At 36.6% G+C, this 72,089-nt stretch overlaps 1 protein-coding gene and 1 long non-coding RNA gene across 2 annotated transcripts; both read right to left on the bottom strand.

Moving 5' to 3' along the window:
* Window positions 1–37,030: 37,030 nt before the first annotated feature.
* On the bottom strand, window positions 37,031–53,996 carry LOC134475150 (uncharacterized). Its single transcript, XR_010046127.1, has 3 exons — window positions 51,293–53,996; window positions 48,113–48,263; window positions 37,031–38,651 (listed from the first exon to the last, which is right to left on the bottom strand). It is a non-coding gene; the product is annotated as an uncharacterized LOC134475150 (long non-coding RNA).
* A 9,028-nt stretch (window positions 53,997–63,024) lies between these two features.
* LOC134475149 (protein kinase C iota type-like) lies at window positions 63,025–64,538 on the bottom strand. The gene has a single exon (XM_063244525.1). The coding sequence runs from the start codon at window positions 64,510–64,512 to the stop codon at window positions 63,025–63,027; it is 1,488 nt and encodes a 495-aa protein (XP_063100595.1). The 5' UTR covers window positions 64,513–64,538.
* Window positions 64,539–72,089: the final 7,551 nt, after the last annotated feature.

Below are 72,089 nucleotides of genomic sequence, written 5' to 3'. Positions count from 1 at the left end.
TGCTCATGGAATTGTTTTGGTTCCTTTGCATTTACTTAAGCATTTTCTATGTGCTGTCTGTTTTGGAGAATATGGTGTTTGCAGCTGAGAAGGATGTGTATTATTTTATTGTCGGCTCAACATCCTAAGTGTTTAATAGATGTATTTGCTCACAGGCTTAATTTAGTTCAGATATAATTTAGTTCTGTTGAATTTTTTTAGTCTTGTTGATCTATTTGTGCCATTGGTGTATGGTGATTCCCCCATTATTATTGTATTAGTATTTATTCAATTTTTATGTTGGTTAATATTTGTTGTATATAGGTGGGTACACTTGTTTTTGGTACACATATATATTTATGATTGTTATCTCTTCCCCTTGGATTATTCACTTAACAAGGTTGTAGTTATTTTCTTTGTCTCTCTTGATCAGTTTTGGCTTGAAATCTGCTTTGTCTGCAAATAAAATAGCTTCCCCTGCTTTTTTCTGGGTTCCTGTTGCATGGAATTTTGTTTTCCATCCTTTGATTTTCAGTTTGAATTTCCTTTTAATTATATGTGCTTTTTGTATGCAGCATAATGTTGGAGCTTATTTTTTGATGTATTCTGCCAATCTGTTTCTTTGATTGGTGAATGCAGACCCATTAATATCACTAGCTATAACTGATATATCTTACCTTATCTTTATTGTGTTATTTTCCTGATGTGAGTTCTCTTTGTTTCCCCTCTATTTAATTATTTGCCTTGCGTGATGGATTCATTTTGTTGGGATTCACGGAATTGTAGCCTGCACTGTTGTTTAGACATTTTGACCTTTTAAACATTGTGGAGTACTGGTTTGGTGGTTATGAATGTCTTCAGGTTTTTGTTTCATTGGAAGTATTTCTTCATGTATTTTGAAAGTTAGTTTTGTGGATATATCAATCTGGGTTGCAGGTTGTTTTCTTGTTGGGCTTGAAGTTCTAAATTGTCCTTGACTGAAAGCTTTCTTTTGAGAAGTCTGCTGTGATTTGGAAAGCTTCTCCTTTATAGTTGATTTATTTCTTTTCTCTAATGGCTTTTAATCTGTTGCATTGAAGTTCTGGAATCTTGCCAAGACATAATCTTGGAATAGGTTTTTTTTGTTGATTTTTTTTTCCGATATGGCTAATTGTTGTTCTATAAGCCTCATTTATTTTTATGTCAAATTCTTTTTCCATGCTTGGGAAGTTTTCTTCATTACTTCTGTAAACATGTTTTTGTGTCATTTGCCTTATGTCAGGCTTTTATATTGACTCTTACCTTACTCTCTATCACTAGCAGCAGTTGGATTGATTTTCCATAGTTCTTTGCCATTTTTAATAAATCTTTCTAGTCATGATTGCTAATTGCAATCCTGTTTTGCAGTCCTGTCTTCTAGATCTGATATTCTGTCCTCAACATTGTTTAATTTTGCTGTGTATACTTTAACTAGAATTTTTAATCTCTTGATATCTGATTGAATCTGTTCCATAGATTGCATTTCTTTACTGTATTATATACTTATGCTTTCTCTCATTTTCTTATGCTCCTTTATTTTTTTAAATCTGTATGGTCTCTCCATTCACGAATCCTGCCCTTTATTATGGTAATCATCTCTGAAGTTATCTGAGAAATCATTTCTGATTTAATTTTTTCCCAGAGCCTCCTTCATCTGCTTTTTTACTTTTATTGTTACCACTTCAGAGAGTCTAGGTGCAGCTGGCTTTTGGGTTTTGAGTCTGTTGCAAGATCCTCTTTCTTCAGGTTTTTGAGGATGAGAAGTTGCTACCTAATTGACCTTGAAATCCCCCTGGCCTGAAGTATTGTTTATGACCCTCAGGCATCTCAGTCTTGGCATACAAAGAAAAACAACTAATTGGAACAGTGTATCACCTTGTGTAACTAGATGTGGTTTAAATCATTCATTTACCACCTTTAACCATGTAAACAAGGTTTATAGTGTTTTTTTTTTTTTTAATCGGTATCAAGGATGGAACTCAGGACTGTCTGCCCACAAGGCAGGTGCTTATGCCGCTGAGCTAAATTCCCGGTCCAAGGTTTATAGTTACATAACAAAAATTGAAAACAGATTATAAAATTGTATACATAGTAAATATTCACTCTGTGGCAATTTTACCCTCGGGAGAAAATTTAATAGAAATTAGAGAAAAAAATAGAGCAAAAGAGAAGGGATTAGAATAAAGACTGGGGAACAAAGGAAGATTAGAAAACCTTTGGGAACTGGTGAAAAAAGCAGAAGGGAAGCAGGGAGAAACAAGAACAGAGCAGAGTAACGACAAAAAGAAATAAAGAAACAGTGTTCTTGGAGAAAAACATGAACAATCATGAAAAAATATTTTTAAATGAAGAAATAATATTTAAATGCAAAGAAAGTAAATCAGAAAGAAAACTAAAAAAGCCCACCTCAGGACATAGTCTGCTGGCCCTGGTAGACAGAGGGGATAGATAAAACCCAGATCTGCATCAGTTGATCCCAGCAACCCAGCAGTAGAATTACAGCAGCAGTGGGTAAGGCCAGGAAACCTGGGCCTTTAATTCCACCAAAGTTGGGGCTGCTTCTGGTTTGTGACTGTGAGGCTGAAATCCGAGTAGCCCGCAACTCTCCAAGTTCCTCCTGCTGGCTTGAACTTGGTCCTCTGACACTGGGAGCTGCTAGATGGAGCCAACCCAAAGTTGGTCTGGATTCTGATTTCCCTTGACCTCTCTACGAGATGGTGACTGGCCAGTCACTCTTTCCTGGGGGACAGCTGAACCCAAATAACGCACTGGCCCCTGCTGTCCACAGTGCCCACTGCTCCATTCCACTGGCATTTTTTCTCCATAGATGCCTCCGAGTTGCCAGTAGTTACTGTGCTTCTGCAGATTCCAGCTGCCCTCCTGTGTCTTAGCTGGGGCTCAGGCAGAAAGCACCGCTTGCCACCTCCCTCTTTTATGTTGAGGGGCCTCCTTCGTGGTTCACTCTTGGTGCTTCAGTTCTTACTTCAGATCCTTGCTGGGTCCTGGTATCACATTTTCCTCCTCTTTGTCTTACTCAGGTTACTGTATTCCAGCATTGGGACTCCATATCTTAAAGGTTTGACTTATCCATTTTTAATAGTGTCTTTATCTCTTGCCACCTATGTCACATAAAATGAACTCTGGTAATTTTTTTGTTTTCTTTCCTATTTCCTATAATCAGAATATAAATTTATAGCACATAGCGTGTATGATTAAATGCCTTATATTATTTGTAATAGCTTGTATGATTAAACGTCTTATACTTGTAAAAACTTTTATTTTAAAAAGATTAAGAAAAATGAGTACATAACAAAGCAGATCAGATCAGAACAATGTAAACCACACAGTATTTTACCACAAGACAACCTGTAATTAACAGTAACTATCATAATGTCTCTTTCTTTGAAATAGTTGAGCATAACTTCATATACAGTAGTATCAAACATAACAAAATAGTATAAAACCATTCAAAAGAATGAAAGAATTACAGGACATTCAGAACCAAAGCAGAGAACAAACAATGGCTACTATATTATCTCATTTTCGATAAAAAATTGTTTATACTGTCACATATAATAAAATCCAATAAGATACAATATGGATTGAACCAATGGAAACAGAAGAGCAACAGCATAGTAGGACTTCAGAGTAAGATGATATTAAATCAGCACTGGCTATCAGAATGTCTTGTGTACTTTAAAATAGCTGTTCATACCATCACAGATAACAAAATCACACAAACCAGGATAAAACCATTGCAACTAATGAATGCAAACATTATAATGCTTCAAAACAATGTAATGAAGAATCATGATTACCATAAACTCTTATGTACTCTTACCATTTCTTACACTAGGGAGATTATATATTACATGTGAGTTTGATTTATATAGGGAGATTATATGGTACATATGCATCTGAGTTTATTTATTTCACTTATGACTATGGTCTCAAGTTGCCATTTATTTATAAATATCTCAAGGTGATTATTCTTTATAGCTGATCCATTTCTCAGTGGATGGACAGTTAGGTTGTTTCCAAGATCTGGCTATTACAAATTGTGTTGCTGTAAACATGGGTGCACATATATCACTGTGCTATGATTTTTTCAGTTCTTCTGGGAATATGCCTAGAAGTGCAATAGCTGGGTCGAATGGGACTTTTTTTTATTATTTAAGGAGAAAAAAGCAGAAAAAGGGTCCAAGTTATACAGAATTTCAGAAAAAATAAAACAGTAGGAAATCACTAGTTACTGGATTACATATTGTCATCTTAGAAATATTTGTCCAAGTTACAAAATTAAAGCATATAAAGTAGACTTTGAATCCCAGCTTTTTAAGGAATCTCCAGATTGATCTCCACAGTGATCACACCAGTCTGCACTCCCACCACAGACCGCAGGCCGCCGGCACACATTGGCATGTTGCGGCAGGCGGACAGCACACTCTGGTAACACACAGCAGGCCGCTGGCCTGCACCAGTAATAAACATCAGGCCACAGGTGTGTGCTGGAAACAAGCCGCAGGCCACCAGCCTATGCTGGAGAGTTGTGGTGTGCCGCAGGCGCCCACCAATTACAGGCGGCATGACACCAGCACATGCTGGCAGCAGGCAGCTGGCCACCAGTGTGCGAGAGACAGGCAGCAGGCCAATGAAACACCCTGGCAATAAGCGTCAGGCTGCTGGCGCATACCGGCTACAAATCGCAGTCCACCGGACCATGTTGGCGAGTTGCTGCAGGCTGCCGGCGCGGGCTGGCAACAGGCGGCTGGCCGGAAGTGCATGCTGGCAACAGGCATGTGGGCCACGGCACATGTCACCGACTGGCGGCTGTCTGCCAGCATGTGCTGGCGATGGCGGTTAGCCGCTGGAGCGTGCCGTGACAGGCGACAGGACCACGGTATGCCCCGTGACACATAAAAGGATGCCAGCACACACCAGCTACAACCATCAGGCCACAAACGTGCGCCAGTGACAGGAGGTTGGTCACCGGTGCACCCAGCGGCAGGCGGCAGGCCAGTGGGGCGCACCACTGACAGACCCCTGGTTGCCAGCCCCTGCCGGCGACTCGTGACAAGCGACACTCAGCAGGCTGGCCGCGTGTGCCGTGACAGACCGCAGGCCGCCTTTTATCTGTCACTGGGGCATACCGTTGGCCTACCGCCTGTCACCGTGGCGTGCTGGCAGCCTGTCAAATGTTGCCAGCACACACAGGCAGAAAGCCATTTTTTTGGCAGCACGCGTCAGCAGCCTCCCACCTGTCACTGGCACGTGCTGGCAGCATGCCGCCTATCGACAGTGCGCGCCAAGCGCCTACCTCAACTTGCCAGCACAGACTGGCGACCTGCGGTGTGTTGTTGGCGTGCACTGGCCACCTGCCAATTGACGTGGGTGCACCAAGGGCGAGCACTGGCAACTTGCAGCAACATCATGGCATGGGCTGCCGACAAGCAGTCTGTTAATATCCACCGGCGGGCTGCTACCTGTCACCCGTGCATATCGTCAGCCTGTGATTTGTCGTTTGCAAGCACAGGCCGGCTGCCACCTGTCACTGGAATGCCCTGGCCAGACTGCCTCCTGTCTCAAGAATGTCCTGGCATCCTACCGCTTACTGCCAGCTAGCGCCAGTGGCCTTGCGCCTGTCACCGGGGCGCACTTTCAGCATGCTGCCTGTGGCCGGTGTGCACCGGCTGACTGCCCCCAGTAACCGACATGCGCCATCGAGCTGCACCCTGTAGCTGGTGCATGCTGGTGGCCTGTCTTGACTCACCAGCGCGAGTTGCCAGCCTGTGGTCTGTCTGCGGAATGTGTCGGTGGCCCGCCGGCCTGCTGTTGGCGCAGGCAGGTGGACGGCCACCTGTCATGCTGGCAGACACCCATACCTGAGGACAGCCGCCTGTCAGTGGTGCATGCCTGGGCCATCCCGCCTGATGACTGTGCACACAGGCATCCAGCGGCCTGTTGCTTGTGCGGTCTGGAGTCCTGCCACCTGTCACCTGTCACCTGTCACTTGCATGCGCTGGCAACTTCTTGGCTAAAACTGGCATGTGCCAGCGGCTGCTGACTGTCCCTGGCACATATTAGTGCACTCTTGTAACGAGCTGGCATCAGCTGGTGGCCTGTGATCTGTCAGTGGTGGGTGCCAGCGGCATGCAGACTATCACCAGTGCACACTGCTGGCAAACTGCCTGTCACCGCCTGCAACCTATGGCCTGCTGCAACTGACAAGGGTGAGGCGGCAGCCTGCGGTCTATCATCAGAGCAAACCAGCGGCCTGCTGCCTGTTGCCGGCGAGCGCCAGTAGCTTGCCACCTGTCACCAGCACGTGCCAGTGGCCAGTCGGCTGCTGATAGCATTCGCTGGCAGACTGCCACCAGTCACCAGTGTGGGGCAGAGGTCAGCAGCATGTCGTCAGAGTGTGCCAGCAACCCTCTGCCTCTGTTTCACGTACCATCGACCTGCCGGCTGTAACTGGCACATGCCAGGGGCACTGCTGCCTGTTGCTGGCACGCTCCGGTGGCCAGCTTCCTGTTGGCAGCAAACACCAGTGGCCTACTGCTTGTTGCCAGTGTGCACAGGTAGCGTGCTACCTGTCACCAGCACATGCTGGCAGACAGCCACCAGTTGCTGGCGTGTGCCATGGCCCACATGCCTGTTGCCAGCACACATTGCAGGCCAGTAAATCATACAAGTTAAAAATATGATATGATAACACTAAATTAGCAGGCATGTGCATACGTACACATCTACACACACTAACCCCCTTCATACCCAAGCATTTATCAATAAAACATTAGCTTTGTTATCTTAGAATAAAAAGCAATAAAAAATTTACAATCTTAGAAATGTTTCAAATTAGCTTACAAGCAGGTAAATTAAGTGGAGTCTTTATCATTAATTTTAAATGCATACACTTCTATGCCAGGACTATATTGGCTGTCTTTATGAACTACACTTCAATTTAACTGACATTAATATAAATTCCACAAAGTCCTATAATTCATAATTATTCCTAAAACAAAAAATGGTAAGAATTAAAACAATGTGCATTTTAATATCGTGACCTCAAGCAAGTAAGTTAAATGAATAACGATTTCTATTTGTCCTGAATCTAAGTGGTTTCACCAGTCACTTTCTGAGGCAGGTGTGTTGCTGAGAGACATTCCATTGGTATCAGCACTGGGAATATCTTACAATCCAGGCAGTGGCTGTATTAGTTTTTTATTCTTTCTAACTATGGAAACAATTTCCCTTTTCTTGAGCATCCATGGCTTCAGTAGATGAACCCCAGAAAGACAAGTGCCGTCAAGCCCTCTACTCGTTTTAGCTCTTAATGCTCACTGAAGAGGATTTAACTGGCTTATGTCTCTCAGCTGTCCTTTGGGCCCACCAACCCTGAGGATTTAGGAGTAAGAATTTTCTTGTCTATGAAGAGCAAGGGTATTATGTGCAGAATCGTGAGATTATTTTTGCATTATAATGCAGACATTAAGAACAATTATGTACTGCCAACATGGATTTCAAACACAGATCAAATATTTGAAATTATATTACTAGAATATTCACTCCTTAATGAATGACAAGGTAAAGGGTATGCAATCTTGCTTTTGTAAAAGTTATTATAAGAGTAATATGTTTTTCAGAGTTTATAGACATAATCCCCAAGTGCATAAGATTCCAGCCTCTAACTTAACACTGTAGCTAAAATAAGAAATGAATCAGAAGTGTGTTCTATATAATGAATTGTGTGGACTGGTCCACATCATCTTGTGTTCTGAATTTGAATTAACATGCCATGCTATGATCATCTAAAGAAAATCAACTAAAAAAGACCACGAACCCACTGACTGCATTATGAAATAGTTGGGTGGTATGTGTAAATGAGATCAAAAAGATAGTTATAATAGCTTTTCTGCTTCAGTTATTTATATGTATTAATACTGTTTTACTCAGATACAAAGTACACTAATTTGTCTCAGGATTCAGTTAATAAAACCCATATCTGAAATAGCATTCTTTGTTACTTCATTTAGAGAAAGAAATCCTAGGTCATAAGATGCTAATGTTATACAGAACTAAGTCACTATTTGAAGAGGAACTTTACCTAGAATTGCACAAAATGTGCATTTAAACATTTTCATTTGTTTATTTCATTGCTATTCTAAACAATAGACACCATATCTAGAACTACAGTGTTGCCATATCATTATTTGTAATTCCAATCATTGTCTTTCATTTCTTCAATAATTGTATGTTAAACAATACCTGTATGAAAAAAGCTTCTAGGTGCTCTGTTTGCATGAGTGAATGAAGCATATAGTATCTGTACTCTCAAGGAAGTACGTTTTAAAAAGAACATACAATAAACAATGAATAAAATAAAAAGAAACACAAATTGTTTTTATGTGACATGAGGCTAGATGATAAGAAAAAAATCACTTTTAGAACAGGTAAAATAGGTGCCTGAATGTGAGACAATGTTATTTTAATTGAGACTTCTTTAGAAAGGCAGCATTTAATAAGACTTTAAGGTAGAAATATACACTAGTAAAATTATTTATTTACTGGTAATAGACAACTCTAGTGTTTCCAAAACTCAACAAACAAGAGAGTAGTTGGATTGGAAAAAATAAAAGATAAAAAAATTAAAATTAAGAATCCAAGTTATGTGGAACCTTGAAAGTAAAGACTTTTGTCCTTACATTAGAGAATGTAAAGGGCCACTGTGAATATTTAAACAAAAGACTGTCAAAACTAATTCACATTTTCAAAACATCATGTTAATGCCTACATTAAAGAACATAAGGTCAAATCTAAGTGTTTCTGAAATTTTGAGCTTCATAAATGCACATGTATTTTAAGCTTCTTATAAGTGTGTCTTGCTTGATATATACATCTTAAATTATTAGTTCCAGAATGGTTATTATAATAGGTTTTGTTTACATCTAATTTCCATTAACCTTTGTACTTATATGCATGAAACTGTTTTTCTTCTAAAGCATAAATCATCCAACTCAATATTATTATCAAATCATATGTATCTGGTGTCATCTTGTGCTAGAGAAAAATGCCATTTTTGGTTTCTTTGTATTATGTTACTTATATATCTATAACCTTTTTATTCAGTGCAGTTCATTGTTTGTTCTGTGCTTCTGTAAGTATTGACAAGTACAGTTTTGCTAAACAATGGAATAGTGTAATACAAGGAATATTTCTATCACTGCTTTTTCACTATAATTTGAATTTTTGTTACCTCAGAAATTTAACTGGCAGAATAATAGTCTGGGCTGGTGGGGTATTTATGAAGTGGTTGGATCAGGAAGGATTTACTCTTCTGGGTTAAATGCCTTACTGAGAAAACTTTGTGATGCACTATCTTGTGGTTCCCACTTTTCTGCAATTAGAACATTTCTCTTCTCTGAGGGTGCAGAATTCAAGGTGCCATCTTAGAAGCAGAAACCAAGCACTTGCTCAAGTCATATCTGTCAGCTGTTTGATATTCTGAGTTTCCACTGCCATGAAAACTAAATTTCTATGGTTTATAAATTAGCCACTCTATATGATTCTGTTACAAAAGTACACACTGAACAAGACATCACCTGTAATTTTCTATGCTGCTCCATTTTTGTCAAAGAAACTCAAAACTTTCAGTGATCTGTACTCCACCTCTATTTTTAATCTTTTGATAAGTATTATAGAAATAGAAGCAGTTCCATTTACCCAGAAAAATACCTGGTATTTATCCATGTGTTGTGTATGTATTTGCTCATTTTGTTCTATCACTGATGGTTATTCCATTGAATACATATTCAATGTCTTATTCATCTGTTCACATATTGAAGGGTATTTGAGATGTTTTTATGCTTGGCTTATTATAAATGAAGACACTATTAATATTCATGTATGGATTTTAGACAAATAACAAATAATGATTATTTTTCTTGAGTAACTGCTTAGAACTGGTTTTGTTCGAATATATGTAAGAATATATATAATATTTAAGAAACTGTGTTCTATCATGTATAATCCCTAGCAATAGTGTATGCAGATTAAAATTACATCTTAGTTGGCATGTACTGAAATGAAACTCCTCATGTTACTTTTTCCTCGAAAAGAATTTATGAAGTATTTGTTCATTATATTAGTTTTATTTATTTATTTTTGGTGTGACATTGATTTTAATTTCTATATTCCTAAGGGCTAATTATTTAGCGCACAGTTTCAAGGTTTATTTGCCAGTTTTTTGATAAAGATTTTATTAATATCACTTGATCATTGCTGTTGGTTTTGGATTATATTTTGTTTTTAGAACTATGGTATTATAAAGATTCTTTTATAACTCATATTCTGGGTCTTGTTACTTGATACATAAATTATTTCAAGTATATTTTCTTGATCAATAACTAATTGTTTTCCTCCTTTTAATAATGGTGCTGGAGAGCTACTTTTAAGTTGGCAAGGACTCCACAGTATTATCTTTTATAGATGTATCTTTGGTGGTGTTTTGCTAAACTTGTTGCCTAACTTATTTTACAAATTTATTATCCTAGGTTTTTGTATACAATTTTTATATTTAAAACTAATGTGTGTAATTTTTTCATATTGTTAAGCAAAAATATATAACTATTTGGGAACCATTTTATTCAAACCCTGAATTTTCTCCATATTAACTTTATCCAAAAATTGCACAAAGGTATTTTAAAAGATTCAATAAAGGCTTCTTCCATACAGCCATGTAACAGTTACAGAGGCAGCATAGAAATAAAGAAAACATTTAATTTGTGATGATGATATTTCAGGAAAATACCATAGAAAATACAGTGGTGTTGACTCTGCACACACCAGAAAAGACTAAATGCTAAGACAAAATATCCACCTCCCTGTCCTTCATGAGATTCTACCTAATCATGATATGAATATTGTCAGGAAAGGCCCAGTAGGGAGCCAGTCCTTTAATCACCTGTGTCATCTGACATCATAAGAGCCCCGTGCATAGCTACTATCATGCACCAGAAATAAGCACCTTCCCCATGATGAGGAGGCTAAGGAGTGCTTTCAAATTTACTTGGTACCAAGTGGCCAAAACTAGGCCATTCAAACTACACTCTTAGCTGTAGCTTCTACACCTGGCCATCAGTAGTGAGATGCTACCTCACAGGTTGAGCTTCCTCAGAGGCCACATAGGAGGAATCAGGCAGTCACCTTGTGCCTCCAAGAAAAGAATCAAAAAATACCGGTTAAAGTTGAAGATGTAAATATGAACCAAGATACTAATGTAAACTAAAAAGGACAGATGAGATGCCAGTGCTGAAATGCAAGAGATGCCAGAATTTTTTAACTTATGTTTTGAATCATTGGTGTTAAAAACATTTCAACCAAAAACTAAGTACAATTAATATAATTGAAGAAAAATGAAAAAAAGAAAAGCTTTAGCAAAGAAATAAAATGCTATTTCCTGAAACAGTTCTCAAGTCTTCTTTGAGTGCTGTTTTGATATGTGACTAAAATATGGTAAATGCTGCTGTTGAGTGTCTCCTAATGCAAAATCAAGCTCACAGACACATTAGGGAGGAAAGGAGAGATGGAAGTAAAAAGGATCAAGATATAGTATGTGTTTATACCAATTCCTTCCCCACAATAGATGTAATTATAATATATATGTGTACCATTTCTCTACAATAGATGTAATTACTCTGTATCGCAAACATATACTAATAAAAATTACAAAGCTCAAAAAATATAACCTTATTTTCTCTATCACCTTTTTCACTGCCTATAATTGTACCCCTAAAGTCCATGTGGTATAGATGGGGCTTTTTCAGGGGTAGCTGGACCTAGAGTGATGCTGCTTGATTAATGGTGCAATACTAGGATTAGGGGCACTAGAATTTAAGGGTGTGGGTGTTACTTGCCCTTAGGGATAAGATATAAGGGGCAGAGAGAGCTGTGGTTCCCTTGTTCCTTTGCTACCTGCTCTCTGCCATGAACCGTTTCTCCTCTGAAATGTCCCTGTGCCATGCCAGCCTTCCTTGGAACCAGCTGATTATGTACTGAAACCTCTACAAACCATCAGCTAAATAAAGTTTTTCTTCTTTACATTTGGATGTTGGCTGTTTTGCATCAGCAATGAGATGAGTAACTAAGATATTCACCAAATTTGGCATCTTGAATTCTAACTTTTTCCCCCCAAAAAAGTGTTAGTGAACATGACAATAAATGTTTCAAATTTGTTTGGAAAATCAAGGCAGCCTTCAAGGCAGTAACCAAAGACACCCATGAAAGGGCTTTCAGAGTCCTCTTTCAATGAGTGGCAAGAACAATGCAATGAATGTGTCCAAAGTGAAGGGTGATATTTTGAGGTGACAAAATGACACTTTCTATTGCAATTTTTTAAATTAAACTCACCATATTTTTGGAAAGCAGTTATAGTGCTAGTATTACAGTATAAATTATAAAGTGTTGCCTATTTTATGTATTACTGAAATTTGTTTGACTTTTAAAAGTAGTTTTTTATTTGTGATTAGAAGGGATAGTGTTCTGTATTCTTTTTGTCATCCTTGCAGGATTTTTCCTGAGTTATGACATGAAGATGGTGTTGCCTCACTACATCAGTGGTAAAATGTCTAAAATTTTGGAAGTTTGATATAATTTCTGTCATTATTTATTAGAATTCACCATGCTAAATGTCTGGACAAAGAAATTTTTATAGTTGGTGTTATTGGAAAGTTTTAAGCACTTATTTCATTATTTAATTAGATATAATGCTACTCAGGAAATATTCCTTAGTGAATATTAAGAGGTTGCACTTTCAAGAATTTAGTATATTTTGTCTATAGTTTTGAATTTTTAGATATCTGTTTACTTTCTTGTATCACGCTGTGCTTTAGTCAGTATTCACCTTTACATTTAATACCTTAAGATGATCTACTTTTGAACATTCAACATTTCTTACTAATTTTTATAATTTAGTTATTATTACTAAATGCTCCATCAAGTGATCAGTTTATCTTTCATTTTATTTAACACTTTATATATCATAACACTTCATATGTAGTACATAATGCATTACAATTTTATATTTTGCATTCATTCTCCTCCAATTTGGGAATATATTTTATCATAGATTTTATTTTTAATGAAAAGGTGTTTTACTACCAATTTTTATTTTGACACCAACGCATCTTTCACAGTATTTTAGATGAGAAAAAAGAGCAAAACAGGAGTCAATCCAGCTTCTTCTCTGATACTATTATTGCCTGAAGAACTTTTTTAAATAGTTACTGTAGAATAAATCAGGTGCAAAGAAATCTGCCAATTCTTATTTATCTAAAGAAATGTCTATTTTTAGTATTTGAAAAGCATATTTTGGTAGATATAGAATTGTGGACATTGGAATATATATATATATATATATATATATATATATATATTCTTCTAGCTTCTACTTTTGCTTTTCTTTCTTTGTTTCTTCTTTTCCTTTTCTTTCTTCCTTCCCTTTCTGTTATTTAATAGATGTTCACTGAATTTATTAGCTAACTCTTGATACCTTACACTTGAAATTAGTTTTGAAGAATTATTGTGTCTTCAAATCTTTATTTTATTGTTTTATTTTTTCTGTCCTTTTGGTTTTTAGGTGGAAATATGCTACATACTGTAATGCTGTCTCATGGCTCTCAGATGATTTATTCAAGTATTTGGTTTATATTTCAAATTATTCAAATTTCAATATTAAATAACTTCAAATTGACTGCCTGATTCTTGCTTTGGCGGAGTTCAGTCTACTAATGAACCTGTCAAGTACATTCTTCATTATGCATTACTGTTTTTGGTCCTGTCATATCCATTAGAATTTTGTAACTATTCTAACTCTTCTGTTGCTGTTTCTCTTGCTTTCATGTTTATGTCTTTCCCATTAGTGTCTCCAACATGTTTTTTCGCATATTTTTATGGTTGTCTTTCTTGGGAGTGTGTTATTTTTACTCTGTCCTTATTAATGCCTTTCAGTTTTTTGTTGAAATGGCAACATCATAGATGGAATGGCAGAGACTGATATAAATCAGCTTATGTTTTTAAAATTGACACATTTTCCCCTGTTACATCATTATTTGGCATTTCACTTAATATTAATAGCTAATTTGGTTTTGAAGTTTGATGTTACTCAGTTGACATTTATTTCATAGTGATCATCAAATTATTCTAAAATTACTCCATGTTGAGGATGGAGATAGCTTGAAAGAATATTTCTATTTTTTCCCTACACTCATTCTTTTCTTTGGTTTACGTTGCTTTTCCAATTTTACTTGTTACTAGAAGCTTACTACTCTATGCTGATGAATGCAGGAAAGCACTGCTGTTCTTTATAACTGGATGGAGACTTAGCTTTATAGGAGAATGTTTCTCTGCTTATACAGTATCTAATTTTCATTATTCTTTGTGATTTTAAGCTACATATTTATGCCAAAAATGTTTCTACCTCTTCTTATGTATAGAAGATTTTTGTTTCCCACCACAAAATATAATGAATTTTCATCAGTTTCATGCAACTAATTAATTTTATTCTTTTTTTTTGAAAAGTGTTAAGGAAAGAATATCACTGATTATATATTTCATTGTCTCTTTAGGCACTATTCGGGTTTTTCTGTCTTTTTGGTTCAGTTTTGGTACTTTATATGCATCTAGGCAACTGACCATTTCTTCAAGACTTTCCAAGTTTCTGGAGTCACAGTTTTCACTCTAGTTGCTAGTCAGCTGGATTTTGCTAGTATCTGGTGTTATTTTGACTTTTTAATTTTTAATTTCATTAATATGAGTTTTTCATTATTTGCTTTAAGGTTGACTAAAATTAGGTCTTTTTTTTTTTAAGAATCAGCCCCTTAATTCATTAATTCTTTTATTGTTTTCTTAAAATTGAGTTTCACACTGATCCTTGTGAGTGCATTCATGCAGTAATTTGAGTTTGGATTGGTTTTTCTTTGACAGAATTGTGAATATATAGTTTTTTTTTTTTAACTTTCTCTGGTTTTCTAATCTAGGTGTATACAACAATAAACTTCACTTTTAACTCTGTTTTCACTGTGTCTCCTAGATTCTCCAATGTTTGATTTATTCCTTTATTTCTTCTGTAATTGACTGTTCGGGAGTATATTATTTAATATCCTTGTACTTGTGTGGTTTTTGAGGCTTCTTTTATAATTGATTTATAGTTTCATTGTGCTGTGATCTAATTGTGTGTGTAGCATGATTTTATTCTTTTGCACTTATTTTGTAGGTTTAATGGACTAGAATGTCATCTGTTTTTGAAAAAGTTCCCTAGACTGCGGAGAAGAATGTCTGCTTTGTTGTTCAGTAGAACTCTTTGAAGGTATCTATTAGTTTCATTTTTCAGTGGTATAGTGCAACTTTGATATTTCTTTGTTGATTTTTTGTTTACTTGATAACTCTGTTTAGGAGAGTGATGTATTTAGGTCTCCCATCACAATTGTGCTGGTGCATATGTAATCTTTTATGTTCATTAGTGTTTGCTTGATGTACTTGGGCTCACTGATATATGGTACATATATATTTATAATTATTATCTGTTCTCATTGGATTGTTCCTTTGACTAATATAAATTGCATTCCTTGCCTTTTCTGATGAATTTAATTTCAAGTACATTTTCTTGGAGAAAATTATACTCCACTTTCTTTCTGGGGTTCTGGTGCATGCAGTGTTCTTTTCTATTTTTTAATTTTTAGTATATGAATTTTTTTTCAAACTGATGAGCCTCTTCTATCCAGAAAATCACTAGGCTTTGTTTTCAATCCAGCCTACAAATTTGTCTCTTTTTCTTATGAGTTGAACATTTATATTGAGTTATTACTGAAAAATGTTGATACATTCCAACATGACCTTATTTCTGTTGACATCTTTAATTTTCCCTTTTTCTTGAACCAATATGCTACTTAATGTATTTATTCCATCAGAATTTGGGGAATTGTTGGCTTCATTTTCTCTGACTAAATTATGCATGATTTTTTGAGTTTTGATTTAGTGTTTATGAACTTCTTATGATGTGTTTTAGTTATGGGATACCTTTATCCTATGTTCATTTTGAAAAGGTCATTGCAGTACATTTTAGTTTTGGTTGAAAGACTTTTACTTCTAGTGCTGGATAAAGTTCAATCCACCCTCTACTAGTCTTTAATATGTTTGTGCTGAGACCATAATTCATAGGTCTCAGTGCTGAGTGGTTTGAACCATCACCAGCACATGCATGACTGTCCCATCAAGTTACTATTAATTTTTTTACTAAAAAGACCAATAAAACTGATTACATCCATTTTCACTACCAGTCATGAAAGCTACCTTGTGTACATTGGTGGTTCAAGCTGGTGGGAATGTATTAAAGTTTTTGTAAAAAAAGCTTTATTTAATACAATTACAAGTGATCTTTGGCTTTTCTCTGACAACTTTTATGACCCTGTCCATTGGTTTGGGCTTCTCAGATTTTGATTATGATGTGCAATGGAGATCATTTTAAAATCATTACTTGTTTTTCTGTAAGCCTCATATAGTTTATATGTTTAGTTCATTTCTTACTTTTTTCTGTTGTGATTTCTTTAAACAGATACTTTATATTGCATGTGCTATCCTCTAATTTGTTTCTAACTCCATTTTTTCTTGTTAGTCTTAGCAACCTCTAATAAACACTTATTAATCTTGCTATACTATTTTTAACATATCTGTATGTATAACATCTTTTAGTTCCATGCTATCCTTGAAGTCTGATACTTTTAAGTTCATCATTGCTCATATTCAGTAGAATTCATTATCTCTAAAGGATTTCTGTTTAGCATCTTTTCATGAAGTCAAGTTTTTTGGTAAATTATTCAATCATGTTTGAAATAGCTTTGATCAGGCCTTTTAATTTTTGGTTTTTGCCAAAATACATTGGTCACTGTGTTTTTTAGTGCCACCATTTTGTGGGTTATATATATTATTTGAGCTTGCTGAGTTTCCATGTGTCCATTTTAATCATTTCATGCTGCTCACCCACTAATGTTTAACTTCCACCCTATCAGTGCCCATTGGGCTTTTTAAAAGAGAGTTGGGAGTCTTTGGAATCATTTTCTGTCCTATTTTTTCATGTTCCTGTTTTTTTTTTGGTTTTTTTTGGTTTTTTTTGTTTTTTTTTTTTTTTTGGTATGCGTATGTGCTGATGGTTGAAGTCAAATAGAGTGAAAATTTGTTGTTGGTATGAAGATCTCTTTAGTTAAGTTCTGTTTTCTAGTGATGTGATCTTAGCTTTATTTGTCAAGAGGCTTTTATTTGCTACTTTATTCTATTCAGTTGAATTGGGCTATATCCAGCTACTGTTATTGTAGAGATTCTTACAGGTTATACCATCTACAGATCTAACCATCCATCAATGATAAACATTAAAACCATTTAATATTATTAGCTCCAATTAGCACCCTTTTATTAGCACCAATTCTAAACTATGCTGTACTGTTATTGACAGTTAATGTGGGATGAGGAAGCAGGGAAGGACAGAGAAAGGGGAAATGAGGGGGGAAATAAGGAGAAAGGAGAAAAGAGAATGTTTATAGATAAGATACAAAGTCAGACACTGTTGGATGCACTTTATAGCTAGAATAAAGGGTTAGTGCTGGTGAGTTTAAAAGAATATTTTTGGATGCATGAGAGGACTGCAATGAAAGGAGGTTGAGGGAAGCTGTGGAGTTGTCAAACCCTACTAACACATTTGTGGTTAGATTTACTGGGATCCTGTAAGCACATTCCATTAAAGGTTACCCCAGATAACAGTGAATGCTGCCATTTAAGTTAAAACACTGGTCTAATCTTATTCTGCTTTGTACATTAACTGGCCATGTTGGAATTTACGGTTATATCTATTGATTGGGAAGTTATAAAATGTTTATGTATAAACACTTGAGTTATTGACAAATATGCCTTATGGAGGATTATGTGGGGTAAAAATAATCAACGAGTCATGTTCTAAAAGTAGTAGAGTCCAATCCCTAAGATGAAGGGGGTCAGGGGGGTTGCAATGGTTAGAGCTTCAGGACCAAGTACAGCATTAATTAGCTGAGTTTTATGGATAAACTTAGCATCTGGATGCATTAAAAATTAAGGTAAATATCTTGTTAAACTATATAGCATAGTTTGAATGGAAATCATGTTGTGCTTTGAGTACCTAGGTACTCTTTATTGCATGGGTTTACAGTAACAGTTAAAGATCAAATCTTTCTCATGAGAATATATAATTAGAATTGTGTATATGTAGTCAGGCATAGATATATTTAAATATTTTAGAGAAGTGCTGTTTTTAAATACGTACCACACAGGAGTTTAAATTTCAAAAGTGCAGTAACAACATCAGTTCAGCTGCTTGTTTTGAAGTGCTCTCTCTTTAATTCAATTTTTCTATTAGGTTAATTCCTCAAAGCAAATCCTGGCGGTTTGTTGCCATTTGCTTTTCAATTCATGAGTGTGAAAGCTCCCTGAGATATGCTCTCAACTTCTCTCCAAGTTGGTCTCTCAGATAAATATTCATTACATTCTTTCCTTCACTGGTAACTTCACATACCGTGTCCTTTTTTCTGAGTATTTCATCCATTGGAATAGAATAATTATAAAGAACATATTGATTGAGTGTCCTTTTACTTTTTTTATTTGTGTGTCTTAAGGCAGAGCCAGAGAGAAGTAGATTATTATGCAATGTGTTTGTGCTGGCAAAATTTTAACTCTTTCCGTAACTGTTGCTCATTATGGCCCATTGTGGGTGCACACATTTTTCTGTTAATTTGAGCACACACAATAATTACAATGCTAGACCACAAAGTATAACAAAATATAAGAAAAGTATAAGAATATAAAATATAGTATAAGTATAAGAAAGTGTAGTCTAATGTAGTTTAAATGTAATTTGTGAATTAAATTGTGAATCTGTAGAACGTTTTCTTCAAAAACTTAGTTTTCTCGGACATACTGTACATAGATCGAATGATACTTCAGAATATACATAATGACAAATATTTTTGCCATTAAATATGTGGAGTTTATTTGGGCTTAAAATTAGAAGGTTGATCTTTAATCTAGCATATCTATGTATTACAGATGGCAGGTAATAAGGAAATTGAATGAATGCCCTGATAACTGTGTGAATTATTTTGCGGGTCACAGGAGCATGAAATTTAGTCATGACCTGCTCACCTTTCTCCTCACAGTGCAAGAATGAATGCTCCACAAGAATGTGTGGCTGTCTTTTACAAAGCTGAAGTCTACTCGGAATTCACTGATTATTTTTATGGGGGGAAACGTGATTCTCTGTAATCTGCATGAACTAATCTTCATTAATGCATTTGATATTTCCCAAACAGGAGTTAAATCACAAGGAACATTTAATCTAAACAGCACTGTAAGTATAAGTTATGTATGTCTGTTGGGTCAGTTGCTTATTTTAAACTGACTCACTTCAAATGGACTTTTTGCTTTGTTTTATTTTTTTTTTTTCACTTTGTGTTAGAGGCTTATATACAGCTGTGGAAATAGAATTTCAACTATTTTCTAAAGTCCAAATTTTTGCAATACTACTGTGAGTTACTATTATAATTTAAAAGCATAAATCAGATCACAAGAATATTTCTTGCTGTTAACATATATTTAAATTTGTGTTCTATTATCTCAACTTAGATAACTGATGTTCTTTCATCTATAAAATATATAGGTTCCCTATCACTTTTTCTAAGTTACTACAAATATTAAATAATTTCAGAAAATAGCATTCTATCTTCTATAATATATATAGTTTGCCTATCACTTTTTCTGTTTAGTAGAAGGATTAAATGAGATATTATTTTTGATGTTTATTAATTTCAGTATCATCTTCAAGAAATACACTACTTAGAATTTATTGTAGTACCTGAGGTGCAGGCGTTTAATAAAAATTATTAATATAAACTTGCTTTGGCCATAAGATCCTTTTTTTTTTTTTTTTGTACCAGGGATCAAACTCATGACCTCTGGCTTGCCAAGCACACGCTTATGCTGCTAAGCTAAATCTCCAGCCCAAGATCCTGTATTAATAGAATTCAAATATATGGTATATTTCATCAGCTATTTAATATTGTTGGCTCATCTTTCTAAACTAAATAACAAATCTGAGTGAAATTTGATCTTCAAATGTTACATATACTGTATGTAGGCATATATTGCTTCTAAAGTAGCAAGCTATTTATTAAAATTTCAGAAATACAAATTGCTGAGAAATAATTTTATATTCCACATTTAATCAAGCAGACATAAATACGTCAAATTGTACCTATTTATGTAATTTTAATGTAATTTGCTTATTTGTAATTTGTAATTTTTCACATACATTCAAGCACAATTTGAGATATATCTACATACCCTATAAATTGTAACTTATATTAACATAAGTAATTTATGCTATTTTAATTAAACAGTTCATAAAATCTTCATTGTATTCAGATTGTTCTAGGAATAATTTTTTCAGGGCAACCTAGATAATTTTATGTATATTACCATGTAATTGGAACCTAACAGATTTTTAATTAATAGATATGCAAAAAATAAAGAAAATAAAATGAAAATTAGTGAACGAATAAATTCATGAAAATGTTCACATATTTTGCAGAAGAACTTATATTTTAGTGCATATGTTGAATATGAAGTGTCTATCTTTATATTAAATACTGCAGATATTTACTGCATACTTGATAAATGTAGACTGTCAAATCAAGTGTGGAAAAAAGAAAATACATAACATGAACAGCTACTTCTAAGATGACAATGTGTAACTTATCAACCAGCAATTTCTTACCGTTTGTTTTTCTGTAAGTTTGTATCATTTCTACCCTTTTAAAAAATCTCCATGTATTCTTTTGTTTCCTTTTCTTTAAATAAAAAATTAAAAAAAAAAAAAGAAAAAAGAAAATACAATGCTAATCTTTGTATTCTTTTTTTACTTAAAAAGGCATATGGTTGTTTCTTTTAAGAAATGCAAACTCAGATATAAACCTAATAATAGAAACATTTTAGAAATGAGAATCAACTTTTAAAAATGAAAATGATTTAAAATGGATGCATGATGCATATGCACTACAAATTTGAAGATCATGCATGAATATTTTTATGAGATATTACTATTATATAATCTGCATATTCACCATACAAAATAAGATATAAATTATTTCCTTCATGGGCTGGGAATTTAGCTCAGCGGCATAAGCACCTGCCTTGCTAGCAGGCAGTCGTGAGTTCGATCCCCGGTACCGATAAAAATGAAAAAGACAAAAAAAAAAATTATTTCCTTCATGTCAGATAGCTATTTCTCCTCCTTCAAATCCTAACAGAAAACCATGCTTATTTCTGCTAGCCGAGATCACTTTTTCTAGCTCTTGGACTTGAAAAAAGTAGAAAAATAAGGTGAGGATTCTTTAATGTCCAGCTCATTTTACAAAACATAATTTTTTGTGTGTTGCTAAAATAATGGTTAATGCCATAAAACTGCTTGTGCTTTTTTGAGATCTGCAATGTAGACTACATGAACCAGAATGTACCCTTCTCTTTCAACACTTGGGAGATCCCTTTCTCTCGCTTAGACTGTGTTTTAAGTCCCTCATATTCAATGCAAAAATTCCTCAAAATTCTAAAAAAATAAATGGATAAACAATCTTGCTTTTGATGAGATTATATTTATATAAACAAGAATTGTATTAAGATTTTGTGAAACTATGCATGTTTTAGAAAGATCTATTGTTGATAACATACTTTAACCAAAACAACTAAAAAGTTAATGTCCCAATTATTGCCTATGTAAAGGCAAATGCAAACTTAAAATAAGAAAATATGAAGCTTAATTTTTCTGATCAAAATTAGAGTAAAAAGATACAAATATTTTTAGTCATCTATCACACATTTTCAGTATCTATCTATCTATATGCATATATGTGTGTGTGTGTGTGTGTGTGTGTGTGTGTGTGTGTGTGTATTTCTGAATTCTCTACTGTTCTAATGTTCTATATTTACCCTGAGCTTTGTTTTCTATTTTGTGCATTTTGACTACTGTATTTTTAAACTATAAAACTTTTGACACTTACAAATTTGTTCTTTTTTCAAAGGTTGCTTTTGCCACTTTAGGTTTTTAGTGATTTTATATCAATTTTAATATATTTTTCTATTTATGTAAAGAATGCACCTAGTACTTCCATTAAATCTGCAGGTTATTTTCCATACTCTGGACTTACTCACAATTACAAATCTTCAAACCTGTGAATATTAGGAGTACTTTATTTTTTGCCTTTACTTTCCTTCACTATTGTTTTATAATTTTAGTGATTCTTTTATTTTTTTAATTCATTCCTACGCATTTTATTCTTTTTGTTGCCAAATATGATGTTTTCTCAATCACTTCTTTTAAACTTTCTGTCATTCTGAGTATTGAAGCCAGAGTTCTCCACTGAACTCCATCCCCAGGTCTTTTAAAATACCTTTCCTTGAGAAGAAAGTTGCTAAGCACTAAGTGAGCCTTGTGGGGCTCCAAGTTGCACATCTCCTGTCCAGTCTCGCAGAGTGCTGGGAGTAAGGTTGTGTGGCCATGCCTGGCCTCTTACCTCTTTTTTTTATTGGTTAATTATTTGCGTGTAGAATGACTACTGATTATTATTATTATTTTTGGTTCTCTGTTTGGTGATGCTGGGTATTGAATTCACAATTCTTGGGCATCGCCATGCTAGGAACATAATACATAATCTAGTTACTCTTCAGTCTCTAGTTATTTCATGATTTTGTATTCTGGAGTTTTCAGGAATTTATCAAAAATAACTTTTTTATTGGGTCTTTGGTGTTCACTGCTTATATAACCATTTTATCTGTAACAACAACTCATCATCTTTGATTTTAATATAGGTTACTTTTTGTCACCTTTTACTGTCTAACTGTGTTGGCAGCCAGGCATGGTGATAAATATCTGGAATCCCAGCATGCGAGGGGCTGAAGCAGAAGGATCACCATGAGTTCAAGACCAGCCTGCATTAAATAGCAAGACCCTGTTTCAAACAATCTTTGCCCTCAAGAAAATAATTGTCTTGGTAAAGATTTTCAGGGAAGTGGTCTTTCTTTCCTCATATAAGATCTTTAAGAAAAGTTCTTAGATTTTCCCTGTTCATCATATTGACTGTAAGCCTTTAATACATAATCTTTATTCTGATCATGCAAACTACTTCAATAACTATTGTCTTTAGAGATTTAATTATTAATGAATGTTCAATTTTGTCAAATACCTTACTGCATCAACTGAAATCATTACATAATTTCTTTGTTTGGAGGAATTTTGTGATGTATCATTGTGTTCCCATATTGTCACTGTGACAAAATTCTTAAGAAAACCAACAACAAAAGGAATACTTATTTGGAATCAATATTTCAGTTTACAGTCCAATTGCTATGATCATTTGCTTTGATATTGTAGAAATAAGAGGTTTGATACTGTAGAAATAAGCAAGCAAAGAGACTGGAAAAAATTTGAGTCTCAGTATTTTTTTGTGGGTATATCTCTGGGAGTTCAAGGGCAGCCTGAACTGCATAGCAAGATCTTGTCTCAAGAAAAAAAAAAGATACAAATATATTGTCATGCATACTTTTCTATGAATATAAAATGTTAATTAGTTGTTAGCACTAGGTTTCTAATGTAGTTGATGGTGTAGCAAGAAAATAATTTAGGCATAAACAATACAAAGCCTCTTTAAAATTCATACATTTAGCTATTCAAGGTTAAGAGACTTTAACATTGTATAATTCTTTTTGATACATTTTGTACCTGATGTGTGTTGTATTATTTAACATTTTGTAAACTTAATTATTTAAAGAAAATGTTTCATTTTTATTTTTCTGATAGTAGGAGTAATCTAAATATTTTTGTCTTGTAGAGCATTTTGATAACACATATATGTACATATTCATGAATCTTAGAAAAATAAGAACTAGTATATTCACAGGAAAGGCCTTATTCTTTATACTAAGTTTGGGTTAGGATATTTAATATGCTCAAATTTATAAAATCTTTTTCTAAATTTTATAAATTACTTTCATAAACAAGCAAACCCGAAAGTTTGATCACACCATGTGATCACGTGTGAGTGGAGTTTATATTTGATTGAACAGTGGATATTCTTTTTCTTCTCACCAGGTTAATGCACTGAAGATACTTACAATTACCTGACAGAACTCTGTAGTGTTCATTTCCCTGTCACTGATAAACTACTGATGATCATTCATTTTAGACCCATTGGCAAATGGCAGCCCAATACTCAGATAACTTTACTGTCTTTCATCTGACACTTTTTATAATGTTTATTGTTTTGACTATTAAAAGGATTCTTCAAACAGAGCGTCATTTTATTATTTCTGATTTTTTTAATCTGAGCACTGAGTGCTTGGTATCATCAAAAGCTTACAGGAATTCCTGTTTCAGAATTCCCCTCGCAAGGATCTCACTCATCAGCTTCCAGCTAGGCAGGTAGAATTGAGCAACATCTTACAGTATCTCTAGCTTATATATATATATCTTTCTCTTGAAATTCAACAACCTCAGGAGTAAAGCATACAAGTATGTATTTCACTTTTTAAATAGTTAAACCATCTCCAAATTTTCCCTGCTTTTTGGTTTCTACAGTGACATTAAAAATTTTTGTGTGGGCATGTGGAGATATATGTCTCTGTGTGAACATACAATTTTGGCATTTATAATTCTCCCGTAGTGTTAGTTCATTGTAAGATATGTCATTATTACCTGAATTGCATATCCTAGGATTAGTCTTTAATCCTCTATATAAAATATCATGCTCCTTTAGGCTGGAAGTAACACAGTATAAGAATATTTTATACAGCTATTTGTTGATAACTTAAGGTTATATTACAGGGTTTCCACAGTTTATAAGTATCTAAATAATTGAAATGTTATGTTATTTTTCATAAAGAACAAGTGAACAAATGAAATTTATTGAATTTCAGTCGCTGTAAAAATTATCTGTTTTGTGCAATAAATCACTTAACATGTAGTTATTAAAGAAGTGAATTCTCTAGCAAAATGTGAAAATTAGCAATGAATGGAGCAGAAAGTGAAATGTATAGGACAAACCGACAACAATGACAGAAAAAGAGCTCAACAGAAATGAAGCAGAGAAGGAACAGCAATTTTGGAGAAAACAAGACATCACAATAGGTAGTGCTGATTTAATATCCTCTTGTTTTGAAGTCCAAACAAGCTTTTGTTCTTCTGTCTCCATCGGTTTTAACATGTTGTATCTTATTGGATTTTATTATATGTGATAATACAAACAAAAACTTTTATAGACAAGGAGATTATACAGAAACCATTGTTCATTTTCTGTTAGTTGATTCTGAATACCCTGTAATACTGTCATTCTCTTGAACAGTTTTATATTGTCTTGATAAGTTTGATGCTACAATATACGAAGTTATACCCAAAGATTTTAAGGGAAGAGACACTATGGTAGCTACTATTATGTCGAGATTATCTTGTGGTGAAACACTATTTTGCTTAAATGGTTATGTTTTGACCTGTGCTGATTTGTTGTTATGTTCTCTTTTATCTCAATCTCCTTTTTATTATCTACTTTTTCATTTTTATCCTTTTAATTAAGGGAAAAATAAAAAATAGCAGGATATATTATAGTAACCCACTTTGATTTCCTATTAACTTGATTTGAAACTCTGTGTTGCTTTCACCATCTTGTTTAGACTGATTTTCCTCTATTCTGTTATGCTTGATAGTACCAAGTTTGAAAGTATAGGCAACCTCAGGCTTCCAGGTGCAGTGAAGGCGAGAGGTGGGTTTGAGGCTTCCACATCAGCCTCCCCATTCCAGGCTTCATTTGGAGACCTGCTGAGCTCCCGAAAGGTGGGCTGGCCCACACAACCAGCCTAGCCCAGCCTGTTTAGCAGCCGCGCCTGGCCATAGGTCTGCAGAGGAGGAGCTGGGCAGATCTGGGGTGCCCTCACTGGCCTCTCTGCGTGTCTGGAGGACTCTGGATTTCTGCACCCAGACTGCTGGAGTTCCCTCAGGCTTCCAGGTGCAGTGAAGGAGAGAGGTGGGTTTAAGGCTTCCACATCAGCCTCCCCATTCCCGGCTTCATTTGGAGACCTGCTGAGCTCCCGATAGGTGGGCTGGCCCACACTACCAGCCTAGCCCAGCCTGTTTAGCTGCCGCGCCTGGCCACAGGTCTGCAGAGGAGGAGCTGGGCAGATCTGGGGTGCCCTCACTGGCCTCTCTGCGTGTCTGGAGGACTCTGGATTTCTGCGCCCAGACTGCTGGAGTTCCCTCAGGCTTCCAGGTGCAGTGAAGGAGAGAGGTGGGTTTAAGGCTTCCACATCAGCCTCCCCATTCCCGGCTTCATTTGGAGACCTGCTGAGCTCCCAATAGGTGGGCTGGCCCACACTACCAGCCTAGCCCAGCCTGTTTAGCTGCCACGCCTGGCCACAGGTCTGCAGAGGAGGAGCTGGGCAGATCTGGGGTGCCCTCACTGGCCTCTCTGTGTGTCTGGAGGACTGTGGATATCTCTGCAACCAGGGAGGGTCCACAGGTTCCTGAAGCACTGTGGCCTGTGGTGAGTACCCTAACCCGGCTGCGATTGAAGAACTGTGGAGCTTCCAAGGGGCAGGTGGGCGCACAGTGTCCCTGGGGCCCAGCTTGTTTGGAACTGCGGAGTTCTGAGCAGGCAGAGGAGGGACACTGGTTCTGTAGGCCTAATGGCTTGGAGTAGCGCGGCGCCAGAGTCCCAGTAGCTCCAAACATAGAAGGGGATTTTCAACAGATCCTGAGGAAGCTTTCAAGTAACACTTGAAACACAGAAATATAGGAAAATGACAAAACGAAAGATCAAATTACAACCTCAAACCTCCAGCCCATCTCAAGAAACCCTAGGAGCGATGTATATAGAAGAAAATATATCCCATCCACCTCATATATCGGACACAATAGCCACTGAAATTGACAAGCAACTCCAGGAAGCTTTAAAGAAATTCAAACTCGAAATAATCTCCCAGATAAAAGAAGAAATGATAAAAGAAATGAAAGAGATTCTAAATATATCTAAAGAAAACACAGATAAAAAATTGGAGGAACTAAACAAAAAGATAGAATCCCTAGACGAGCAATATAAGAAACAAACAGAATACATAATGCAGATGCACAGAGATATACAGGAAATAAAAAACTCCACTGAAAGTTGTAAAAACCGCCTTAATGAAAGTGAAGGTAGAATTTCAGACCTTGAAGACAGGATTGCAGCTAGTGAACAGGAAAGGAAAGATCTTTTGAAAATAACAAGGAACCAGGAAACAACAATTCAACAACTGCAAGATGATGCAAAGAAGAATAACATAAGAATGATAGGGATTAATGAAAGAGAGGGAGACAACATGAAGGATGTCAGGAGGATATTTAGAGAAGTAATAGCTGAAAATTTCCCAAGCATGAGATCAGAAACTGACATCAGGATCAGTGAAGCATATAGAACTCCAAACAGTCATAACCAAAATAAAACTACACCCAGACATATAATAGTCACCATCCCAGAAATCCAACACAAGAATAGATTATTAAAAGCTGTCAGAGAGAAAAGACAAATCACTTATAAAGGAAAACCTATCAGAATCACAGCAGACTTCTCAGCACAAACGATAAAGTCAAGAAGAGCATGGAGTGAAGTATTCCAGATCCTAAAGCAAAATGATTTCCAACCAAGACTGATATATCCTGCAAAACTATCATTCAAAATAGATGGTGCAGTACGATACTTCCATGACAAAGAACAGCTGAAGAACTTCATGAACACCAAACCAACCCTGCAAAAAATATTGAAAGACAGTTTAGATACACAAAGGAAAAAAGCACTAAGCAAAGCAAATAATTAAACAGAACCAAAAGATAAAGATGCAACAGCAGAGAGATAACATTCCTACAATTAACCAGCATTTAACAGTAATAACCATTAATGTAAATGGTCTCAATGCACCAATCAAAAGAAACAGACTAGCAGAATGGATCAAGAAACAAAATCCAACCATATGCTGTTTACAGGAAACCCATCTAACCCAGAAGGATACTCACAGACTGAAAGTCAAAGGATGGAAAACAATTCTTCATGCAGCAGGAATCCAAAAAAAGGCAGGAGTAGCCATTCTGTTTGCAGACAACGTGAACTTTAAACCAACAATGACCATAAAGGACAAAGAAGGTCACTACATACTCGTAAGGGGAAAACTCCAAGAGGAAGAGATAACTATCTTAAATATATACGCACCAAACTCCAGAGCACCCAGTTATATAAAACAATTATTAACAGAAATGAAAACTCAAATTATCAGTAACACAATTGTAACAGGAGCCCTTAGTACACCACTGACACCAAGGGACAGATCAACCAGACAGAAAATGAGCAAAGAAATAACAGAACTGAATCACACCTGTGAACAAATGGGTTTGATAGACATATACAGAATGTTCCACCCAACAACATCAGAATACACATTCTTCTCAGCAGTACATGGATCATTTTCTAAAATAGACCATATATTAGCTCACAGAACATATTTAAGCAAATGCAAAAGAGTTGAAATCATCCCTTGCATATTATCGGATCATAGCGCTCTGAAATTAGAAATTAATGACAAAGGATACTGCAAAAATTCCGCAAACACATGGAAACTAAATAACACACTCTTGAGTAATCAGTGGGTCACAGAAGAAATTAAAGAAGAAATGAAACAATACCTAAAAGAAAATGAAAATGCAGATACAACTTACTGGAATCTGTGGGATGCAATGAAAGCCGTTCTGAGAGGAAAATTTATTGCACTGAGTTCCCACATCAGGAAAACAGAACGAATACAAGTAAATAACCTGATGCTACACCTCAAACAGCTAGAAAAAGAAGAGCAAGTCAAGCCCAAAGCCAAAAGAAGAGAGGAAATTATAAGAATCAGAGCAGAAATCAATGCAATAGAGACTAAGAAAACAATCCAAAGAATCAACGAATCAAAGAGTTGGTTCTTTGAAAGAATAAATAAAATCGATAAGCCCCTAGCCAACCTTATTAAAAAAAGGAAAGAAAAAGCTCAAATTCATGCAATAAGAAATGAAAAAGGAGAAATCACTACAGACCCAATAGAAATACAGAGGATCATCAACACCTATTTCGAAAACCTCTACTCTCAAAAGTTTGATAACACAGAAGAAATAGACAGATTCTTAGAAGCATATGAAGTACCAAAGCTAGATCAAGAGGATATAAAACTGTTGAATAACCCAATCTCTGCTAATGAAATTGAGAATGTAATTGGGTCCTTGCCTACCAAGAAGAGCCCAGGCCCAGATGGATTCACTGCAGAATTCTACAAGAAATATAAAGAAGACCTAATGCCGACACTCCTCAAACTATTCAATGAAATTGAAAGGGAAGCAATCCTTCCTAAGTCATTCCTGGAAGCAAATATTACTCTAGTACCAAAACCTGAGAAAGACCCAACTAAAAAAGAGAACTATAGACCGATCTCCCTAATGAACACAGATGCAAAAATCCTCAATAAAATATTGGCAAATAGGATCCAGCAAATCATCAAGAAGATTATACACCATGACCAGGTGGGATTCATCCCAGGAATGCAAGGATGGTTCAACATACACAAATCAATAAATGTAATCCACCATATCAATAAAGCCAAAAATAAGAATCACATGATCTTCTCTATAGATGCAGAAAAAGCCTTTGATAAGGTCCAACACTTATTCATGATAAGAACTTTACAGAAAATTGGAATAAATGGTCTTTACCTCAATATAATAAAGGCCATTTATGACAAACCAACAGCCAGCATCATACTAAATGGCCAAAAATTGAAAGCCTTTACTTTAAAATCGGGTACAAGACAAGGATGTCCTTTATCACCACTCCTATTTAATATAGTACTGGAAGTACTAGCCAGAGCAATTAGGCAAGAAAGAGAAATAAAAGGGGTAAAGATAGGAAAAGAAGAAGTTAAATTATCATTGTTTGCAGATGACATGATACTCTACATAGAAGACCCCCTAAACTCCATTGAAATACTCTTAGATACAATAAATAAATTCAGTAATGTGGCTGGATACAAAATCAATACTCAGAAATCAATAGCATTCCTATACACGAACAACAAAATTACAGAGAGGGAAATAAGAGAAACTGGACTATTCACATTAGCAAGCAAAAAAATGAAATATTTAGGAATTACTCTTACGAAAGAAGTGAAAGACTTATACAGTGAGAATTATAATACACTGAAAAAGGAAATTGAAGATGATCTCAGAAAATGGAAAGACATCCCTTGCTCATGGATAGGAAGAACAAACATTGTGAAAATGGCCATTCTCCCAAAACTGTTATACAGATTCAATGCAATCCCAATAGAAATACCATCAACATACCTTATAGATCTAGAGAAATCACTCCTAAATTTCATCTGGAACCAGAAGAGACCTAGAATCGCAAAGGCAATTCTAAGCAGCAAAGACAAAGCAGGAGGCATCACAATCCCTGACTTGAAGTTATACTACAAAGCAACAGTAGTAAAATCAACATGGTATTGGAATCAAAGCAGAGCTGAAGATCAGTGGAATAGATTAGAAGATACAACCACAACTACGAACACACTCAACCACCTTATTTTTGATAAAGGAGCCAAGCAGGTTCACTGGAAGAACGACAGTCTCTTTAATAAATGGTGCTAGAAAAACTGGCTCTCCATTTGCCGAAAACTAAAGCTAGACCCATGTCTATCACCATGTACTAAATTAAAATCTAAATGGGTCAAAGATCTGAATATTAAAACAGAAACACTAAATCTATTGGAAGACAAAATAGGTAGAAACCTTGGAGACATAGGAGTAGGTAAAGAATTCATGAACAGGACTCAAACCGCACGGGAAATACTTCCCAGAATCAATAACTGGGACTACTTCTTATTAAAAAGTTTCTGCATGTCAAAAGAAATCTCCAGCATAGTGAAAAGAAAACCCACAAACTGGGAAAAGATTTTAGTGAACTCTCTCTCAGACAAGGTCCTCTTGTCTAAAACATACAAAGAATTAAAGAAACTCAGACCTCCGAAATTCAAAGATCCAATCCAAAAATGGGCATCTGAGATGAATATGCAATTCTCAGATGAAGAAATGCAAATGGCAAATAAATACATGAAAAAATGCTCATCATCATTGGTCATTAGAGAAATGCAAATTAAAACCACACTGAGATACCATCTCACTCCTGAAAGAATGGCCAGGATCAAGAAAACCGACAACAAATGCTGGAGAGGCTGTGGGGAAAAAGGAACTCTCCTGCACTGCTGGTGGGAGTGTAGACTGGTACAGCCTTTGTGGAGATCTGTCTGGAGATTTCTCAAAAAGTTGGGGCTGGAAATCCCATTTATTCCAGCTATTCCACTTCTAGGCATATTCCCAGAAGAACTGAAAGCATCATACCACAGTGATATATGTGCACCTATGTTTATAGCAGCACAATTTGTAATCGCCAGATCTTGGAAACAACCCAAGTGCCCATCAACTGAGGAATGGATAAAAAAGTTGTGGTATTTCTATACAATGGAGTATTATTCAGCTATAAAGAAGGATCACATTGAGATATTTATCAATAAATGGGCGCAGCTTGAGACCATACTCAAGTGAAATAAATCAATCTCGCATGTGTGAATACCGAATAGTTTCCCTAATGTAAGTAATGATTCAAATATATAAAAATATGTGGTAATCATGATTCCCCATTAGGTGGCCTTGAAGCCTTATAAAGGTTTCACTCATTAATTAGAAAGGCTTTATTCTGGGCTTCTTGATATGAAAATATTTGAAGCTAGAGTATATGAAGTTTTACCCAAATATTTCAAGGAAAAAGACACTATGGTAACTACTATTAAGTCAGGTTATAAGGTGATGAAGTACTAGGTTATTGAAACAGTCATGCTGTGACCTCTATTGTTATATTGTTATGTCCTGTTTTATCTCAATCTCCCCCTTATTGTTTCAAAAAAAATTATTTAGTCATTTCTTATGTTTGCCTTAATTAAAGAAAAAATTCAAAAAAAAATTAGGATATATAAATAGTAACTCTTTTCGATTTCCTATTAACTTGTTTTGAAGTCCTGTAGTACTCCCACGATCTTGTTTTGACTGATTAGACTCTGTTCCATTCTATATGATAGTATCAAGTTTGAAGACATAGGCAACTACTTTGAAGACAATAAGATTCACTAAGATACCCATTCTGGTTTGACTATTGTCTTCTTTGGAAGTCCTGTAATGTTTACAATGCCTAAGTTTTATTGGTCTTGTTCTCTACTGTTTTGTCCAACTTTATAATATCTAATAAGATAGACAATTCTTTTTAAGGAAACAAGGGACAACGTTGATAACCATTGTTGATAAACTTGTACTCTGTTCTACACCATGTGCTATGTCTATCCTTGGTATTGACTGACAGCTTTGTTTTGCCATATTTGACTGTATTCTTCCCCCCCCTAAAGAAAGTAATAAGCACTAAGGAGTAATAAAATCCAAGATGTGTAAATTTTGTTGTAAAAAAGAGAGGGAAAAAAAAAAAAGAAAAGGAGCTCTAACGGATATAACAGCAAGTGTGTTTGGGGGTGTTAAATAGCTGACTTTATCAATGTTTTTGGAACATTGAACACAGCTGTTTGCAGTCTCCCTGTTTGTCCACCTTGTGTTCTTTGATACTGTGATTTGAGGAACTATTTTCAAGAAAATAGTGTGTAATCTACTAGCAGGTAATTTCTTACTGTTATGGTTTTTTGTTTTGCTTTGTTTTGTTTTGTTTTGTTTTGTAGTTCTGTATTGCGTGTACCCTTACGCCGCTTTGGTTTGTTTCGTGTTTTTCTCTTTTTCCTCTTAAATAAAAAAAAAAAAAAAGTATAGGCAACAACTATGAAGATAATAAGATTCATTGTGATGCCCATTCTGGTTGATTATTATCTTCTTTTGAAGTCCTCTAATGTCTCCAATGTTTTGGTTTTATTGGTCTTATTCTTTACTGTTTTGTTCAGTTTTATTATGACTGATGATATAGGCAATTCTTTTTAAGATAACAAGAGGCATTATGGTAACCATTGTTGATACCTTTTACATTATGTATTATGCCCATCCTTTTGATTTCACAGACTCTGTCCTGGTATGTCACATTTGGTTTTACTTTCTTCAAAAAAAATTAATAAGAACTATGGGAGTAATAAAACCCAAAATGTATAATTGTCATTGTACAAAGAAAGGAAAAGAAAATTCTCTAAAAGACTTAACTGCATATATATTTAAGTGTATAAGATAGATAACCATATTACTGAGTTTTGTTGGATCATTGAACAAAACTGTTTGCAGTCTCACTGTTTGAAAGTCCCCTCTATATGCTTTAATTTTGTAACTTCAACAACTATTTCTAAGATGACAATATGTAATTAATTAGTGATTTTCTACTGTTTATTTTTTCTGAAATTCTGTATAACTTGTACCTCTTTTCTGTTTTTTGTCTTTTTTCTCCTTAAATAAAATTTTAAAAAATAAAATTAATTCTTCTAATAAATAAATTATATGCTCCAATATCCTTTATATATTAGACATATGCATTAACTTAGTTACATTTCATATCTGAATGTATTTTACAGTTATTTATCTTAAAATGAATGGACTTGATGTTTCAAGTTAGACAGCAAAACAGCAAATACATAAACATTAATCAACCATAATAAAAAATATATCAGCAAGAATAACTAAGCTAAATATAAACCAAAAAACAAACTCCATCTTTTCCTGCATGAAAAACTTGTTGATAAGAAAGGAAAAGATGCATTTGCTAAAAGTTTGTGTTATAAGCTCACAGAAAGAATTTTCAGACATTTGCACAATGGTATGTAACAAAAATGCATTTCTTGGCAAGAGTTGCACACAGTTTATATAATCTTCAAAGTTAACTTTAAGATAACCAGTATGTCAAATCTGGTGCCACGGTATATTTTATTTGATAGTACCACTTTTCACCATTCTCAACTTATACTCTACACTCACAGTCCAATTTTTGTAGGTTTCTAGAGTTAAAAACTAATTCAATACTAATAGAATCTTAATGAAGAATGATTAAATGATTGCTTTTGTGTTTGCTGTTTGCAATTACACTCATTATCAGTATTACTTTGCTTATACAATAAGGCAGAAAGAAAACACCAAGATTTTAGTCATTACACATCAATTTCCTACTTATTTAACTTTTATGCAGAAATTTCTGAATAATATTGCCTACAGTAATGAAATTAATAAGTGAATTCAGCAATTTTCAAGTATAAGATCAATATACTTCATCAAAATTATCTTCAAATGTTTAGAAAATAAATTGGAAAATTATAGTTAATTTAAGTATCACTTAGAATAACCGAAATGCAGTTTGTAGTGAGTTTAATAATAAAAGTACTACAAGTCCTTTCGAATGTGCAGTAGTTCTCTTTGTGTGACTAAACCTTCCATTATTACAAAAAAAAAAAAAACATAATTACAAAAGAAAAGCTTTGTGCTGGTTAAATTTGAGAGATTCCAGTCTCTGGGACTGTTGACTTGCAGTGACACAGTATGTGCAGTGAAGCAAAACTTCTAACCTCATGGCTAAGAAAGAGTAGAGGGAAGGGAATACACTGAATTTCATGATCCTCTGCAGAGCTTTGGTTCTAATGGCCTAAGTACCTCCAACCAGGTTCCACCTATCAGAGGTTTCACTCTCTTCTACCAAGTCTTCAACACACTTTTTTTTAATTTTAAAAAGATTAAGACAAAAGAGAACATAGCAAAACAGGTCAGAACAGAACAATTTAATCAACACAGTTTCACCGCAAGACAACTCGATATAGCAGTAGCTACCATAGTGTTTCTTTTATTGAAATATTTGAATATACTTTCATACACTACAGTATCAAACCTAACAAAATAGTATAAAATCATTCAAGAGACTGAAAGTATTACAGGGTATTCAGAACCAACTAACAGAAAACAAACAAGGATTACTATATTATCTCCTTGTCCATAAAATTTTTGTTTATACTATCACACCTAACAAAATCCAATGAAATATAACGTGATAAAACCAATGGAGACAGAAGAACAAAAGCATGGTAGAATGATATTAAATCAGCACTAGCTATGATAATGTCTTTTCATCAAAATAGCTGTTCATACCATCACAGACCAAATGAAACAACCAGAATAAAACCATTCCATCATGAATGAAAACATTATAAGGCTTCAAAGCAATATAATGGGGAATAATGATTACCATACACTTTGATATATTCTTATCATTTCTTACACTAAGAAGACTGTATGGTATTTATACATGACAGGTTGATTCATTTCGCTTGTAAGTATGGTCTCAAACTTGAGACCAAGCCTTCAACACTTAAGCACTGAAGATAAAAACTGTAGCACCTCTTATTTGTGGTTTTGCTTTCCACACTTTCAGTTAGCTACAGGCTTTGTGTCTGTAATTTGTGGAATTATACAAAAATAAATCATTTGTAAGGGTTAAATTTTACACCCTTTACAGTACTACAATGAAATCTATTTCCATTCCTCTCTATCCTGCTTCGAACATTAACTGTTGCTTTCTCAATCATTTCCACATTGTACATGCTAAATCAGTAACAGTAGAAATCTTGGTTTTCAGATTATCATGGCACTGCATTCTTGCGGTCCAGTGACTTTTATGTTAACTCAGCAAAAGTGCAAAACACAGTATTAGTTATGTTGGCAATTTGGGTATGCCTGAAAGAAGACATAGTGTTTTCTTTAAGGAAAAAGGTGAAAGTTTTTGACTCAATAAGTTCTTTCCTTAGAGAAAGCAAAGTAACCTTACATTGAGATTGCTAAAATCCATAGTAAGTGAGAAAATGTTAATTTCTCAATGTGCTTATAGCTTAAACTTTGCTACAGATCTGCACACAGAATACAACACTGTATACAGGTTCTAGGATTTTCCATAGTTTCACACATACATAAGGGACATTGCAATATATTCCTATGGATAAAGGCACTAGTATACAATACAATGTGTATCTAATTTTTAATATGGATATTTTCTGTATTCAAAAGTATCATGTGCAGCACTTTATTTTAAATAGACATAAATTAATTCAGTTTCATTAAAAATATATGAAATTTTAATAAACTACCCAGATAGTTTCTAAATATTTATTATAATATCAGTGTCAAAGATGCAAGATAGACAAAATTGAAAGACATTTTTAAAAACTGTTATCTAGTTTTTCTGTAAAGGTAATATGATCAGTAGAATGTTGGTACTGGTATAAAACTAATATATCAATAGAAAGTTTTAAAATAGTGCAAAATTAGTTCTATATCAAAATGTTTCTTTGCATTTTTATGTATTATTTAATTGATGCCATCTTCCCAATTTAAGTTACTTAAGGTAATCTTTTAAATAACTGAAATTGACAAACATTTTTACCAGAAAAATGAAAGGATACCTTTCTAATTCTGCACATTGCAAATAATTTAAAATATAAATAAATGTAAAAGTAATACAAATATTTTATAATAAAAAACATGATTTTAATTTTGTGGTATCTAGTAAGCAATAATCATTTTAAAAATAAATTCAAATCATCCATATAAAATGTATTTGTTTAAAATACATACCTATGTTAGGTATAAACATATAGTTTATACCTAACATATATGATAGTATAAACATATATAAACATATATACCTAACATATATGATAGTATAAACATATATAAACATATATAAACATATATAAACATATATGATAGTATAAACATATATAAACTATGAAAATAATACATTAAAAATATTTGCAAGTTTTATAACCATTGAAGAATTTTTTCTTCAAATATAACATACTCCTTCAAAACTACAGAAAAAAAAACTCATATAAACCAGCCTAATTAGGACCATGTACAGAAATTGTGCATAAAATATGCTCAGTACTATCAGTCATAAAGGAAATACGGACATAAAAATATGCTCAATATTATTAAGCATAAAGGAACTGCAAATTAGACTCCCAAACAGATCCATTCACATGCACTATAACAGCTACAAGCCAATGTAATTATGTCCCTGTAATATGTTGGCAAGAACTGACACAGTTGTAGCCCCTGTATATTATAGGTGGGAGAATCATTAGAGGAATACATAGTCCAAGCTTCTTTTAATCAAGGTTTACTTTACTTCTAGCTAATAATCCTGTAATTACAGTTCCGAATATTAACCGTTTCAGTTGCTCATTGTGAAATGCAAGTGTGTGATGGAAGGAGTCTTTCACGATTTGCTGTCAGTTTTCCCACCACTGCAGACACTGTAACACAAACATTATTGCTTATGAATTTGCTCATAAAGCTAACAGCACATGAAAAACACAACAAAGGTGTTATAAAACTAGTTTTCAAAGAATGAAGGTTTTGATATGTATTTTAATGTATTTAAACGATTTTGATAACTAAAAATATCAGTAAGAACAGTTCAATATTATTCATTCCTATGCATTAATTGAATACTTATCAGCAAGAATAAGAGGATGCGACACAGGCCACAGCAAAGAATGGATTTGCAGTCAGACAATTTAGTACAGAGTATGCAAAAATAAAACACTGAAATGAGGGATGAGAATATTTCAATTAGATTTCCGTGGTCCAAAAAGGTAAGAAGGATTGGGAGGCAGGCATGCAAACAGAACCATGTTTTCAAGATGTGAAAATGCCTGTGAGAATAGGAAAAGCAAAGCGTCTGTGTGTCTTATGTACAAAGCAGAGGCACAACTGTGTATAACGAAGTAAACAGTTTAAACACTATTTCATTTTATTTTCTGTTTTATCTGAACATTTCTTCATTATGTTTCATTCACTTTGTGAAATTTATTTTAGAGGATACAATAAGACATAAGATTGTACATTCTAATGGAGTTTCATGTAATATTTTGGTAGCAGGTTTCCAAACAGCAGCAGGAAGCAGTAGTAGGAGAGTTTTGGCCAAAATAACTTCATCCAAGGTGACTACAGCATCTCTAACTTGTCGTGACAGAGCCACTTGCATTCATTCATAAGTAGGGTCTCCTCAGCATCCATCAGGGGGAGTCAGATTTTAGGCACAATCTGGTGGGCCAAGCGTGGTGGGCAGACACATGTCAGGACTGGGATGTCCAGTACAGCATGAGGCACCTGGACAGTGAGGGCTTGGACTAAGATGAGCTTGTCAGGTTTCTTAATCGCAAGGACAGCAGCTATTAGAGCATGAAGATAAAAAAGGAGTAGGCAGCCCTGAGTAAGCATCATTGTTTAAGTGAACTCAAGGGTCCACATTTTATAGGATGCAGAAGCTCTAAGAAATTTGTGGATTTTTTTCTTGTAGTCAGTTTGTGCAAGACATTGTGCAGAGCTTTTCAGTCTTTCCAGCAGGCAGCTTGGAAGTCATCAGTCAGAAGTGCTGCAATACGTTGTGATGGGAAATCAACAAGGTCATCTGTGAGGGCTTCTGAAAAAGAGGACACATAATTTTTGATGCTGGGTGGGTCTTTCCATTTTAAAACAAACATGAACTGGCTGACAGGAGCAAATCAAAGGCAGGAGATATTCTTTAGGTCCTGACAGCTATGCCAGCAGACAGCAGGTGGCAGAAGTCTGAGGCAGTGCATATGGAGGCCAACTGCTGTAGCATTGTTAGCTCAGAGATTCCGACTGGGCCTTACACACAGGAGAGGCCTATTTTAGCAATTTGACAGTCTACAGTGTTTGCCCAGGAGACCATAACAGAGCTGAAGGAAACAGAGAAATAGGCTGTCTCAGAGGAAAGGTGTTGGTGGCTTGCCCAAATCTGTCCTCAGGCTCCCCAGCCCCCCAAGTAATGGGAGAGTCCTTAATTCCATAGGACAATTGAGTCCAAGTGAACTAGGGCAGTGCAAGTAAAGTGTATGGGTTGGGAAACACAGAGTGCAAAGTGATGGCTGTACTATTGTACTATTGTACTATTGCTGTACTATAGTACAGCAGTTATTTTCTCATGCAGGCATTGTGTTCCTCTCAGGGATCAAGTGACAGGGAGGCTGACTGACTAGGTGTAAAAGGGATGGTCCCTTCTAATTTGAAGAGCAAGCCTCTTCTCAGACAGGAACTGATGTTGGTGAGGTGTCCTTCCAAGCTGTAAGTTAGTGCCTCACAGAAAGAGTGAGAGATAAGTGTCCCAGTTGCCCCAAATGGTAACTTTTGACAGAGGGAACTTCGGAGGGTAAGAGGGTTCTGTTCTATTGTCTATCAGGAGGCACAGGTTTGTCCCAACTTCTACAGTGACTGCAGGTTCTCAGGGGCCCAATTTGATAGAGCTCAGTTTGTCCTCTTTATCCAGCCCCAGCATGGAGAGAAGAGGTTCAGGCTGAGGGGGGCTGGAGAGTCAGGTTTCTTTGTCTTGCATATGGAACGAACATTTTTCTGGTGTCAATAGCCTGAAACCAGAGGGTGTGACTGTCTATCAGGCTGAATTTTCTTATGGACATCATATGCTTTAATCAGGTTTCTGGGTGATGGTAGTTGATTAGCTTTTGTGTCCCTTTTTGATGTCTGAGATGTTCTTGATCGGGCTATTTCTAAGGTAAAGTGACCTTTGGGAAATATCATGGTAACTCATTCATCAGGGCTCACAGCCCTATATTTCTAGGTCAAAATGTAGAACTCAGAAGGAATTGCTGCAGCTGTTGTGGGTAAGCATTAAATGATGCTATCTGATCAGTGTAGGAAACAGAAGGCTCTGGAGAGAGGACCTCTGTGGCTGAGTGTGGGCAGCGGCTGACTGGAACTGGTGCAGGGCTGGAAGGAGGTGAGTTGGGAGTGGGGAGTGATGCTGTAGGTGCTGGCAGGGACTCTGGCAGCTGAGGAGGGGTCAAGGTGGACTTCTCAGGGAAACCTGCCTCTGCTTTCTTTTATTTTTTTCTTTGAGACTTAGGGAGCAGTTTGGTTTCATTTTTAAATCCATAAAAATCCTTTTCTGCAGTCAAGGACTGCAGGTTTTGACAAATTAACTCCCTTTTCTAGCTTCCTTCATGTGTGCTCTGTATTCTTGAACAATGTGGCAACACAAAAAGGGTGAGTGAGCACCCCCCAGAGGTGCTCTGGGTTTAGGGTTTCTGTAATTGAATTTTAGAGTGCAATATCATATTTAATCAATTACAGCTTTCAGTCCCATTGACTCTAATTTCAGTGTTTCTCAAAGGGAGAAATTTGAATATAAATAGTTTGTAAATAATAAAATGGAGTTCTGAGATAGTTTCGGTGACTCAAAAGCAAAGAATCAGATGAGACAGTTTTCCATATAGAATAACTAGGTGATGTTATCAATAAACTGAAATGCATGTTAAGAATAGGCTGAAACACTCCAACAACCAATATTATAGAACTAGTATTATTAATTATACAACTACTATTGTAGTTCTTGCTATTTATTATTATTAAGCGAAATGTTATCTTGATTTTCCTCCTTGAAAACATTTTTGGTGTTTTAGTTTCTTTTCTGTTCACAGGGGTGAAACACCTGACATTTGCAATTTGAAGAGCAGAACACTTACTCTTTTGGTTCATGCTGACTGGCTCTGAGACAAAGGCCTGGTGGTGGAGGACCTGGGAAGAAAAGGCTTCTCATGTCATGGTAACCAAAAGGGAGAAAATGCAAAGAAAAGCCAGAGAATGATGGTACTTTTCAGTTTATGCCCACATAATCCTGCTCCTAGCCAGGTTACACTTCTAACAGCACATGCAGTTGCTAAACTCATTAGAGGATGAATTCAGTGATGAACATAGTGATGCCATGGTCTACTCACCTTCACTATCCCACCTGAGATTTAGGGGAGGTTTTAAGTAAATCTTACAATTCTGTTCTGGTCCTGAAAAGATTTATCATCTCAGTGTAAAATATACTTACCAAATCACCAAAACTCACCAGGGTTTTAAAAGTTCAAGAACTACTTTTAGGAAAAGTCCTAGTCTAAAATTTCCTTTGAGACTGAAGGCATACTCTTAGCCATGAGCCACTGTTAAAAATATTTAAAATACTACCAACATATAATGGCACATCATAAACCTTCTATTCCAAAAGACTGAAATAAGATACAGAGAGTTATGTAGACTGGATCAAAGTGAGAATGGAGCCCAGCATAGTGAGCATTAAATTCTAGAGCACTGTGTCCAGCACTCAGGGAAAGTTGTGAAACATATGAGAACCAAAGTTTTTGTGAAACCCGGTCCATGTGAATTTGCCTATTGAAGCCCCCCTGGCCTTTATTGGGGTGGTTCTGCTAACTACCTGCAGCTTTTCTGACTAGGTGTTCCTCAGACTCGGCATCTTCAGCTTCCTCAAGCCTCCATTACACTTTTGGCTTCTTCTTTACAGCTTAAAGCATTACTTTCAGGGCCACCCTGCTTGACCTACCATCTTGTGAAATCTGGGTAGAAGACACACAGCTCTTACCTTCTTCTTTCCCATAAAACCAGCACCATGTGGAAAATGCGGAGGTCTGTGGTCAGATCTACCAGTTTCCAGCTTCTCTTGGATCACGGATACAAAGACATCTGATGCCTAAACTACAGGAAATGCTTTCCTGGATAGCACTGAATGAACTTGGCTCTCCAGGGCTCTAGTTCCAAATCAAACTCTTTCATTTTTGGACTTTTAGTCTTCTGATGGGTAAAGTATGCTTAATTTATGAAATGTTCCTCATATAATTTCCCTATTTTCCTGATGCAAAGAATTTGGCTCTTTTAAACATCTGTGCTCTCCTTTCTGCCAACTTTCCCATGCTATATTTCTGATGAAACTGCAAATTTTAAAAATAATTTAACTGTCATTTTTTTTTCTCATTTTCATAATACATCTTGCTAGAAACAGCAAGCATCCCTAACTATAGATGAACTATTGGGCCGCCTTGAAATTTCCTCAGCCTTCTAAATCCATCATACTTAATCTTAACCTTCTGCACAGTCTCATGCTTTAGATAAAGATTTCATTTGATTTTTTGCCAGAGTATGACACCGATGATCAGGAGTCCAACAGCCAATGGAGTTCGTATTCCTAACTGAAACTTCCTGAGACTAGCTTTACTGTATGCATTTCTATCAGTATTCTGTTCTTCAAGCTCTGATCAGAATTTCACACCTACCTTGGCAAACAGTATTCTAGATTTTTCTGCCAGATTTTCAAACTACTCCCAAGAATGTCTTCCAAACAAGTGGAAGCCAGTAAGTCAGATACATTTACAGAAACGATCCCGCTTTGTTTATAAAAATCTATTTTGGTGACTTTCTTTCTTGCAGGGACAAAATATTCAATACCCAGAACCTTAAGGACAAAAGATTTATTGAGGCTAACATTTCACTGTCTGCAAGAGAGAAATGGCATGATGGAAAGGCCTGATGGTGTGAGAGTTGACCCCCCTGCTATAACCCCCTCCCCGAGTTATAAAAAGCAGCAAAGAATGTTTCACTCCCTAACTCCCCAGAGTGGGGGAATAAAAGGGTTAACTCCCTAACTCCCCAGAGCTATCAGAGCAGAGCAGAAAGAAATGCCTAACTCCCCAGAGCTATCAGAGCAGAGAAAAAAAAGAAAGAATGCACCTGCAAGGTTGTTCTGTCTCAACGAGATAAGTAAGACAAGTAACTGTTCTGTTCTGGGCACATAGTGACTGGGCTAGGACCCCCAGTCTCCATGGTTACTCAACCCCAAACCCCTCCAATCAATTTCTGCCAAATCCTATGCTGCTCAAAATTAACCAATACAATCTGCTTCTGTAAATTCGCTTGCCTCCCTGCGCCCTTAAAAACCCTACACAATTCCCCTTCGGGGCCCTCCGCACTTGTTTGCCTGGGGGACCCCATGCGCATGGAAATAAACTTTTTTCCCTCACCAAGAGTTGAGTCCTTGGGGTCTCTTTCCCTGCGGTGTCGGCCCTAACAATGGGAGGAAATCAGCTCATGTTACGGTGGTCAGAATTCACACAGTGAATAGGGACCAGACAGTCCTAGTTGCCTCCAGGTCAAGGCCCAGGTACCTGCCTCTAGCCAGACTCTAAAGAGCACACTCAACTGCTAAATTCACAGTTGGTGAATCCCTTGATGGGTGTAGTGCCCTGATGATCCAGGCACCTTTCAAAACACAAAGTTTGAACACATGAGACTTTCTGGGAAATTTTAGATCTAGCAAAACGGTTGATATTATTTTCAACGTTCAAGTTCCAATATCAATTGGTGGTTCTGTTTTAATTTTATTTTAAAGCTCTGTGCATAAGCTTTCTATGGATTCCAATGCCATGAAATTACTAAGAATTATTCACACTCATAACCCCACTCTCCCAGAATTTAAAGTCTATTTTCTTTACCTTTCAACTATTTGTCATATTGTGTCTCATTTCTTCTAATATATTTGCATAACAAAATAACATTAATTATAGGAGCTAGCTGTGTCTTGTTTCATTCATTCATTAAATCACTTATCCCACCAGTATTTATTGAAATGTATTATTTTGATATAATATGGATTGATTATAAAAACAAACAAATACTATGGCTACTTTTGAAAAATATATTCTTTCTAAAAGCGAGGGAAAAACAAACCAAAAGTCACAATTACATATTTGCCAATTGAGGTAACTGATGTTCCAAATACAAGTAACGTATTAAGAAAGCAGTAAAAATGTAGTAATTAAGTATTTCTTCTTGACATTATGAATATTACTTTTTTTTTCATCTCAAATAGACTGCTTAGCAATTTGGTATGTTATATATGTGAATACAGAAAAATCAGGCCTCCCAAACCTTGCCAAAGTTAACATTATAGTAAAAAGCAAAAACCTTATTTCTAAAATTTAGTAGGATTATTAATGTCCTGATTCTTATACTGAAATATTTTGCAACATATTTTAAATTACTGTTTAGCTGTTTCCTTTCACTTGGAAAGATATAAGAATGAATTTAACTAACTTTCTTTTCTAAGAGTTTCTTAAATTTTAGATATACTTGTATTGAAGGATCTAATTCTTGAAAAGGTGTCTGAACTCCAAAAGAGAAATTGGTATCTCACAAAATTGTAAACCATTTTTAAATCCAGTTATTTGGCAAAATGATTTAGGTAGCTATGGGCTTGTAGCATTCATATTACCTTGAACATTGTGCCACCTTTAATAAGAATGATTCATCATTCTCTCTATACTTAATTCAGCATCTTGAAATGAATAGCTAAGTTTCAGTTAATATATAACCCTTCTGCTAATGAACATTCAGATCTCTCAAGGCCGAGGACCGATTTGACAGTTGTCTGAGTGCTATATACTCCAAGATTCTATTAAGTGATATCATAATTTCCCGAAAAGTAAATGTCATTTTTGGCAAATTTTCTGCCAAAGCACATTCATTGGCAATATGAATTGAGAAGTTAACTTCCCTAGAGAAAATTTTTCATAAACTTTTGGCTGTGTTATATGAAAATAATCAATGAAGGTCATTTTGAAAGTCACAATATAGTATTGTTCATGTCAGCTTATTTGATAACTAGAGAAAAATTTAAGTGACTGCAGGAAATTGTACTTTTGTTACTCAATATACTTTTATTAATATGTAAATTTTGGAATGGTTTTATTTAATTGGAAAGTATGAATTATTTAATAGGTGCAAATAAAATTACTAACCATACTGAAATGTATGTACCTACATCTGTGACTAAATTGGCAAAACACTTTGCTATAACTTACATGACTATTTAAAAAGTGTAAATTTGTAAATTAATTTTAACTGATGAACAAAAAATAAAAGTTGTGCATTGTAATGTGGTGCTTTGTGATGTTTCAATACATTTGTGCATTGCAAAATGTTTAAATGAATCTAGAAATATTTAATACTGCCAGAGTATAATCTTTCCACCTGAGACAAAGACATTTCTTAAACTTTGAACTTCTAATTATTTGTTTCATTTTTATAGTTTTACTATATGTATAAATATGAGGGTCTAAACACATGTAAAAATAGTTTATAGAATTTTACAAATACAGTAAGTTAACATGTGTGTCTAAAATAAATGTAGGTGCTACATAACTCTTCCTACTTTATCATTTCATCTTAAAACTCAGCATTAAACTTTTGCAAATTTCTGTTTTATTTGTAACACACATACCAGTGTATCCTCTCACTGGGATATCCTACCAAAAATGCATAAAAGCTACTGCCTTTCTTCCTATACTCTATTTTACATTGTATGATGACTGTTTCTCTTTTATTACCATTTCATTCTGATTGCACATCTGTTTTTTTTCCCAACAATGTGTCTTCTGCTTCATTTGTTAGACTATCTCATCTATTTTTTGCAATTATTCATTTTATTTATAATCAATTTTAATGTATAATATAGTAACTATGTAACTCAACATTGACAACTATGCTGGTTTCTATCCTATTAGACTTAATCCAAGGAGTCCTGGGTCCTGACGTTGCTTCTGTTGCATTATATAAGAAATATTGATGAATAGGGAAATTTTATATTTTTAGCTTTATAATTGCCTGGTTAAAAGCTTTCCTCTTCAACACAATCCATAAATATGAGTTATTCATATTACAATTATACTAAAGAAAGTTTAGAGCAGAAGAGGTGTAAAGATTGTTGTTCATGTCACCTAGGAAAAAATGATAATCTGCCATTATGTGCAGGCATCAAGGACGATTTCAGCAAATAAATTCACTCTCAGGTACCCAACACTCATAAGAATAACAAGGACAGGCACTGAACTGATAATTCTCTTGTATTTCTTTCCTGTGTTTAATAGTTTGGTTTTAAAACTAGTACTAAGGTCTTACTTGGATTACTGTTTTAGGTGAGTAGTTTTATATATCCATGTATATGGGTGTATATACACATATGTGTATATCTTTCTGTATTCATATGTATAAACATAAGCATATGTCTCTATGTTAAAATTTGAACCCTAATTATATTCTAATATAGCAGGTTTTTTGAAAGCCTTAATAGCGAACAAGAAAATATGTCTGTTTAACTCAGTAGATAATCTTATTAGTGTTTTTACATATGTCCAGAGTTAAGATTTTAGAACTCCAGATTAGCTAAATTTAGATATGATTTTTCAGTGAAAATATCTTACTTGTCCTAGTTACTATGCCTACTTTGCCACTGTAGTCATCTACTCAAAACACATGGATGCTTATACATACTATCCTGAGGAAGATAGGTTTATAGACATACCTTTCGTCCTGGATGTGTGGAGTTCTATAAACTCCATTTTATGTACATGTCAAATTCTTTATCCTGTTTGGGAAGTTTTCTTCCATTAATTCTGTGAAGAAAACTTTTATGGCCTTTGTGTCATCTCCAGCTTTTTCATTGATTCCATTCAAACTTATGATGGTCTTCTTTGCTTCCTCTAGCAAATATTGGATTTTTTATGATCTCTTAAAATTTTTAAGGAATCTTTCTTTTCATAGTCACTAGCCCCAATCCTGTACTCTAGATCTGATATTCCATCCTTAGAGATTTTTGATCTGTTGTGTATACTTTCAGCGGTGATTTCAATCTGAATTGCTATTTGATTATGTTTCAAGGATTCCATTTCTTTTCTACATTGGGCATTCACAGTTTCCAAAGTCCTGTCCTTTTTAAAAATCTGTGTCTGCTTTAATGTCTTTCATTTTGATCACCATTTATCTGTGTACTTGAGAGATTTTTTCTATGATCTCTTCCATTTTTTTTCACTCTTTTGCTATCATTTTGGAAAATTTCAATGCTTCGCTTTTGATTTTCTTTATCTCACTGTGCTCTGGGCTTGTCATGGGTGGACTGGGGGGTCTGGGGTTGCATTTTGCTTCTGCATATTTTCATCTTCTCCTTTTACTTTATTTTGTTTTCTGTGTTTTGCTTGCTGATTTCTTATGGTAGGCATCTTTATCAGTAATATTTAGGACTCCCTAGGAAATGTCTTTTGTCTATCCCAAAAACCTATTTTCCCAATTGATTAAGGATGAAAAATTGTTATCTATTTGGCTTGGCACCCAATCCTTTGGTCCTGAACAATGAATGTGACTGTGATCTCATACAATCACCTTAATATCATACAAGGGACAAAAACATAACATATATGAAATCCTGCCTAACGTAGTACAGTTGTCAATAATAGTAGCATCAAGTACAGGCTATCTACTGAAAAACTGTAACTGTCAACCTGATACCTTTAACAAGGAGCAAAGTTTACAGTTATATGACAAAATGCAATATATATCAGGAACTTGTATGCAATGATTTCCCCCTAAATGGAGTGATTTTACCTTGTGTGGGAAGAGAGAAGAATTTACAGAGATAAAGGACAAGACAGAGAGATGAAAACATTCAAATAGAGTAGAAGCAAGGCTGGGGTTTAAGGATAATAATTGAAATTTTGGGAAACTGGAGGACACAGGAGACAAGAAAATGAAACTGCAAGTGAAGGGGTATTGAAGTAAACCAGAAAGACAAGAAACAATATTCATTCGTATGAAGCTACCAAATCAGGAGATAGTTGAGGAAAAGAGAAATAAGATGAATAGAAAAAAAAAAAAAAACATGGTGAAAAAAAAAAAAGGAAAGCTGAAAGAAAAGAAAAAGACAAAATAAAGGCAAAGTAACACAGCCACAAACAAAACAGGCAAAACCAACCAGAGAACAAACAGCCAGACAGAAGAAAATAAAAGTAGGAAAATTGCCCTCGTGTCCATAGTTCTCTGGCAGTTTCCAAGTCAGAATCCAGCAATGCGCACTCCATTCAAGTGGGGCTTGTGCGGCAGCCTATGAGCATGACCTTGGCTTCTGGGTGTAGGAACTGGGGCAGGTCTTTTGTTTCCTGCTTTCTCCTAGAGCTCTTTGATATAAAATGCTCCCACCCACTTCTGTTCTTCCTGTCTGTGGTAGGACGTAATAATGCTCACCTGATGACCAGCGGCTGCTTCATATTCTCCCTCCTGCTTCAGCCTGCTCCCGCCACAGGTCCTGCCTGCAGGAGTGCGCACCCGTTTCCCAGTCTGTTCTTGCTGGTGCCGCCTGCACTGGCATGCACGCCTGCAGCTGGGCCTGTTCTCTCTTGAACAGAGAACAGAGGATTGGGTAAAGAAGAATTAAAATACATCATATATGGGTACAAATTTGAAACATGTATCAGTGAAGTAAAAAGCAAACAAATGTTTTTCTTCACTGACTTTGGGGGTCTTTTAAGGCATAAATTTCTAGCAGGTCTCTGTCCTTGTTATGTTGGGTTGCATTATCTGCCAAAGATTCACTGGTGAGAATTCTTACACTATTACTTTCTGGCATGTAGGTCTGAACTTTCCAGAAGTTTTCCCTTCAACTGGAATGTATTGAATATCATCCTGGAGAAATGCATAGAAGTCCAAACCCTAGTGTTTACCACTGTCCTATCACATGCACTTATTTAGTGGGTGTACAATGCAGCTAAAATAAATGTAGTGTTTTAAAACAAATATTCCAGTTCAATGGAAATAAAAATGAAAGCACCAGAGATAAATATGGGAAACATTGGGCCTATCTTATGATATATATTTGTCGAACACAGAAAAAAGTGAAGTAATATTTCCAAAACACAATTTTAAAGATTCTAAACTTAAAAAATGCTAGAACTATTTTACAAGGTAATTTCCAATACTTTAATTATATGTCTACACCTCTGATAATATGACGTACAGTAATGTTTATTCAATTTCCTTTCACTTTTTTGGTGAAGGTAGGCTAACTTCTGAGGTTGTATAAAGAAGTTGAATGGAGACAGCATAGATCTGAACTTCTTAAAATGATAAGAGATGGGTGACATAGATCTGGAAAATAAATTTATATGATTTTATGTAGCACAAATATACATAAAATATATTCATAAGGGAATGTTGTAATATTACTGACTAAATGACTTTTTATTGCACCATAATAATTATTTTATATGAGTATGGTCAGACAATAATATGATAAAATTAGTGCATCAAAGTTTTCAGTGCAGTTCTATTGCTCATATAAATATATCAAATTTCAAAATAATCCCTTTAAATGAGAGAAATTTCCAGAAATATTTATCTGTAAAGTTCTCAGATTAGCAAAATCAATTTTTCAGTTTATGATTATATATAATAATCTACATTTATATATTATTATGATTGCATAATAATCTATTATATATAATCTATATATTTCTTATATCATGTATAATATTCAGTATAATATCTAAAATTAACATTAATTTGCTAAACATTAGAAATTTAGAAAAAATAATTTCTTGTAAAGAAAACTTAAATCTCTGCCAATATGAATTTGAACATATTTTTACTTTCTTTTTGTAAAATGAATACTAACTTAGATTATATAATCTAAGATGATGTTTCAGGAAAATATTTAAAAAACTAATATTAATAATTTGAAAGATATATTTGCAAATTGTTTCTGAGATGAGTTGTGCAACATTAAGCAGAAACACCAAAAGGACACCTAGGATTTGGAGGCAGATTTATTCTACATGGCCGAGCACTGATCAGGATCATTCCGAGAGTATCAGACCCCGAAGGCTCAAGGAGAGAGGATTTTATGGGATTGCAAAGGGAAAGTCCAAACACAGAGTACTTGGCTGTCTTTGGTTCTTACAGTATGCCCCACAGTGGCCAGCTGTGCATTACAGTAGCCAGCTGTTTCTAGTGGATAGAAGCAATCAGAACTGCAACAGGAACTATTACCAGGGTGACTAAGAGACTGAAGTTACTGGCTTGGGGGTGGTGGGGGTCACATTTTCTACTGCAGCTACACACAGGCATTTATCTTCCCCTCCCCACACTCCCCCAAGTCAAAACAATTTTATAATAGCATTTGCTTTATACGAATCCTGAACAAACTTTTTACAAAATTTAAAAGATCTTCCATGAAACACATGTAAACTAGATAAGCCCTTTTAACATAAAATAATCTCATATCAACTGTAGTTCATTTTTATTTAACAACAAAATTACTTCTCTTTTTATTTTGGATATTCAACTTTCTTTAAATTCACATTATCAAATAACTCACACTTGAATTTTACAATGAACACATGAAATTTTAAGAGTAAGAGAAACATATTTCTTTCATTTACTATGAATCAAGTAATTATTATTATTAAATATTATAATTATAAATTTATATTAATAAAATTTATATGCATTTTTCCTGAGTGGTATTTCCCGACAGGTATATTTCTGTAGTTGCTTTGACAGTTTGATCAGAATGCACTATCTTCTGTAATAACTTCAAAATTCTAGGAGCTTACCACAGGGAAGCTTGTTTTTCTTTGATATCACCATGCACTCATGGTCAGTTCTCTTTTTTTCTAATGAGGGTGCCCTGTTCTCTATCCTAGCCATGTTAATCAGGGATTTCTCTAATAAATTTCTGTATAGTAGATATATATCTGCTTTGTCTCTGTGTGAACAGGTTTCTATGAATGCCTCTGAATGTGTATAAATTACATACATGTATGTGTATATATATTTCCTGTTGGCATATAGGAAGAAACTTATCATTAGACATTGAATCATGTAATTATGGCAACTGACAGTTTCTATCTGCTGTGGAGACTCAGGAGTGCTGTTGGTGTGACTCCCAGGCTTGGAAGCTGGGGAGCCCATGCTCCATAGAAGTAATCTGAGAAATATATAACACAATAAATATGGACCACTTATACATGAAAATCATTTAAAAATCCTTCATATAATAAGCAAAACATAAAACACCCAGGGCTGGGCAAAGGAACACTGAAGTCGGAAGTCACGGTATAGCCTCAGCATTGAGCACCTGTTGTGTTTCTACGTGAAGGCATTTGATTTATGTCAGTCTCCTGGTATCTCTGTTCCTCTAGTTAATTCCCCTCTGAAATATAGTGTATAGCACAGCTCCACTCTGGTATTCAGTTTTCTACTACTGTAACAAATACTTGAAGTAATCAACTTATAAAGACAAAATGTTTATTGTGGTTCAATTCTGGAAGTTCTACTCTGTGACCGGTTGGCCCACTGGCATAGGCTGCTGGCAGCATATCATGGGCCAGGGTGTGGGGTGACACATAGCAGAACAAAGCTACTCACCTCATGGCTGGGAAGAGAAGAAGAAGGGCGTGAGATCCTGCTGTCCCCTTCAGGGGGTTCTGCCCAGTGACTGGAGACCTTTCACTAGATTCCAACTCCTGAGGGCTCCACCACCTCCTAGTAGCACCAAGCTGGTGGCCTTTGAGGGACAAAAGAATCAAACTCTAGCTCACCAATAGGGTCACCATAGACAGCTGAGTTACTGCACCCAAAGTGCTGCTCCCACAGTGAACACTCAGACATCAGTCATGACTATTGGAAGAGAGAAGGTGGCAGAAAGCAGATGTTAAAGGGCCTGCACGTCTGCCATTTGCTTGACCACTGTAGAGGGTACTCATTCATATGCCCTGCCCAAGCTATCTTGGGTCATCTCATACCATGAAAATATTATTCATTCAGGTGCAGTAACTCAGCTGCCCATGATGACCCTGTTGGGTGAACTAGAGTTCAAAAATATTATTCCCTGAAAATAAGACCAGCTCTTACTTTAAATTTTGCTCCAAAAGATGCACCAGGACTTATTTTTCAGGGTAATCTTATTTTTTTCATATACAAAAATCCGTATTTGTTCAAATACAGTCTTGTCACCTTTTTCTAGAACACTATTATAGTTCTCCAAACCCCACATTATGGACTGAATGTCTTGAAATTCCATTTCTATGGAAATATTGGCCCCAGCCTCTCAGGTCCAGCAGTAGAGCTCTCTTAAAATGTGCACATCTCATCCATGTAGCCTGCTCACAGGGCATAGGAAACACAGCTGTCAGTGACTTTATCCCATGAATTTTTCACCCAAGTTACAATCCCTTGGAGGCTGGGCTTCACAGAGTTTCCATTAAATCAAGTATTAATTGAAGACTTAGGAGACAGTTGTGGCCAAAACATAACGGCAGTTAGGAACCATGATGGTTCACACAGAAGCAACAAAAGATTGCAGGCCCCAAAATTCAGAGAATGTTTACTTCACATGAGTGAATTAAGTATGTCTATTACAACACACGATGTATTGAATTTTTAAGATTCATATTATATACAACCATGTCCAGTTGTTATTGCATCCACACGTTGTTCATTACTTAAAGCAGTCCAATACAGCAGATCTTCAGCGAGTGAAGAGTGAAGCAGAAAGCAATTGAAAGTCACCATGAGTCTTGGTTTGGAGCTGGCAGATTTCACTTTAGGTTTACTCCAGATTGAAACTAGTGAAAATGCAGTATGATCACCATGGCGGTTTTACAATATGGCTGCAAAATCTTTTCATGGCTGTGATTTGAATTACATGTTGTAATTAAAGGTTTTTAACATGAGAAAAAAAGTGGTACACAAATACAGGTTGTATCATGACCACCAAGGCTGCATGCTGCATGACAAAACAAATGTATAAAGTAACTGTAGCATTACTGAAGCAGGTACTTGAAATTGAATTCAGGCTGAATATGAATAAAGAGAACCGATCGCAGGCTTATGCAAAGTAAATTATGACTTAGAATATCAAAAGGTCAACTATTCTGATTGTAAACTGCCTTATTTTCCTGGTAAACATTTTGAGAAGACTTTTTATAATAAATGCCATTACACTAAAAGATTGCAAAAAAAAAAAATAGAATAGTTAAAATTTTTGAAATGAAATTCCCCATAAAATACACAGAGTAAATCTTACTACGTAAAAATTTTAAAAACCACATAACACCCTGAATAAAGTTTGACTTCATTGAAGAAAAATTCTGCTTTTGTGCATAAATCATTGGTGCAAATGATAAGGCTTTACTGGGGCAACAGAGAAGATGATCTATAAGAGTCATGTGTTTAAAATTTGTTCAGAAGCATTCATAAGGTTGTAAATTGCTGCTTATAGCATTAATAACATTTCTATTATTTAAGTGGAGGACCAAAGAATAATGGGAAGAAAATGTTTCTCAAAATAAGGCCAAAGGCCTAAAGCAATTCTAATGTGGGCTCAGTAGGAAACATTTTAAACAAATGCCTTGTGTGAGTATTTTACTTTCTGAATGCCCAGTGGCAAAGAGCAGCTCTTAAAAGCAGGACCAGAAACATATTTCTGACAGGTCAGAGTTCTCTGCAGGTTCATGTTGTGTACACTGATTTTTGTTTTTAAGCAAGATCCGAGTATTACCAGAAACACAGATTCCTTGCAAATGAACATGTCAATCCTTAGAAACACTTTCTTTTGATGTTTTCCTTACTTTTCAAATTTAGCTATTTGATGGAAAGATAAAATATGACTCCAAGCTTGGGAAAAGTTATATTTCTAATGAAACGGGGCATCCAAATGAAGATGGAAAGATATGTTAGTAAATGCCTACACATGTTGTGATCCTAAATTTAGAACTAGATAGCTTAGCTAGAATTAAACTTCAGTAAGATTGTGCCATTGTAACTTATTTAGACAATGGTGGTTACTTTTCAAGTCCTTTGCACAGAAATGGCACTGAAACAGATCAGTGCTGTATCTGGCAGCTGTGTAAATAATGAATTGCTAACTACGAATTTTAATAAAAATAGAAGTACAGTTCATTTCTGGGGCAGAGTTCTTCAAATTATTTTACTACAATTTGTAGTTAGCAATTTGTCATTTCAAGAGTTGCCAGATACAGCATTGCTCTGTTTCAGTGCCATCTCTGTGCAAAGGACTTGAAAAGTAACCATCATAGTCTAAATAAGTTACAATGGCACAAGCTTGATAATGTTTAATTCTAGGCAAGCTATCCAGTTTTAAATTTAGGATGACTTAAATGTTATAACTTGAGCCCCGGTATAAAATCCAAGGAGGCAAGAGACCGAAAATTTAGTGGCAAAGGCTTTATTTCCAGGCCTGGCGACCAGTCTCCGGGAGCCAATTTGGAGACCGTCCCCTAGAAGCTGAAGGGAGGACTTTAAAAAGGGGCTGGAGGAAAGGGCGGGGGGAGAGAAACAAAGAAACCTGTAGAGTCATCAAACTTGTTGACCCGAGTCTGGAAACTGTATTGCTGTCTATTTAGCTCTGACAGTCTAGGGAGTTCCTGGTGTTTTTTAAATTACTCCCATCCTGCAGACTGACATTATCTCAGAGTGGCACGTCTGCAGCAATATTTGGAGAAGAAAGTGGAGAGTTAATTATCTCAGGACAGCTTGTCTTCACTAGTGAGTGCGAAGGGGTCACAAGTTATGAGAGGCTGGAACTTAAGTTTTACAAAGACCTGATATCTAACTCATTTGATACATACAGAACAAAAGGAAAGCACCGATTGGGGTTTGGGCCATAGTATTACCCGGTAATTTGTTTAAGCTAAGCAGTTCTTAAAATTGGGGCAGGCTCATTTTACAACAGATCATCACCGGGTCGGGGGGAGGTCACCAGAAACCCAAATTCTTTATGGCCTAGATAGATAGGTGAGGGGAGAGGGAGGCAATAAGGCGCCATACAGAACAGAAAACGGCGGTAATGTGTCAAGGTCAGGGTAAAGGGTTAAACTCACACGCAAATCTCTCTGCACACAAGCAGGTTACTTTAAACAAATGTAAATTAATTGCCATTTTAGTTTTTTTAGCTCTTTAGCGGAGAATAGAGGCTCCTAGCAGTGATTAACAACCCTTGTTAGCTTGTTTTAGCACAGCTTCTGTAGTTTGTAGAGAGCAACAATGGTTAACATATCAATTAGGTGAGATTCTTGCAATTCTTTACAGAGGAGAGTGTTGCTCAACAGATCAATTAGGTCCCTTAACATATCAGTTAGGGAAAAAGGATAAAACAAACACATTTAGTAAGCCCCTATACAGGTTTGCTATAATACACATATAACAAAGCTATTTTCTTAGGGTACAACATTCCCCACTGATTTTAGTCAGTGTGTCAAATCATTGACTCTTTAGCATCTGTTTATAACCTTGTATGTGTCTTTAAAATTATAAGCTTTTAAGAACTTTGACATAGTTTATCAACTTGTTTATAACACAAGGCCCAGTAGGAGGATTAACAAAGGTCTTGTAGCTGTCATTAAAGCTGTTAACCAAAAGGAGAAAGAAAACCAACATTTAAATTTACTTTGTTTTATCATACAAGTAACAATTTTTAAGTTAGACAGAGGCCTCTTTGGGGTCTCTACAAAGGAGGAGAACACAAAATTATCAGTTATATTAGACAATCTTAAGCTTTAAAGTGTCCTTGGAAGAAATGACAGTTTATTTATCCGCAGGCTAATGGTCTTTTGAAGCTGGGACCTGTCTGCAGTGGGAACGTTGAATCCAGGCAGGCTTTCAGCTACTTTGACGGTCCATTGCAGCTCAAGTGATTTATGGTGAGGTCGCTTGTCTGGGTGCCTAGGCTCTTTAGCTCGCAGTGGGCAGCAGCAAAATAACCAGTGGATGGAAGTCAGAGCTGGCTAAAGAGTCTGGGGGAGACTTAATAAGATCTTGATTAGTTAAATCAGCTAATTTTTAGAAACCTTTAATGATAAGAGGAAGATCTCTTATATAAAACCTCAAAAGAGGAAATATCTGCAACATAGGGGATGCATCACGCACACAAAGGGGCAGAAGGAAAAGAGACTCACCCAGTTTTCGCCAGTTTTTAAGGCCATTAGTAATTATAGTCTTTAAAATATAACTTATCTTTTTATCTCTCCTGAACTCTGAGGCTGGTAAGCCCAATCGAGTTTTCTAATTGATCTGCAAAGCTTAGGTTAATTTGAGTTATTAGGCTATAAAAGCCAGGCCATTGTCGGACCCCATGGATAAAAAGGGAGACCAAATCAGGGAAACTGCTATCAGAGCTGACTCAGACTAAGTAGAAAACGCTTTTACTCATCTAATGAAAGTATCAACCATTATAACATTTATATCTTTGAAGTTTTAGGCTTTTTATTTTTGTAAAATCTATTTTTTAGTATTTTTTAGGCATAGTCCCATGATAACCAGTGGTTTCTATTTGTTGCAGTACTTTTAGATTTACCAATTGGCACTGAGGGCATCTGAAGCTCACAGACTGGGCTAGCTTGATATTAGCCCCCGGGAATCTCTCGGAAGTTGAGCTGCCAGATGCTGGTCTTTTTAAGTGTAAATGGGCTCTGACAAAGAAAATAGGTGGGATCAGCAGTAATGTCAAGCTTATCTCAATCCCCACTGATTTTGGGGCTCTCTGGCTATCTTTTGGAAGGTGGCATTTGTCAAATTATTTTTTTCTATAACAAGATCATCTTCTGCCCAATGGCTTATACAGCAGATAGTAGCCACTCTCTTTGGCATCTAGATGGCAGCCAACAAGTCCAAATTCGGGGAGCAATTTTAATCTTTTGACTCCAGAAGACAATAAACCCCATTTTTGATAAAGACAACTTGAGGCCTCAGTGTGGGCAATGGGTTTAGCCCACTATGTTGATGTCTCTGGCTCTAAGATTTGTTCCCATAGAACCTGAGATTTTGTGTAACGGCAGCTCCCAAGACCCGCTTACCTTGATAGACGTAGCTGCTTCCATCAGAGAAGTAGGATGGAACTCTAGATAATGGCTTATCCACTAGATAAGGTCGAAGTCCCGTGAGGTGATCAATGACCTCAGTACAATTGTAGTGAGGCAACGAGGGGTCATCCTCAGGCAGCAAAGTAGCCAGAGTTTGAAGCCGCTGTTTCTAGAAATAGTGCCTGATAATGTATGGCTCAGGAATTAGAAATCCGTCAGTCTGATGGGGCCTTGATGAGAGTCTCCAGGGAACAGGAAGAAACAAGAGTTTGTGTCCAAAAGTCAATTTTTAAGCCTCCTTTATGAGGGGGCCACTGAGGAAATCACCACAGACAGGGTGGTCATCTGGTTGTTACAGAATCAAGTGTCTTGGAAAGGTAGACAACAGACCTCTGTCAGGGTCCCAAACTCTGGATCAGTCCTGTGGCTCCTAGAAATTTTGCACTTGTCTTTTAGTCACAGGGACTGGAATTTGTTAGATGGCTCACAACAACCAGTGTAGTCTTTCTTTGTGTAGACTGGTTCTGACAAGTTCAGGGGGACTCACATCCAGAGCAGTTACTTTCTCGGCTGGCCCCTCTGATGTGACTGCTACTCTTTGAGTGGCCTGATCTGCCAAATTGTTTTCTCAGGTGAATAGCAGCAATCTGCTGACAGCCAGACTGCTGCCAGCAAATCTAGGATCTTTGGAGCCCTTTTTTTTTTTTTTTTTTTTTTTTTTTAAATCTTAGCTCTGGCGGAGGTTAAGAGACCTCACTCCTAATAGATGGCTCCATGTACATGTATAGTAGCAAAAGCATATCTACTATCAGTATAGATGTTTACCCTCTTTCCCATGGCTAGTTTTAGTACCTCAGTCAAAGCAATGAGCTCCACCTTTTGGCAGAGATGCCAGGCTCTAACCGCTTAACCCAGAGTACCTCCTTTTGGTGGTCACTGCTGCCCCGGCCACTCATCTGCCTCTGCCGTTCTGGATGAAGCTGCTTCCATCTGTGAAATTCCTCAGGTCATTGTCAGGCATAAGGGTGGCGGGGTTTAAAGTTGAAGAAGTCTTGAGAACTACCAATTCTGGGTCTAGGAGCAGGGCCTAATAGTGTGAGATTCTAGCACTCACATTTTCGGGAGGGGTTTTGATAAGAGTCTCTAAACTGTGGGAGGTCACTACAGAAATCTTCTGTCCAAAAGTGAGGGTTTTTTTTTTTTTTTTTTTTTTTTTTTTTGGGCCTCTTTTAAGTAGCATTGCCACAGCGGCCAGAATTTTAGGCATGGAGGCCACCCTCTTGTTACTGGATTGAGCCTTTTGGAAAGATAGGGCTATAGGCCTCTTTTAAGAGCCAATGTCCTGGGTTAGGACTCCTTTGGCAATGCCCCTGAGTTTATCTACGAACAAGGGAATGGCTTGGCAACATCAGGGAGTCCCAGGGCTGGGGCCTCTGTCAAGGCCCACTTGAGCTGCCGCAAGGTCCAGTTTACATTTATCAGTCCAGTTTAGTGAGTTTTTCCCTTAAGGGAGCCCTACAGGGGGTGAGCTGTTTCAGTAAAATTTAGAATCCACAGCCTGGAGTATCCGACAGCTCCCAGAAATTCGCGCACCTGTTTCTTAGTTTCTGGGAATGGGATCTGCAATATAGCCTGGACACTTTTTTTAGACAAAATCCTCCTTTTTTTTATTTTTTTTTTTTTGCAATTTGTAGTCCAGATGAGTCACAGCCTGACAGCACAATTGTGCCCTTTTAGTCGAGACTTTATAGCCTAATTGCCCCAAAGTCCTTAACAGTTTCTCAGTTGTCTCTTGACAAGCTTACAAGCTTCTGTGGGGGTCGAGGCTATTAACAAGTCATCTATGTGCTGGAGGAGCACTATCTCAGGGTGTTTTTTTCTTAAATTTTAAAAGGTCTCTTGTTAATGTCTCATCAAAAAGAGTGGGAGAGTTCTTGTAACCCTGAGGTAAATGTGTCCGGGTCAGCTGTTCTTTTACCCCTGTATCTGGGTCAGTCCATTTAAAGGCAAAATAATTGACTCACCAGAGTAAGAGGCAAAGTGAAGAAAGCAACTTTCAGGTCCAGAACAGAGTACCAGGTGTTCTCAGGATTTGGCACTGTTGGGTATAGACTCAGAACTCATGCATTAACCTCTCCGAGATCCTGTACAGAGCGATAGTTGTTTGTCCCTGGCTTCAGTGACTAGAAGCAAGGGCATGTTCCAGGGAGAGACACAAGGAATGAGAATATCATTGTCTCTTAGCCTCTGCATGTGGACTTTAAATCCCTTTCCGGGCCTGCAGGCTTATCGGGTATTGTCACAAGCAGAAGGGGCATGCTTGGGGTAAGAGCTCCATCAGAAGGGGGACTTGGCTGACTGCTAGCCCTGGAGGATTGTCTTCTGCCCAGACTTCTGGAATCTCCTGATTCCATTTGCCCAACAGTTTTAACTCTAAGTCAGTTGTGAGGACTCAGGTACGCTGGACAAATTTCCCAGTAGATGGTAATTTTTTTAGTTTTAAAAGACCTTTTGTGCTATCTCTATCAACTGGCTGAGGGGCATTTTTTTTTTAAACTCTCAAACCTTTGTAATCTTTTTTCTAACATGTGGGGCCGACTGAGTTGCAAAGAGACCAACTGGCGATACTAGGGAAACCTCCTTACCTCTGGATGTCCAATCGGCTTGGGACAAAAGGACAACATGGTTTTGGCATTCCATATCAGAGAGCAGGCTTTATCTGGATGGCACACCACCTTTTGTCCCAGGGTGCCACCTGGCAGGCCATCATTTTATTAAAATTACATACTTAATAAAAAGAAGCTTTTTCATAGGTAACAAAATTGTGCCATATAATCTCCCAGAGGTCCACAGCACATGTGAAAACTTATATCTTATCTCTATTATCATCTATAATCTCATATTAATGGAAACACTTTGCAGCAAAGGTTTAGAATCTTATAAATAAATCTATCAAAACTGATCCAATACTGTCAAACTTTGAACACATTTACTTCTTGTCAAACCTGTTGTCTTCAGTACTATAAACCAAGACAAAATTTATATCATCTCGAGCTTTTTATAACTTATAATATACCTCTAAGTTTTATCTTTTTTTTACATTTTGGCACAGCAGACATTTTACTTGAAGACAAACCACTTTCTTTGTCCCTCCTTTTTACTATCACCAGTCAATTATCTCTTTTTTTTTTTTTCGCTTCTCAGACAACATTAAAACTCTCAACAAAACCCTTGAAGTTACCTTTTAGTAGTCTAAAACATATTTAATTAATTTTATGTCTTTTTACCACATTAAAATGCTGGGTTTTTTAAAGCTATAACCTTTTAACTGGCTCAATTACAGTATGACCTGGTTTTTACTTGGTAAAGTTGATATGATTTTTAAAAACCATAAATATACACATATATGTGCACATATATTTACTTTTTAACCAGAAAGAAAAATATTCCTTTTAAAAGGCATGCCAAGGTTGCAAGCAATCAGTTGAAGACTTACATATTAAACAAGGCGCCACAACATTAAAGACACAAACAAAGGGTGCTTTTTGCACAGTTTGGTGAGCTAAAGGAAATAATTTTTCTTATTATGAAGCTTGAATCTAATAAGCCATATGGATCCTGCAACAGAAATGGGCAACAAGCCCCTAAGTTAGTAACAAATCCAAACAGGCAAACAATTTTAAAGAACAAAAACACTGCACATCAATATCTAAATCCCTTTGTCCATTCTGGGCTCATAGAAGGGGTTCCTAGGAGAGAATGTTCTGTTAGATTTAGGGTAACCAAAAGGAGAACAATTAGAACAAATGGACAAACAAACAGACATACAAGACGAGACAAGCTGCAGCAAAAATGGCCTTTGCCCAAAAATTAGTCAAATTTTGGGATCTGGAGGAATTAACAAATTAACCAACAGAGTGGTTCCTCACCCGGGGCAGAGTCACAAATGGCAAAAACCAATTGACTCTGTCCTCAGGAGGTTTCACTTCCCAAATTAAGGGCGTCCCCTTCCAAACGGAGCTGTTCCCCACCCGGGGCAGAGTCACAAATGGACAGAATTTGTCCTACAAACCAACTGACTCTGTCCTTGGGTGGTTCCCGCTCCCAAATTGAGGGCGTCCCCTCAAAATTACAAGTTGACCGCGGCCCAAACAAATCCTCCAGAGCACTTACTTTCAAATGTTCAGAAATGAGTCTGGGGTCTTGCTTCCATCCAGGGCGAGCCCCCAAATGTTATAACTTGAGCCCCGGTATAAAATCCAAGGAGGCAAGAGACCGAAAATTTAGTGGCAAAGGCTTTATTTCCAGGCCTGGCGACCAGTCTCCGGGAGCCAATTTGGAGACCGTCCCCTAGAAGCTGAAGGGAGGACTTTAAAAAGGGGCTGGAGGAAAGGGCGGGGGGAGAGAAACAAAGAAACCTGTAGAGTCATCAAACTTGTTGACCCGAGTCTGGAAACTGTATTGCTGTCTATTTAGCTCTGACAGTCTAGGGAGTTCCTGGTGTTTTTTAAATTACTCCCATCCTGCAGACTGACATTATCTCAGAGTGGCACGTCTGCAGCAATATTTGGAGAAGAAAGTGGAGAGTTAATTATCTCAGGACAGCTTGTCTTCACTAGTGAGTGCGAAGGGGTCACAAGTTATGAGAGGCTGGAACTTAAGTTTTACAAAGACCTGATATCTAACTCATTTGATACATACAGAACAAAAGGAAAGCACCGATTGGGGTTTGGGCCATAGTATTACCCGGTAATTTGTTTAAGCTAAGCAGTTCTTAAAATTGGGGCAGGCTCATTTTACAACAGATCATCACCGGGTCGGGGGGAGGTCACCAGAAACCCAAATTCTTTATGGCCTAGATAGATAGGTGAGGGGAGAGGGAGGCAATAAGGCGCCATACAGAACAGAAAACGGCGGTAATGTGTCAAGGTCAGGGTAAAGGGTTAAACTCACACGCAAATCTCTCTGCACACAAGCAGGTTACTTTAAACAAATGTAAATTAATTGCCATTTTAGTTTTTTTAGCTCTTTAGCGGAGAATAGAGGCTCCTAGCAGTGATTAACAACCCTTGTTAGCTTGTTTTAGCACAGCTTCTGTAGTTTGTAGAGAGCAACAATGGTTAACATATCAATTAGGTGAGATTCTTGCAATTCTTTACAGAGGAGAGTGTTGCTCAACAGATCAATTAGGTCCCTTAACATATCAGTTAGGGAAAAAGGATAAAACAAACACATTTAGTAAGCCCCTATACAGGTTTGCTATAATACACATATAACAAAGCTATTTTCTTAGGGTACAACATTAAAATGTGTAGGCATTTACTAAGTTATCTTTCTCTCTTTATTTGGATGCCCCATTTCATTAGAAATGTAACTTTTCCCAAGCTTGGAGTCATATTTTATCATTCCATCAAATAGCTAAATTTGAAAGTAAGGAAAACATCAAAAGAAAATGTTTCTAAGGATTGACATGTTCATTTGCAAGGAATCTGTGTTTCTGGTAGTACTCGGATCTTGCTTAAAAACAAAAATCAGTGTACACAACATGAACTTGCAGAGAACTCTGACATGTCAGACATATGTTTCTGATCCTGCTTTTAAGAGCTGCTCTTTGCCACTGGGCATTCAGAATGTAAAATACTCACACAAGGCATTTGTTTAAAATGTTTCCTACTGAGTCCACATTAGAACTCCTTTGGGATTTTAGCCTTATTTGGAGAAATACTTTCTTTGCATTATTGTTTTGATGTCCACTAAATATTAGAAAGTATATTTATGGTGTAATACTTTAAGATGGTTAAAGTTTGACCTAGGAGACAGAGCTACAATGTATGTGGTTTCTGCAGAGTTGTTCAAAGTTGTTACTATTGTTTTTGGATTTCCCTGAATATTACAAAATCAGGGGCCTAAATATATAGGTCATATAGTTTGGGAGCAAAACAAGCATAATGAGATATTATTTTCCAGTATAGTAAATAAAAAAATCAGGAATATGTCTCCAAGCAACAAATGGAATGTGTTTACAAACTTGGTAAAAAGAAATTGCCTCATCGTTAAGTCTTATCATAAAAAGTAACTTTGTCAACCAAAAACCAAAATCAAGCAGGGCATCTTCATATAGAAAAAGGAAATTAAAATGATCTTCCAGGCAATTATAAAAGTGTCAGTTGAATGCAAGCTGGTAACAAGTTTTGTCATGCATTAGATATACAAACAGATGCTTAACTGGAAGGTGACAATCAGACTCATTCTTCTTATGTGAAAAGGGGATTGATGTACTCAAAGCCCAAATTCATCTATGCTGTTCACAAAGTAACTGTCATCAGGTGTGAGCTGGACAGGTTCGTTGGTAAATTCAGGGTCAAAGTTTTCTATCCCGAATTCTGTACCAACACTTGGCTTAAAGGGAGGAGGCACTTGCTTTTTTCCCATCATGTTCCAGTCCAGATTGTTAAAGAATGGATGCTCTTTAATATCGATGAATCCTCTCTGAGGGTGACAGCCCAATCTTACCTCTGGCTCCTTCTTCAGAAGACCCTTGAGGATGCTTCTGGCTTCGACAGACAGGTGATGTGGAATGTGGACTTCTCTTTCTAACATAGATTGCAATACCTTGTATGTGTTTAGATCAGAGTTCTTGGGACTGTCTGCAAAAGGATACGGAGGCTCTCCCACCATCATTTCGAACATGACTGTTCCAAGATTCCACCAGTCCACACTGAAACCATAGCTTTTGCCTCTGATGATTTCTGGAGCCAGATAACTGAGTGTGCCACAGAAAGTGTTGGTCTTCTCGCCTGCCTTCAGTCCTGCCTTACATAGGTTGTAATCGGTAATTTTAATGTGTCCGTCCGCATCTAGTGACAAGTTCTCCAACTTCAGATCCCTGTGTAATATCTCATGTTCATGAAGAAACTTGATAGCTAAGGAGGTCTCCCCGGAGTAGAATTTCACATGTGCTTCGGGAAAGATTCCGACCTGTTGCAGATTGTATGTTAGGTCTCCTCCACTGATGTAATCCAGGATAAAGAAAAATCTGGTTGGTGTCTCGATGCAGGAATGCAGGCCAACCAGGTAAGGGTGGTTCAAGCTCTTCTCCAATATTTGCTTCTCTACCTGGAGACGAATAAGGTTTTCATTGTCCTTTCTCACCACTTTTATGGCATAGAGGTGATCTGTTGTTTTATGCCGAGCTAGTAAAACTTTACCGTAGCTTCCTCTCCCGAGGACACGGAGAAAGTCAAAGTCTTTAAGAGCAGAAGAGCACAAAGGCCTGCCATTTTCCTCACCAGTATTTGTCTCATTCTCATCATCTATTTCTTGCATACCCACATGACTTTTAGGATTTGGTGAGACTACTTCCTGTTTGGGATCTAAAGCCATGGAAACCTGGTTTATTGGCATTGTGCATTCATCATGCAAAGTATGGTGCTTGCATGGAACTCTGACGAGTGTATGGCACTTCTTATGAACTAAAATTTTACAGTGCATACATTTGTATGCCTTGCGTCCAAATCCCCCTGTGGGGTCTGAGCAGACAGCACAATTAGCACGCTTACTGAACCTTTTAGATCGAAATGTGTGGCCGTTAGTGCAGTGAACCTTTCTCAAGTGTCCTGAAGCTCTACAGCAGATGGATTTATCTTCTGGAGAAGGTGTCTTAGGCTGTTCTTGTACCCAAAACACCTGAGGAGCCTCTGGAAATGATGGTGGGAGAGCCTCCGTATCCTTTTGCAGACAGTCCCAAGAACTCTGATCTAAACACATACAAGGCAGTTGTTTTTGGCACCCAAGGCACTTTAGGATCTTCTGGTATGCAAATCACCTTTCCATCTTGTGGTAAGCAAGGCACTTCAGTACATTCAGATACACAAGACACCTCAGTATACTTTGGTGCACAAGATGATGTATGAATTAGCAGCTCAGAATCTGTATTAAGCTCAGAAAGCATGTATCGATCTTCTAATTGCAACAGAGGTAACGTATTGCATGGATCTCTCTTTTCATCTACACATCTTGTTGTGAGGTGTTTATTACCAAATGAGCAGGTGTCTAGAAGTTCATTGCCCTCAGAAGAAAACAAAATCTCAAGGCTTGTCGTCTTCTTATCCCCACCTACAATTTGGGCCTGTTGGGAGGTGGTGTAGGCCATGGAGGTACTTGGGAAGAATGGGTCAGAGAAGGGTTGGTCATGCAGGAAAACTGGCATACAGGGCTTAATGGGTGAGGGAGGCCTTACTGCCTTTATTGTCTGTTCAGTGTGGGGTTGGGCATCTCTCCCTGCCAAGTAATTCTCCATAATGGCTCGGCCCAGCTGGTCGTATTGTAGGTTTCTTAGTGTTTGGTGGTTGCTGGACACTGTGACATCAGTCTCTACTTCTGGACACCTTGGTCTGTCTGACTTTACTGCTGCCAGCTCTGCTGAGACCTGCCCAGAGCTGCTGAGTGTCCCGGGGCCTGTTGAAACTTCTCCATGAATCTTTTGGGTTACAGTGTCATTTGTACCTGAGTCAACAGAGTTTGGGGTGGGTACCTTGATGTTGGCTGTTCACAGTTGATTGGTCTTGGGGAGACCGTCTCTGGGCTGACTGTGAAAGTTGGGTGCCTTTCACATCTTGGTCTGTCTGACTTTACTGCTGCCAGCTCTGCTGAGACCTGTCCAGAGCTGCTGAGTATCTCGGGGCCTGTTGAAACTTGCCCATGGATCTTTTGAGTTTCAGTTTCATTTGTCTCTGAGTCAACAGAGTTTTGGTGTGGGTACCTTGATGTTGGTTGTTCACAGTCAGTTGGTCTTGGGGAGACCGTCTCTGGGCTGACTGTGAAAGTTGGGTGCCTTTCACATCTTGGTCTGTCTGACTTTACTGCTGCCAGCTCTGCTGAGACCTGCCCAGAGCTGCTGAGTATCTCGGGGCCTGTTGAAACTTGCCCATGAATCTTTTGGGTTACAGTGTCATTTGTACCTGAGTCAACAGAGTTTTGGTGTGGGTACCTTGATGTTGGTTGTTCACAGTCAGTTGGTCTTGGGGAGACCGTCTCTGGGCTGACTGTGAAAGTTGGGTGCCTTTCACACCTTGGTCTGTCTGACTTTACTGCTGCCAGCTCTGCTGAGACCTGGCCAGAGCTGCTGAGTGTCCCGGGGCCTGTTGAAACTTGCCCATGAATCTTTTGGGTTTCAGTGTCATTTGTACTTGAGTCAACAGAGTTTTGGGGTGGGTACCTTGATGTTGGCTGTTCACAGTTGATTGGTCTTGGGGAGACCGTCTCTGGGCTGACTGTGAAAGTTGGGTGCCTTTCACATCTTGGTCTGTCTGACTTTACTGCTGCCAGCTCTGCTGAGACCTGTCCAGAGCTGCTGAGTATCTCGGGCCTGTTGAAACTTGCCCATGAATCCTTTGGGTTTCAGTGTCATTTGTACCTGAGTCAACAGAGTTTTGGGGTGGGTACCTTGATGTTGGCTGTTCACAGTTGATTGGTCTTGGGGAGACCGTCTCTGGGCTGACTGTGAAAGTTGGGTGCCTTTCACACCTTGGTCTGTCTGACTTTACTGCTGCCAGCTCTGCTGAGACCTGGCCAGAGCTGCTGAGTATCTCGGGGCCTGTTGAAACTTGCCCATGAATCCTTTGGGTTTCAGTGTCATTTGTACCTGAGTCAACAGAGTTTTGGGGTGGGTACCTTGATGTTGGCTGTTCACAGTTGATTGGTCTTGGGGAGACCGTCTCTGGGCTGACTGTGAAAGTTGCGTGCCTTTCACACCTTGGCCTGCGGCATCTGGATGGTGTGAGGCGTTTTCTCAATTTTTGACATAGACTTTGTCTGCCTGGGGTCCTGGGGTTGTGGCCTCTGGATGTGGAGAAACAATTCAGCATCCTCTCCGCTGAGTGTCTCCAGGCAAATGAGCTGGGGAGGTGGGCAGTACTGGATTGTGATGTCTTCTACAAGGGTTCCAAGTTCTGCTTGGTCATGTTGCCAGGAAGTTATGTCCAATAACTTGAGGTCCAATAACTGATAAGAAAGCCTATGGCTCAACTTTTTCATCATGCTAAGTAAATCAGTGGCTAGTTATTTTATTATTTTATCTAAGTATCTGTGAATCGATTTATCATCTATTAGTTTTGTACATTTGCATTTTTCTTATTTTTACTTTGCATCTGCACAGTGAACTACAGATATATCCTCAGATATTCTTTTTAGATACACACTAAGAGTCTTCCTAAGTCACAAAATTGGTCTATCTTGTGATCTCCTTAACTCAGATGCCCAGAGTGCTGGGATTATAGTCATACACCATCTGTCTCATTCAGCATGCTATATATATATATATATATATATATATATATATATATATCAAATCTGGGCAAACTCCTGGCACTTTCAATCATTGGTGATATCTTCACTTTTAAAGCCATGTGTGTACACTGATAGCTTTCACAGTGCTGGGAGGTCTTTTCCATGTAAAAAAGGCCTTTTTTTCTGAAATCAAGTACTGGGGATTTGAGCCCAGAGAGCTATGAAATTTTAGGATGTTTTTCTTTCATATCATCATTTCTATTTCATTAGGTAGTACTGAGTCTTTCTAGAAAATTCCACATTAATTTTCCTTTAGAGAGAAAAATATTTGTTTCAGTGTATAACATCTGGGTGTGATGATAGTGGCTCCATAGGTTCTAGTTTTAAAGAACACACGTGATGAATTGTTGAATTTTAGCTAATGAATTTAATACAATGTGTAGTATTCAGTATTATCACATATTATATTTCCCCCAAAATAATATATAACTAGAATGACCTAACTAGGATCACTCCAGCTCATCATAACCATGGTGATGACCAGGATCTTGCAGAAGATTATACCTTGGTAGTTTCTTGCTCCATAGCTACTCTGTAATGACATGTAAACAAGGACAGTTTGCTGAGGCGGTCAGTTACTTTCTGATTTGTTTTTATTTTCTGGAATTCATAAAAGTGGGGCAGGATAGCAAATGGTGATGACATGGCAGACAGTTTTGTAATCACCCAAGGGGTGATAATGAGCATGTACACAGAGCATTTCAAACTTTCTTTTTGGCTGCTTGGAATCACTTCCTGTCCTACCCCAATCAGACCATGTACTATCTGCCCCAAGTGGATAGTCTGCATTTTTTAGATGTGAGGAAGCAATAACCATTCAGGATGTATTGTTTTTGCTTTTTAGAGAGCTTATTCACTCAGTACAACTGCACTGATGGGGGAGAACAGACACAGAGCAGCCCTTCACGCTCCCAAAATGAGTAGACCATGCAGGAGGAATAGCACCTCCCAACATGGAGTCGCTCTGTGTGGAGCAGTGGTGAATCGCCCCAAAAGGTTACACAAGGGCAGCGAGACTATGAGCTTGAATGTTAACGACACATCTGAGTTGAAAGCACAAGGCCCATGGAGTGTGAGATTTTAACAACAGTGTGTTAGTAAATGTTTAATAACCAACATATTTGTTTATGTATATATATATGTATTACATGTACACATATGTGTATTACAAATTGTGCTGTTGTAAAAGGCATGTAACACACAAGTTATAAAGAGTAAAAACACAGTGCTCTTTCCAATCAATTCACAGGATGCTTTTTATATTTTTGAATCCATAATTGACCTATGCCCCCACCCGACAAACTCCTATAGTTCCAACACAAGTGCTGGATGATACTTTTCTCTAGATTAAGTAGTAAGACAAAAGTTCAAATATCTGGACTTATGTCTGTATGTTACTTGTTCCTCAATGATATGAGTGACTTTCTTGCTGAATGGAATAATGATGGTTTTGGGGTAGGAGAAGAACATTTTCATTTTGTGTGCAGCTGACATAACAGGTGCAGACATGACACACTTTTAAATTAAGCACATTTTTAACATTAATCTTCCTCATTTTCTTAAGACTGCAGTCAGTCAGTGAAACTGCAAGTCAGGCCCTGATATGTGTCATTTCATGTCTAGGATATAAAACTTCTACCAGGCTTGGGAGTATAGCTCAGCAGTACAGCACTTGCCTCACATATGTGAGCCTCTGGGCTCCATCTCTAGCACTACAAAGACACAAACACAGAACCTCTTGTCATGGTCTTTCTAAACTACCAATGTGAGATGACCAAATGTGAAATAGGGAAGACATGACCAGTATCACATTTTATAGCATTTATTCCTAGAAGAATAAAATAGCTAAGAACACAGATAATAATAAAAAGACAAGCTGAGCATGTCAGTGCATGCCTGAAACATCAACATTCTGGGAGGCTCTGGCAGGACAATTTTAAGTTCAAGCCTATCCTGCATAACTTAGTAACATGCTGTCTGAAAATTAAAAAGAAAAAATTAGGGATGTAGCTCAGTATGAAGGGTGGTACTGGGGGAGGAGGTTGAATAAAAGCTTCTGCATGCTTCTGGTCACCAGCCATTTGAGTCACCACAGCCATTCAATCTTCACAAGCCCCTTACCATGTCCTAATCTAAATTTGACTGCATAATTTCTGAATGTGATAAAGTGAGTGGTTTATGGCACTTAGTTAGGGGTATTTTGTCCCTAGCAATGGAAAGGGCCTCATAGAAACAAGGGCTACATTGCGGCAGGTCCCGGCTGTCCAGAAAAGAGTGAATCACTCAGAGATCATAGCTGGTGGATGCTTTTAAGACTTTGACCTCATTTATAATGTTTACAACACTTTCATTTATTCAACAGCTAGATAATGTGCTCAGTGAGAGCTAGTGTGTGACAGGCACTGTTCAGTGCTGGATAAAATCTTTGTCTTTGAGTGTTTATCATATTGTGGATACCACAGACAATATGCAAGACAAATCCACCTTGTTAGATCAGGCCTGAGGAGAAGATGAAAAGAGACTACCAAGAAGAAATGCAGTGTCAGAGGTGAGGCTGGACCTTCAGAAATGATGGCCAGGAAAGGCCTCCTGGAGGAGGTGACTTTAATAAAGTCCTGTTTTGGAAAGGCCCAGGCTGGCCACCACCAGGCCCCACCTGGCTGTCCCCTGCTCTGCTCATCTCCAGTTACCTAGAGAGGCCTCAGGGCAACCTTAGGGTCCAGGAGTTTGGGCATCTCCAAAACAGTGGGCAGCAGCCTGTTCAGTGGGAACCACCTTGCTAAAGGGTGATGTGACAATTGGGCACAAAAACAAAAGGAGAATCACACCTTTTGACCTAGTAACACTTTTTTTCTCTTGGAAGGATTTGACACAACAAGAAAAAGAAACCATTTGAACAAAGATGTGATAATTCTAACTGTTACTTATAATAGTTAAATACAAACTGAAATTTTAATTTCTAAACAGTTAGAAATAGTTATAATAGTGCCCAACTTTTAGCAATTATTATGTGACAAGCACTGAGCCAAAAACTTTATTGGATTCTCTCACTTCTCCCTCACAAAACCATATGAGTTAGCACTGTATTACCCCATTTCTTTATTAAAAAAATAAAAGCTTGTTCAAAGTTATACATGATTAAACATTTCTAGTGTCACATTAACTTTTATAGAATTAAATATAATGCAAGAAAGTATATCATGATGGTCTCTTGAAGTCTTTTTAAATTTTAAAAATTGTATAATTTATAAGTATCAAAATATTTGATAATAAGCTTGCATAAAATTAATTCAACTTCATATATAGAAACAAAGAATTTATTTTTAGAATTTATACAAAATTTTGTATTCATAATGAGAATAATTATTAAATTTTCATTGTGTTATGTAATATAGATATCTAAGTCATTTTAACTGATATGAAATGCACTTAGTAAATTCAAGAAATGATGTTTATATCATACTTACTGTCTGATTTGTGTCTCACTCTAAATACTTGTTAGTCTGTGTGTTTTTGAAGAATAAAGATTTAGACTTATCACTTTGAAAGCATATTCCAAATGAATACATAGGAATTCACTCTGCCTGCAATGTGAGAACAAGAACACAAAAATTATAATAGATTAAGGAAAATTCTGAAATGACATTAATAAAACAAGGGGTTACTAATTTTGTTTGAAGTTTAGCACATTAACATTAAAAATAAAAAAGATGTGCTAATCAGTGTTAGTAAAGAATACTTATAGATAATTTCATTTGTTAGATTGGTTCATGAGGGTAGTTTTAAACATTTGCTTGTTTCTTTTCTCAGAGTTTTTATACAACTTCTCTGGGATGAAGTGTGATCATTGGAAAATTAATACATTAACATTATCTGCTGCACTTAAAATTAAAGACAATCTAATCACTGTTAGTAAAGAATACTTGTAGAAAATTTTATTTGTTAGACTACTTCATAAGCTAGTAGTTTTAATCTTCTGTTTGTTTCTTTTCTCAGAATTTTGATATAATGATTCTGGGATGAAATGTGGTTATTGAACAATTTCCATGTAGGCCTGAGAACTACGACTATAAACAAACTCACCAAATTAGCTAACCTATCACTCTTTATAACAAATGGAATTAACTTATTTGGCTCATACATTACATTTCCTAATATTTTTTTCCTATAATCTCTTGTGATTAGAATTCTTATGCAAATCTCCTGCTTAAACATTTCTAAGTGTTTTGTAACTTTTACAGAATTAAAAATAATGCAAGAATGTATATCATAGTGCCCTGAAGTTTTTTCAGTGTTTAATTCCCACTTATATTTTCAGCTCAGTTTTCAGGTTATCATATAGCATTTTTGATAGTATAAATTGAAAAAAGTGCTTACTCAGTTAGGAAAAAGTGTTAACTGAGGTTTTGGAAAATAAATTTGAACACTTATTACATATTACATATGTGTATTAGTATAGTATGTGTGATATGCTAAATAAAGCAAAATTTTGTGTTTGCCTCCTGCAAGGTAATCAAGCCCTATGAATCTTTACTTAAAGGGAATTTCTGCTCTTTGTATGATTACTCAATTTCAAAACCTATATTTTCATTTCTAATAGAAATCGCCATCTTATTTTTAAATGCCTCACACGTTCAATGTTTGTATTTTTTCTGTCTTTTTGAGTGTATTGTCTCATCTTTTGTTACCACAGGAATGTTCTAAGGGCAAGCTCAAAATTTTGTACTCTAAGAATATTCACTGAAATCTCTCATAAACATTTTTATTTTGCTTTGGAAATATAACATTTAGCAATTTTGTTTAGAGACAGTTATCATTTCCTATCTAGTGTTATAATTCCCATGGGCAAATATCATGTGTATTTTTCAGTTTTTGAATCAATTATAACTAGCTTAACTTGTTTTCTAACTCTTGAAATCATTTCCCTACTTAGAAGATACTTAGGTAGTGGTTTTGAGTTTATTAAATACATTAACGTATATTATTTTGAGTAATGG

The sequence above is a fragment of the Cavia porcellus genome, unplaced genomic scaffold (genome assembly GCF_034190915.1).
Source record: "Cavia porcellus strain 051 isolate PalLab524CR breed Dunkin Hartley unplaced genomic scaffold, mCavPor4.1 scaffold_155, whole genome shotgun sequence".
NCBI lineage: Eukaryota > Metazoa > Chordata > Mammalia > Rodentia > Caviidae > Cavia > Cavia porcellus.
This window is presented reverse-complemented; position numbering and strand designations above follow the sequence as displayed.

Coding starts and splice junctions, on each gene's coding strand:
- LOC134475149 (XM_063244525.1), bottom strand. CDS start 64,512: ATGTGTTTAGATCAGAGTTCTTGGGACTGTCTGCAAAAGGATACGGAG.